We start from the raw sequence: 71,383 nt of genomic DNA, 5'->3' as shown, positions 1-71,383 counted from the left end.
ACGTGAAGGCTTAGGTTAAATAGCATCTATGCCCCAAATCCTCCCCTATACTGAATGTTCTGCCTGAGGGGTTCATTAACCAGAAATCTGACTACTATTAGTCCTAGTCGTTCTTTTAAACTTTGCTCATGCGTAAAGTCAACGGTTGGTCTAGTGAAATATGAACATAGTTCAAGTAGTCACATTAAACACTAATGTTGTCCTTAACGTTACATGCATGCATCAATATCTATCTAATTTCACCTTCCAGTTAAAGTTTCCCCAGGCTAGGGGTTTTTACGTTTCCGCAACTTAAATACTCCAGCCTAGACAGAACCCACCTTAGGACAAAAGGTCCCTTATAGATAGATTCTATACTTTAATCTTTTATTAGCCAATTTAATCCATTAAACTGATTAAAAGATAAAGCCCTTAGGGCTTACTAATCCGTTATAAGGAACGGTGAATCCTTTAAGTTTATGTGATTACCAAGTTTAATACACTTTAAAACCATGATGAAACCTAAGTGAGCATGCATGTCTTTCTTATTTCTTTTAGTTCTAATTTCTCTTTAACTTTTAAAAAGAAACAACTAAAACCATTGCGTACAATAAGGCATTTATAACATTTATAAAATAACCTATGTGACATGTTTCATGCAATGTCCGATCATTACTATATATAACTTTTATATAACGCGTAACAACCAAGCAAACATGCTGTCATTCACCCTTATACTATAACATTTATAATATAAAGATGATGCATGTCAATGCTTTGTATGCATGCATAAATATAACTCCTATATTATATGATGCATGAGCATGCTCTTACATGAGTAACTCATGCTTCTCTAAATTATAACAATTACAATAAAGAGATGACGCATGACCATTGCATAACCTAAGGTGGGATTTACTATATGTGCATACCATATGACATATAAAAAGCATACATCATAAACAAAGGATTAATGGACCGGGATGAGCCTTTACAAAAAAATCGGAATGAAAAAATCCTATCTATTACATTTTTCATCGAGCAAACCGGGTCTTGAACTACCAGGAGGTCTTCATCGTGTAGCAAATGCCACAGGGGATTGACGATTGTTCAGCGCGCACTAGACGATAGGAGCATAAGTAAATGATCGCGTAGACGATGACTAGGTTGTGAAGCCTGATCTTCTATGTGATCGTGTAGCGCGACGACAGGTAAACGATTTACCTTGAGTTTCTAAGAGATCGTTTAGTCATTTACTAAGCGATGAAGCTTGTTGACCTAAACGATCGTCTAGCGCACGCGATTTAAATGATAAGCGAGCGTCTCATCATCTACACGATGCGTGCAACCAGGTAAACGATTTACCTTGCAATACTAAGCGATCGCTTAGTCAGTTACGAAGCGATGAAGCTTGCTGACCTAAACAATCGTCTAGCGCGCCCGCACGTTAAGTGATCCGCGAGCAACTCATCGTCTACATGACATGATACTCAATGATCGCGTACTCGATCGTCAACCCGATGCGACCAACTCTTGATCGCATTCACCATCATTTAACCGATGCATTCATCAGCGATCGCGTACTCCTTCATCTTTACGATGCGATGGACAGCGATCACGTAGAACTTCTTCTACACGATGCAATCAACACTAGATTGCCTTCTTCCTCGAAGAACCGCAATGCTTGCCCAGAACTTCGACAAACGACTCAAAACTTCAAATAAACTTTGAATACAGACTCAATAACGATTATTAATGCCCTAAAACACAGGGGCATTTACAAATAACTGCAAATGTAAAAGGATCTTAAACAAACCAAGGCTAATCATCCCGAAAACATCCATTAATCTGGCACATCCACAGTAGATTTAACAATTAAACAGCGTAGAAATGCACCCACCATGAATGTAAAAGGCATTTCGTTGCAACAGATGAAATCGGAGTATCAAAACCTTACTCTAATACCAATTGAAGGATCTCATACCGAGAGTTCCTTGAGCGTGTTCGGATCGCTCTGATCTCACTGTGACCAAAATATAACATTATACATTCAACACATATAGTTATGCAAATAAATTTAATTATCGGCATGCTAAGAACAAACAAAAACATAAGGGATAGAGTTCCATACCAGTTGAAGACTATCTTCACACTTCGGAACTCTAACGCAGCAGAAACCCTCCAAGAGATCTACCAACGCCCGGCGGGAACGTCGACTGCAATAGCACGATCAACGTGAACACAAACACCGCAACGGGGACGACAACACCACTAATGAGCCTCAGGTATTCTCGGAGTGAAAACCCAAAGGGTGGGCTTTGGTGAATTTGGTAAAGGATGGAGGAAAAATGAGTCGTGTAGGCAATAAGCAAGTGGGAAAGTGAAGGCCGATATCGCATAGCAAAAATGCTTATCGTCTAGAGGAGCTACACGATCATGTAAGATTTGCTGAACGATCGTTTAGTTAAATTGGCACACTCTACGATCATTTAAAGAAGCTATCCAATCATGTAGGCGAGAGTGTGCGCTCATTTAGCGCGAGATGGACGATCGTTTAGGTGGAGAAACAACTACCGTATGGGCTCTCAAGCGATCGTTTTCTTTCACCAATGTGCGCTTCCCGAAATCTTTTGGGCGGAAGAATGAATATCGATTGCACGGTGCAAAAATGAAATTTTTTTTTCATTTCAACTCATCAGTTACCATAACTGATGCTGTCCACTAACCCACGTTCGAACGTCTAAAAAGGATTAATTATCATATAATTAATCAATTAATTAATAAATAAATATAATCATATTATATTTATTTATATCCTATAGTTTGATATCACAAATCTACTATAGTATTTTCTCATCTACTTTATATAAATCATATTTATATCTAATTTCCTCCATAATAATGTATCTCATAAATTTGCCAATTATATCATATATAATTAACCAGTCCAATTATATCACATATAATCGAACTTCCTCTTATCAATTTGAACATTTCAAATTAACCCAAATACTGGTTCTCGACTTTATCCAAGCTACCCAGGGGACCTAATGGACCTGTGGCTCGAAGTTCCAACGGTACGTGAATAGCTGACTAAACTCTTTAGCCATGAGATCCACCATTCGTTAACTGTCAGACATTCCACTAAAGACCAACAATTGTACTCTTCTTACCACAAATATATTTCTGTATCCATCGGATATAACCAATCATGAGTACAATGAGTCGATGACCCCTCACAGATGCTCGTAAGTACAACTAGACCAAATTACCGTTATGCCCCTATAGTTACATCTCACTCCTTAAGTACCACTGATTCCTCTAATGAACAATAGAACATATAACTATGTGTGAACACCTCTCGAGCCAAGAGAAGGTGTATGGCGCTACATCTTTCAAGCCCCAGAATCAGCCCTTAAGGGAGCTATCTATCTACTTACCCCTGTCTCGGAGAAGAAGTGAATTCCATCTTGTGTAGCTGAGTTCCCAACTCCCAAATCATACGAATCCCCAAAATGGTAGGTTTGAATCGAAGACCTGGCCACTCGCACCCATACAAATCAAAGAACCGCCCTCAATGGTAGGAGTTCCTAACTCACTCAGGATTGAGGTCATGTTACCTATGGTCATCCTAGTGAAGTGAAGTCTCTGTCATGAATGGTGTTATATAATGAGATGTTAACACTTCGTGGTCAAGTCTTATACAAACTCTTTATTTAGGACGCCCCCGCTCGCATATCTCCAACACAAATGATCAGGATCAGACCATCTGTGACAAATCACAACACTTGTGACCATTCCACAAAGCAGGCCGCGTCCGTAGCGTTACGAGGATAAGGTTTCCCTCCTATATCCATATACTACAGACAATTTTGGTTATCATCACTCAAGACATGATCCACTTGTATGTCACCACATACATGCTTGAGTCACATATAGATAACAAGGAATTTTATGTTTATTGGTTTGTGGTAAAGCAAATAAAACAAGTAAATGAGCAAAATACAAGATGTGAAATAAATATCATATATTAACAACACAAGCATTCATACATATTGTTTACAAACTACAAGACATGAGACTTTAGGGCATCAACCCCAACAATTACTACGAAATTGCAGGAAACTCTTTGGTAGAGATTCCAGAATAAAGCTAACTTGACTGACCTTATCAATGACTATCCCGTTCATTTCAACCACATTGAAGTGGACCATCATATTGAGAACGTGTTCTCGCACCGAGGTTCTCTCTTACATATGGGCGTTGAAAATTAACTTCAGAGCATCGTTGATCTGTGAGGATAATTGTCCAAACATCTCTCGTAATTAATCCATAATCTCACATGCAGTGACCATGAATTCATGTTTCTATGCCAAATCTTCAATCAAGCTGGCAAGAATATACGTTCTGACCTTTTCATTTGCCTTTATCCACCTTTCACATGCATCCTGAACATTTCATGGTACATTAGCAGGAGGGACCTAAGGAAACTCCTCAGGTAAGACAAACTTAAGGTCATCAATGATAATTACAATATTGATCGTGTTTTTTCAGCTAGTGTAGTTATCACCAGTTAATTTATCAGCATTAAGTAGATTGATTGTAGCGCTAGTCATTTTGAAGTTTGCTGAAACCATACAAATTATTTTATATTAGATACGTGCACGACCCATTAAATCCAATCAATTTTAGCAAAATTTTAATGTACTTTATATGCCATCTAATTTTGCAATGATGCTTCTGCAAATTAGGATAAAAGCCACCATAGGATGGTCAGTCACCCCTTCACTAAATTGAGACGTTCTCAACCAATTATTATACCAGAATAACTCTTATTCCTATAATAATTGGTCACTGTTGTTCGATCAAGAAATCATTAACAGTGTCACGAGACCGAATAGGAGGACACAAGAGTTTGAATTTAATTCCATACAAACACCTTCTATAGGAGGACACAAGAAAAGGATGTCACGAGACCGAGCATGAAACCTCACTACAAACCAATGAAGGAGATTATGGGATGTTTTGACACATGTCCCTCTCCCACTTATTATAAAAACTTTCTCCATTGATCTTGATATTAACCTTTGCAAACACCTTCTGTAGAGGGGCACAAGCAAAATGGTGTCACGAGGCCGAGTATAGGTCTCATGATATGAACTTATAGGGAGAATGTGAAAATAAATTGACATATCATATACATCATTTTCCTCCACAAAGTGTTTTAAACCTAGAGTTTATTATTTAAGTAAATTCGGCTAGTAATTTATCTAAGTCCATTGTTAAATTGGCCCAATGTAACTCTTATGCTGGATAGTTTAATAATATATGAATTGAATCATGTGTTGCATACTTATAAATTATTGTCTAATTCACTTTCTAGATTGGTTCCTAGGTAGGAATGTTTCATTTCGGTAATCTTAAATACCCCAATCCTAGACAGAATCTTCCTTAGACAAAGATCCCTTATAGACAACTATTTTATAAATTTAATCTTTTATTGCATTCATTTTAATCCTATTAAAATAAATATAAAAGAATAACCTATTTCTAATCATATTAGAAATACTTTTAACATAAATCTAGGTGAAAAAAACGTATGTTTGCATGCAACTCTTTGTTATAGATTTTGAATCTAATTCATTAAACGTGTAATTTTTATATAAAAAAAGTATTAAAACTTATAACATGCACCTAATGACATTAATTAAATATAAAAATTATATTTACTAAGTAATGTCATGCTCAATACATCTCCATTTTCATCATATAATATAACATTTATATTATTCACTAATGAAAATAAAAACATACCCATCATACATTTATATAACAATTATACTAAAGTATGATGCATTGATATGTTTTATAATATATGCTATCATATAACATAACATTTATATTAATTATGATGCATCTGCATGCTTATAACATCATACGACCATATAATGTAACATTTATATTAGATATGATGCATGATTAATGTTTATCCCAAGGTAGGATTTTAAACTATATGGCATACATTATGCAACATATAAAATTTAACCATACATCAAATGTAAAATTAAATAAATAGCAAAAATAGACCAAAATTTGGTACCCTTAAAAAGTAATTAAATAAATATAACAAATTATATTAATTTAATTAATTAAAATAAAATAAAAAGTACATAAAAACGAAAAACAAATAAACTGCTCCTAAGGATCGAACCCATGACTTGGAACTACTCCTCACGTACGAGTCAATCGTCTAGAGCATAGCAACTCTCCTCTCGAGCGTAGCTACATTAGGTTGCTTGCTGCCATAATGTAATGCTACGCTTCATGCAGCATTACTACACTCGGACTCAGCGTCAAAACGCTATTACCGAATGTAGCTACGTTGGGCTTTCTATGCCACAGCGTAAAGTATAGCAGACCCTTACAACTTTAATCAACATTAAAGCAATACACTCCAGCACAGAATGCAGTGTTCTACTTCGATTTTCAGTTTGAAATGCTTCGATCTTCCTCTGCTTCTTCAGCAACACTAGCCAAAGGTAAAGACACAGACTTACAAACTTGATAGCTAATTAAATATCCAAAATAACAGACCCTTACAACTTTAATCAACATTAAAGCAATAATCTAAAGTGCCAAAATTTGAAATTATCTATTTTGCAATCCCAACATTCATAATGTAGTAAACATCCATATTGTTCTGATTTTCATTTGAAATTGAAAAACAAAGTGCACGATTTAACTCTGACACCAATTGAAGGAATGGAATTCTTTTGCAAAAGCTTGTGAACGTCATGCAATTGGTTTCTAATTTGAAAAACATAAAATACAGAGAAGAACAACATTCAAAATGTAAGTGACAAGATAAACATTATAAATCAAAACTATAAACATGTTATTCTATTAAGAGGAAGAGAAAAAGAAAAACTTATCCTTATAGTATTCCTCTTCGCGTGAATATCCTCCTTCACCGAGATCACGAACAATGCCTCTACTCGAACACTGGTGTTTTTTCTCAACACAGGACACCACCACATGGAGTCTCTGCTATTCTCTAACTAGAAACAAGAAGAGTGGCCTTATTTTTGTTTTTGAAAAAAGGAAAAGGCAGTAAGACTGAGAGAGGACTTAGAGAGAGATTATTTCTTTTCACTTTCACGTAAAATGCAACCCCTATATTTATATTCACAATATAGAACTTGAAGGAAGAGGGAGGATGGGAGTTAGTTTAACTTCCATCCATCGTAATGGAAAATAACTCCTCTGTAATGGGGAGTTATCAAGTAGACATTATTATCATATATTAAAGTATATTATATGAATAGTTAATTAATTTAATTAATCATATAATATGCATTTTAATCACATTAAAATGCACATTTTTCTTATAACCTATAGTTTTAATATGAACCATATCCACATTAAATTTTAACCAATAATATTTATATAATTATCATTTATATAAACCATATTCGAATCTCATTCAAATATTCATCTCTCATATAATATAAAGTTTTAATTATAAATCATATTTATAATTATCTGTATACTATAACGTATGAATATATATTATACTTTATATTAATCACATTAATATAATTAACATATTTGATTCCTTTAAATAATTTGAACAATTCAAATTATTTTAAAAATAATTATTTCTTGTTTTACCTTTAGTAAGCTAGCAAGGGGACCTTGTAGACTTACAAATTAGAAATTCCAATGCTACAAGATTAATTAATTAAGCTCTTTAATTAAATTGATTAACATTCATTAACTGTCGATCACTTCACTAAAGACCGATAACTGCATTCTTTGTACTGTAGATATATTTATGTGTTGGATATAACTAATCAACAGTAAGTTGACCCTTCACAAATTGCTCATAACTACGACTGGGTCAAATTACCATTTTACCCTGTAGTTATATTTAACACTTTAAATATCACTGACCCCTCTAATGAACTATTAGTTATAGTCCAACTATAAACTAGACCCTTCTAGGGATCTATATTAAGGTCAAGTTACTTATGGTCATTCTAGTGAAATGTAAGTCTCTTCAAGTAACGGTGTTCTAAAGAGAGACTATTCATTTCGCACTTCGGTCTTATACAAATTATTTGTATAAGATACCCCCACTCACATGTCACCACATGAACGATTAGGATCAAATCGTTTGTAACATTCCACAACTATTGGAACAATTATAAACTGGGTCATATCCATGGTAACTACATATAAAATTGATTACTACATATAAAAGTCTATCTTTGATATCCACTAATAGCTTTAAGTGTTAATATTTCAAGTTTGATTCCAATTGATCAAAGTGTATCAATGATAGCCATTGAAAATTGATAGCAAATTGAAAGGTGAAATTTCAAGTGTTACTATTTTAAGGTTGTATAATATTTCTCAAATTGAAAGTTAATACTGATAGCAGCTATCAATGATAGCAACTAATAGCAGCTATCAGTGGCTATCATTGATAGCTACTATCAGTTACTATCATTGATAGCTGCAATTAGTGATAGTTTTCAATTTGAGAAAATCGAAAGAATAAATGTGAAATGGTAGGTTGCATGTAGACTTTTTAGTCATTTACCTATATAGCTATAACTGATAGCTGCTACTAGTGAACTATCAGTGATATCTGGTACTAATTTTGTGCCATATCCCTAGTATGTTTATCATTGTTCTACATTTTTTTTAAAAATTATTTTGGGCCTAATTGTTATTTGTGCAACTAGCCCATAATTTAAAATAATGATAACAAAAGTTGGTCGTTTGGGCAGTTGCTGTTAGAGTTGGTGGTTGTGGTGGTCAAAGGTAGCCACATGTGGTAGTGTCGGAGTGGCTGCTGGTGGTGGTGAGCGGAGTTGGCCTTTGATGGTAGTTGTCAGAGTTGGCTAGAGGCAACCAATAATGTTGCGGAAGTGAGGTAGATGACTTTTAAGGGTGTTTTGGTATTTTAAAAATCATACAAATTGATGTGAGATTAATCATTAAACACTTAAAAATCATTTTTCTAAAAGTTAATTTCAAGTATTTATTCTAAACTAACTTATTTCATAAGCTTATTTTTTCAAAAGTTTTTTTGAGTGGTTGACAAACACTCCAACTTATCCAAAATATTATTTTTTAAAATTAAATTTAAACCAAACACACCCTAAATGTGATTAGCTTTTTTATTAAAAAAAAAAAAAAAAGTGATTAACGAAAGACCCTGTTTTGTAACTATTTTGTTTTTTGTTTTTGTTTTTTAAAATTAAGCTTATAGGCATTACTTTCACTTCCAAATTTCTTCCTTTGTTATCTACTTTTTACCAATAGTTTAAAAAAACCAAGCCAAAATTTGAAAAGTAAAAAAGTAGCTTTTGTTTTTTTTTTTTTTTTTAATTTGACTAAGAATTCAATTATTGTACTTAAAAAATATGCAAATCATTGTAAGAAGTGAAGAGGAAATAGCCCTAATTTTCAAAAACCAAAGACGAAAAACAAAATAGTTACCAAACATTGCTTTAGTTTTTCGTTTTTAGTTTTGGAAAATTAAGCCTACAAACACTCATTTCATCTCTAGGTTTCTTGTCTTGTTATCTATTTTAAATTCATGTTTTTAAAAACTAAGTCAAAATTTGGAAACTAAAAAGGTAGTTTTTAAAAATTTGTTTTTGTTTTTAGAATTTGGCAAAGATTCAACTCTTTACTTAAATAAGATGTAAACTATGGTAAAAAATACGAGAATATGGAATTAATTTTCAAAAACTAAAAATAGAAAGATGGACGAGAAGTCGTGTTGGATCCCATCAATAAAATATACATTAATTTGTTCCTCAATCCATAAGATGTGAGAGAGATATCGATGGAGAATTTGAGAAGACTAATTGGGCATTTGGAAAGACTAAAGAGGAACAAAATGGACCCACTCGGCCTGATCCACTCCTTCAATTATAGTTAACTTTTGCCTCCTTATCATTCAAATCAATATTAAATAAAATAATATTTTGTTTGGCTCTAGGTGGAACTGTGGAAGTGAATGTATATTACATTTAAAAAAAAAGGGTCAAAGATAACTAAAATTAAATCAACTAGCGTAATAAATATTAAAATTGAATTGTAAGGATACTTTAAATTTTAAACGTGTAATTTGAGTTGACATGAGATAACCATAAAACTGTTACCTCCATGACAAAGGAAGAATAGTGTCTATAAACTTAATTTTCGAAAATAAAAAATAAAAAACAAAAGATTACTAAACGGAACCTTAGTTTTTAATTATTAGTTTTTTAATATTAAACCTCTAAACATCACCTCAACCAATGTTATCTACATCAATTCTACTTCTAAATTTCTTGTTTAGTTATCTATTTTTCTAAAAAGTCCAATAACAAAATATTAAGATCTAACTTTTTATTTTGTTTAGTACAATAGAAGGTGGAAGGATCCGAACCATAAACTTTGTGTTGCTAATACATACCACATGTCAATTGAACTATGCTTGCTCTGGAAATATCAAATTAGTTAAAAGTATGAAATAGTATTAGAAAAGTGAATATTAAAAAAGGATAATTGCAATGGGTAACATTTTTAGGAATGATAACTAAGTCTATAATAATATTTTAAAAAATTTGCAAATATAGCAAAGTCTATCCGTGATATGGTGTATCACTTATAGATTTCTACCAACAATATGGTCTATCATTGATAGACCATCTAAATTTTGTTATATTTGTATTTTTTTACATTATATTATATCAACTAATAATCGAGTCTGATTGCTATATTTGCAACTATTCCAATACTTAATATATTATGATCTAGCCGTACAAATTTTCATAACTATTACAAAATTTCAAAGAGAAAAAAAAGTAAGGAAATTTACCACTTCTCTGAGTATACAGTTTGATTAGGTAGGTAAAATAGAAGAAGAGACAAACAATTTTCTTCAAGGTAATTGCACTGAATCACACTTTTAAGAATAATAATTAACTGTATAGTAATATTTTTTTAAAAAAATTACAAATATAGCAAATGATAGACTATATCACTGAAAGACTCCAACCAATAATATAGTCTATCGTTAATAGACTTCTACCAACAATATAGTCTATCACTGATAGATTCACGGAGATAGATCTAAATTTTGTTATATCTACAATTTTTTTTTTTTTTTGCATTGCGTTATATTTACTAATACTTTGGATCTAACTACTATTTTTCTAACTACAATTTTTTAGTACAATAAATATGTGAGTGGAGAATCAGACCTCTGACTTCTAAAGAAAAAATTATGTCAATTATTATTAAGTTAAACTCTATTGAGAGACGAAATGTTACATTATAACATTTCATGTAGTTTTGTTAATTTGACTCATTGTTCACCTTAGTTCGATTAGTACATGGGTAAAAATGAAAGATGTGATAATATTTAAAATGGAAAAAAGATTCAAACCTGTGAAGCAACATCTTTGATAAAGTGAATTTAGGTCGGGAGTAGGGGGATGGGGTCCGGCAAGAGCCTTTGACCTCACCATCATATTCGAAATAAGCTATTGATTTTAATTGAATGTGTGGCCCTCACAAATATAAATTTAAAGCATTTATTTATTATTATTATTATTTTAATTTATATACAAATAAAAAATAATTAATAAAGCAGCGGCGGTGGTGGGTGGGGATGCCTGAATCAGCTTTTGTCCCTCATTGTCATTTCCTTTCCACTCTAAGCTTCTCTTTTTTCTTTTTATTTTTTCCCCCTATAATTTCATAACTCATAAGTCATAATTAACATCATAATCAAAATCACTTCCTTAATCATCATCATTATTATTTTCATATTCTTTGACCATTTCCCATCTCCACTCTTTTGACTTTTCTGTTTCATTCCTCTTCAAATTTTAACCCTCTTTTGTTATCTTTCATCCATGTTGTGTTCTTTTTTTTGTTTTGTTTTCACTTTATTAAGGTAATGAGTGTGAAAGTGACTTGTGTTTATTTGACCATCATTTTGCACTCATGCAATATATTGATATATGGATCCAATGCTTTCATTGGGATTTCAGTAGCCAATCATTCAAGACAAAACCCTTCATGTCTTTATCTTTCTCCTTTCGAGTATTTCAAATTAGGCTGAGAATCAATATGTTTTTTTTCCCCTTTTTTGTTGACAGTGTTTCAAGAGATGCTTATGAGAGTATTATATTATTATTTGTTAATCATGGGTGTATTTTATTCATGGGAGCTGTGTGCTAATAATTAGTGGAATAAAATATTTAATTATTATTATTCTAGGCTTATTATTATCATTATAAAATTGTGGCTTTCCCTTCCGTCAAGGTAACACCTATGTGGATCTTTGTAGCCCAATGTTTTGGGCCGAGCCCATAACTTGTTATCGGGCAACGTTGGATGGGCTCCAAGGCCCAATGTTATGCGAAACAGCCTTATTCATGGTTGTTGACGTTCTTTTCTTCTTCTTGCACAGCGGCTTAGATGAGTCTGGAGGCATATAATGCCAGGGCAATCATTAGGTACAGCATTTCCATGAAACTTGTTAATTTGTAAAAAAAAATATTATTTGTCACGAGAGAAATTTAAATCACACAATTAACTGGATTGCACAAAAATAGGTCAAGTTTGGATGCATCCTCTTTCAAATCTCTCAGTCAATCGATATGAAACTTTGAATATTTAGAAATGCTTTCATTATTCTCAATAAAACGACTTGCTACTAGATCGCTTCTTCCAAAGTATTTCCTTATCATTCCGCTCATAACAATCCAAAACTATTTTTTTTTTCCTAATCACAATTGTACTCCAAGTGGGAACTGCATGAGTTCAACCTTTGGCCGCAAGATCTTGATTGCAAGTTTCAAAATTTGAACTTGGAACATTGATGTGGTCCCCCCACCTTTTTTTTTTTTTTTTTTTTTTTTTTTTTCTTTTTAAGTAATTGAAGTTTTGGATCATTACCAGAAAAATCACATTTTTTTTTCTTTTGCAATTTTAACTACTTGATATTTTTATTTAGAAAATGTTAAGTAATAGATAATTTTAAAGAAAAATATCGAGAAAATGATAAAAAAAAAAAAAAAAAGGTAGAGAGTTGACTATCCTACAGTTATTATTATTATTTTTTTGTTGGGTTGGAGAAGGGGGGAGGAGTGTATTATGTGTTTATATGTTTGTGTGTGTGTTTGAAATTAGTTTAAGGGGTAGGGGTTTGTTTTATGTGTTTGTAAGGAGTGGGGGTTAGAGTTATGTGTTTGTGTATTTGGTATACGTGTTGGGGTGGGGGTAGATTTATGTGTTGTGTGTTTGTGTATTTGAAGTTAGTTAAAGGGTTAGGGAGGGGGAGTGTGTTTATGCTTTTATATGTTTGTGTGTGCATTTGAAATTAGTTGAAGGGGTAGGGGTTTGTTTTATGTGTTTGTCGGGGTGGGGGTTAGAGTTATGTGTTTGTGTGTTTGATATATGTGTTAGGGTGGGGGTAGAGTTATGTATTGTGTGTTTGAAGTTACTGTTGATGTTGATGCCTTAAATCTCATAGGATTCTATAGTTTGTAAATTATGTATGAACAAACTCTTATGTGATTAATAATATATGATATTTTTATTCACTTTGTCTATAAAATATGTGATATTTTAGTTGTATTAATTACAAACTAATAAACTAACATCCAATGTTATCGTTTTAACTTAAACATGTATATAGAGATATACAGGTAAATCATATTTAAGTGATAACCTAAATGGTCTGAAGTATATGAATAAGGCTGGGTACCTTATCTTGGTGACACTACGAGTATGACCTGCTTTGTAGATGTTACAAATGTTATAAAGTGCTACAAATAATTTGATCCTGATCATTCATATATTAGACATGCGAGCGGGGATATTCTATACAAAGGAGTTTGTATAAGACCGGACCACGAAATGTTTAGTCTCATTATATAACACCGTTCATAATAAAGACTTTCATTTCACCAGAATGACCATAGGTAACATGATCTTAATCCTGAGTGAGTCGTGAACTCCTGCCTATGAGGGCGGTTATTTGATTTGTATGGGTGAGAGTGGCCAGATCGCCGACTCAACAAGCTTACCATTTTGAGGATTCGTCTAATTAGGGAGCTGGGAACATAGCTACACAAGATGGAATTCACTCCTTTCCCAAAACAGAGATAAGTAGTTAAATTGCTCTCTTAAGGGCTGATTCCAGGTCTTGAACAATGTGGCACCATACCATCTTCTAGCTCGAGAGGAGTTTAGTCATAGTGGAACTATGATCTATTATTCATTAAAGAGATCAGTGGTATTTAAGAAGTTAGATATAACTACAGAGGTAAAACAGTAATTTGGCCCAGCTGTACTTACAAGCAATTTGTGAAGGGTCATCGTACTGTTGATTGGTTATATCTAATAGACAAGAGTGTAACTGTCGGTCTTTAGTGGAGTGTTCGACAGTTAACGGATGGTGGATAATGTGATTAAAGAGTTTAATTAATTATTCACATACTGTTGGAGCTTCAAGCTACAAGTCCATAAGGTCCCCTTGGCAGCTCAAAAGAATTTAGTTGAGAATCAGTTTTTTGGTTAATTTGAATTGTTAAAATTAATAAGAGGGATATAGTTAAATTGATATAATCGTTATAATGTATTTGATACATTATAGTTTAATTGGAGGAAATGAATTTTTGAATGAGATTCAAATAGTTATTAAAATTTAATATAAATATGATTTATATTAAATGCCATAAAATAGAGAAAAAGAACTATAGTTTATATTGTATATGATACAATATTAAAATTATAGATTATGTGTTATATTTGATATAACATATAGTTTAATATAAATAATATATGATAAGTTAGTTATCATATTTACTTACATTAATTATCATATTTACTTATATTAATTTTATTGTTTTGGATATTAATTCCTCATTTCTCTCCAACCACCTTAGTGGGTGATTAAGTGGCTTTATGACAAATGGAATAAAAAAATTTATTTTTTTCTTTTCTTCCTTACAGACTAACGTTGAGCACTATATGATTGAATGTTTCTATACGATAGAGTGAACAGAAACGTTCTATATCTTCTTCAATCTTCTTCCTCCCTCAAACTAAAACTCACCCTCCTAACCAAAATAGTCAGAGCCCACAACTCCTAGACTCTCATCCTGAGTATATCGGAGGCTCCTAGTGGTTGTGTTCTGTTTTGGTTCGTGAAGTTCTTGAAGAAAGTCTTCAAGGTGCTGGGTTCGAGGTTCGTGACAGATCGAGGGATTTACAAGAAGAAGGGTTCTTCAAAGGCAGTATCTCTTGAACTCTATTTCTTTTAAAAAGCATGTTGTAATTTATTTAAGAATGCATATTTTGTATGTTCACTATAAATTTGTTTTTTCAATCAAAATGAAATTTGGACAATCCGCTTTTGCTCAAGGATTTCTTTAAAACGAGTTCCTTCAAATTATGTGTTTATATGTTTGTGCGTGTGTTTGAAATTAGTTGAAGGGGTGGAGGTTTGTTTTATGTGTTTGTAAGGGATGAGGGTTAGAGTTATGTGTTTGCGTGTTTGGAATTGGCTAAAGTAGAGTGTAAATTACGTGTTGTATGGAGTATGCAGAGTTATGTGTTTGTATATGTGTTTATAATTAGTTAAATGGGTGGGGGTGGACTGTCCTATGTGTTTCTATTTTTGTTATCTGTTATATTGAAGTAGTTTATATATATAAATTTGAAATAATAATCATTTAACTTAAGTTTACATTTTGTCTTTCTTATGTGATTTAGGGATGCACAGTTTAAAGTTTACGCAGAGAAGCAACATGACCTAGTTTGAGAGAGGACCCATTAATTCTTGTTATAGTTGGTTTGTAAAAGTTGAATTGTTCAATCCAATTAACTAGGTTCTTTTGTTTGTTAAGATACCATTAATATTTTGCTTTGTAAAATGTTGAATGGGTCATTTAGATTCTTTTTGTTAAACTTGTTTGGATGAACAGATTATGCATTTGCAATAATATAAAACACATGTATTATTATTCTATTAGTATTTTGAGGTTCTTAAAAATTGAACTTAATATCATAAATAAATTGGAAAAAAAACAAATTGGTGAAATATTTCCACGTGGCATCGGCGTCAGAAGTGAAAAACGAGTAAAAACACAACTGGAGAAGATCTCCCAACGGCATCAAAGCAACCGTCGATAGATCAATACTCCTAACAACGTATGTACAACAACTCCCGACTCCTGACGGCTTAATATATCCATCGGGAATAATGATCAGCCGTCGGGAGATCTTCTCCCGACGGTTCTACCAACGCTATGTACATCTTCGGAAAATGAATCACCAACACATTTTTGGGCTTCTCTCGACCATTTTCGACGTCGGGAAAGGGCCTCTTGCTTAGCGCGAAGTGCTGCTGTCGATTCCTTATCACGAAACCCACTCTCGATTCCAAGTCTGAGGCAAAATTTCAAGTTAAAGGACGCGGAGTTCTATGTTCAAGAACCAATTGCTTAGCGTTAGGATTAGAGAGGATGAATTCATCGAAGAAGAGGAAATAGACGGTGAAGGGACGGGCTCTTTGTACTCCGACGATGAATTATCCTTCTTATCTCTAAATGAGAAGCCTAATAGAAACTTGAATTTGCTTGACGATTACGAGATGGAGGAGCTTGGATATGCCTGCGACCGTAACCATAGAAGCGGTATGTATTCTTCTTTTCTCCTACGATTAGGAGTGAAAGAGAAATTGGATTGTGGGTAGTTATGGATGAAATTGTAGGATATACAGCCTTGGTAGGGAAGTCGAATGTTGGGAAGAGTACTCTTGGAAACCAATTGATAGGACAAAAGTTGTCCATTGTTACCAACAAACCTGGGCCAGAGTATTAGGTTTGATATTACTCCTTATGAATTAGAAGATTTCTGTTAAGGGCGTATAGTTGTTAGCAATCAGAATTTGAAAAGGGTGAAATGCATCATTTTTAATATTTGGGTTATTAGGATATCTAACCATTAATGTTGTGAATGTTTTCGATCTTCATATTTTCTCTTCAATGTCCTTTGCATTACTTGGCTTTCACCATTTTCCTATTACAAAATTTTGTGTGTTTGTCTTAAAGATCTGAGGTAAGTAGTTATTGTAACTACAATTTGGGTCATAGAGTTCCATAAATCTCAACTCTGGGGAAAATTAAAGAAACATGTCTATTTTCTTCTTTCTTGTATTCTTTAAATGTTTATTATCATAATTATTATGTGTTTTATGAACTTTCTCCTAAGAAAATTTGGATATGGTATATAACATTAAATTATGATTGAGTGAGTGAGTGAGATAGGAAGGAAATAACCCAAAAGGAGATTACGAGAACATCCTTCAATTGGTTGAAAAGTTTGTTTATGCCATAGTTGAGTTATCTTTGTTGTTGATAAGCCTTTTGTGCCATAGTTTGAGTTTTTTTATGCCAGACATTTCTAGTACTGGGGAAGCCAGAGCATTGGGAGATGAGGAAGAGCAAGAAGACCTTGATGAATCTGGTATCCTTTTATTACCTCCTTAAATTATCCAAACTTCTAGTACTAAAGTTGTCTTGTTACCTGTTGCCGGTAGTTGTAAGTTGAGGTCAAATGGAACAAGAATCTATCTAATCAATTTCATTTGAGTGAAATGAAATCAAAAGATTTGATTGTTCATTTGAGCAGATAGACTCTTAAGAAAGAGTTATGCCATGTTGCTATATTTTTGTTATTCCTTTTTGTTCAACCATTCTCCAAGTTTGAAACTATTGATAATTGTTGTTGGATATAGCCTGTGCCTTAAGTAGGGAAAACTATATGTAAAGGTTGAAGACACCTTTTCCTGGGGATACTGTTGATTTGATTGCTTCTACGGACAAAGTTGTTCATTTTCTTATGTGCTTTTTAGGAATTATAATTGAATCACTTTTGAGAAAGTGCTTTAGACCAAATATCCTTTCAAATGCTCACAAGTGTTTGTAAGTTAAATTTGAAGGAACAGTGAGATCCACTGCGGAAGCAGAATCATTCCCAACTCCCAATTTTCACAAATACAAAATTACAGAGAAAAATTGTGCAAATTACAGAAATTTTACAACATGCATTTGAAGGAGATAACTTACCCTTGAAGAACCTAGATCTTCACGATAATCCTCCTCGATCGGTCACAAACAAACACGATCACAAACCCTTCTCTTTGAATCTCGAACTCCAAAAATGCAGTAACCCAATTTGGCCACCACCACAAGTGAACTTCCTGTGTTCTCCTTAGGGGTTAAGAATTAGTAGGAGTGTGGGCTCTGCTAGGATTTTGGGAGAGGGAAAGGATTTTGAAAGGAAGGGATTTTGTTTTTGGGGAGAGTTCTTTTGGGAAATCACACCGGCTGTTCTTCAATTCTGTGTAGAATAAGAAGCCAATAACTTAAAAATAAAAACTCCCAACCTTCCACGATTCTAAGTGAAGAGAGAAATTAGGGGAATGAGTTACAACTTCCTCCTTAATTAAATTAAAAAATTTAATGAATATAAAATTAAACACACACACACACACACACACACACACACACACATATATATATATATATATATATACATAGAGGATACCCAACTTATCATATAATACATATTAAAATTATATATTATATTGAATATAACACATAACCTATAGTTTTTATATTGTATCAAATACAATATAATCTATAATTTAAATTCTCTCAATCAATCATGGTATTTAATACAATCACATTTATACTAAATTTAATTATATAAATTCAATTCATATAATTAGTATTTGAATCATATTCAAATATTTAATTTCTCTCCAAATAAATTTTATACTATATTGTATCAAATACATTATATTAATTATATCATATATAATTAATTCACTCAATTAATCTGAACAATTCAAATTAATCCAAAATTAATTATCAATAATCTTCGTTGAGTTACAGAGGGGACCTTATGGACTAGTAGATTGAAGCTCTAATGCTACTTGAATAATTAATTAAACTCAAGATTGACAACTGCACTTTTTGCATTACATATATTTCTGTGTCTATTGAATATAACCAGTCAACAGTGCGATGACCCTTCACAAATTGCTCGTAAGTACAGTTGGGCCAAAATTACCGTTTTGTCCCTATAGTTACATCTAATTCTTTAAGTACCACCGATCCCTCTATTGAACAATAAGTCATAGTCCAACTATGACCAAACCCTTTTTGAGCCAAGAAAGTGTGTGGTGCCACATTATTCAAGCCCCAAAATCAGTTTTTAAGGGAGCAATTTATCTACTTACCTCGATATTAAGGAATGAGTGAATTTCATCTTGTATAGTCGTGTTCCCAACTCTCCAATCAGAGGAATCTCCAAAATGGTAGACTTATTGAGTCGGCGATCTGGCCACTCTCACCCATACAAATCAAAAGACCGCCTTCATAGACAGGAGTTTACAACTCACTCTGGATTCAGGTCATGCCACTTATGGTCATTCTGGTGAAATGTAAGTCTCTATTATTAACAACGTTATATAATGAGACTATTCATGGTCTGGTCTTATACAAATTCTTTTGTATAAACACCCTCGCTCACATGTCTTCACATGAATGATAAAGATCATATCATTTTAACATTTACAAAGCAGGTCGTATTCGTAGTGTCACTAGGATAAGGTATCCAACCTTATCCATCTACTACAAACCATTTAGGTTATCACTTAAACATGATCCACCTGTGTATGTCTACATACATGTTTAAGCTACAGAAGATAACTTTGGATGTTAGTTTATTGGATGTTAATTTAGGTTATCACTAGGATAGTGTCGTATTCGTAGTGTCACTAGGTTAATGTTACTAAATGTCGAATCAAATATCTCATATTTTATTAAGTAAATAAATCATTTATACATTACAATTACAAACTACAAGACCCATGAGATTTTAGGACATCAATCTTAGGTACATCAATCTTTAGAATCCTACATATGTTATGATAGAATAATTGTATCCTTAAAATTTGTTTTGAACTGTGAGGAGTGAGAAAGGTGTAGAAGTCATTACCATATGCAATCTTAGGTACATGAATAAAGCTTTTGTCCCTCTTAAATAAACCGTTACCATAGGAAATCGTTATTATTCTTATAGATACAATGCAACCACAACTTTACATAGAAAAATGAAGGAGGGAAGTTAATGAAGGTGGGCGTTATTCAAAGTTGTTCATTCTCTTATATGTACTGATATTTATGTTTCTTGTGTATTTTTTAAGTCAAATGAAATGAATGGAGAGATGAAAAGAGGGAAGCCTCTGTATGTGTCTCTTGCCCAACGCAAGGAAGAAAGAAAGGCCCAGTTGCAGCTGTGATTTTTCTTCTTGGGAAATGTCCATATTATTCAAGTTCTTTTTTCCACTGATGAATTTTGTAATGTAGAAAACATTCACATATTATATGGATTTTTTCATATATTCTTCTGACTTAGAAATTCTGATCTTCACGAGGTTGTAAGTTATATGTTGACAAAAATTTAGGTTGTCCCCATATATTCTTTTATGGTGTGCTACCTAGATATCCCTTGTACTATAAAGTTTAAGTTTGTTATTTTCATGATTGAGGAGGAGATGGATGCTAAAGAAAGATGAATTTGTTTTGCACCTCTAGCGCAAAACATGGATGCCTTTCAACCTAGAACGGAGCACATGCTACTTCTTCGAAATCGCGAACATGTTACCTTTCTTCTTAGTCTGATCCATTTTAGGTTCTTGGCTTTGATCCAATTCCGAAGCTCTGTTATGCCAAAAAATTTCAGTTGAAGGTTGATTGCTGGAACTGGTGGAAGAATTTGGTGAAGCTCAAATTATTAGATTCTTCAATGATTTAATCTACTAATGTGAATGAAATTGAAGATTGATTGCTAAACAATTTTTGCGTTATTAGCATTATTGTCAATATACAATTATCATAAAATTGATGACAAGATTACTACCAACTTTAATTTAGTTGATAGTAAATATAATTTAGTTGTTTGTAAGTTTGTCCTCAAACATTTAAGTGTCACTATTTTATACGTTTTTTTTAGTCGAGAACATCCATAATCTTGACATTGGATTTCATGACCTTTTTAAAAACATAAAAAAGGTGGCACTTGACATTGAAAAAATATTAAAAAACAGTACTTTTGTAGTAATAGATAGTTAGAAGTGTCATTAATAAAGATAACACAACAGTTCAAAAAAAAAAAATTTGGGATTGATATGCTCTCTACTATGTTAGAAAAGTTGTTTTCTTGTTTTTTCATTTAGAATAAGATTAATATACATGATCTAATTTTGGACTAAAACTAAAATAATCTCAAAAGAATTAAAAGGGAAAATATTTTACCAATCCTAGTATTAGATTTTTTCCCATATATTAACAAATCAGGTATGGAAATATATTTCTTAATACATCAAAATTCCCAACTACCATAACAACCCTTCAACAACTTGAACAGAACAACCACTAGTTGAGTTCTCAAGAACATCACACTTTCATGGCCAAACGAAATTATTCAAACAAAAAGGAGAAAACATCGATTAGTTTAGCAATTTCTCATCCAATTAGTGTCTACATAAACACAGTGGCTAATTATTGGATGTCTTCATGCCTTTTTTTGTGTCTGCCAAAATGACTGCTAGAACTTACGTCTTGATATTCTTCTTCTGGGCTATCATTACAATCATTACCCCAACTCTCATTTTCTTTTCAGACAACTCCAAACTTGCCTTTGCAGCGGATTCAACCGGTAAGAAACTACCCAGCTTTTCATTAACTGTTTTTATTTTGTCTTTCGTTTCATAATCGATTCAATTCCATGCTTCATATATATATGTTATATGTTTTGGCAGAAGAAAGAAGTAGGGAAATCAGGACCAGAAAAATGATGGGTTTGGTTCAAATGCAGGCAGTTGCGTCAGGCCGAGGAGCTGCCGCTCCGGCACCGGTGCCGAGAATGGAAATGGTTGTTGAGAATCATGGAAAGAGCACTTTTGTTAGGTTTTGGCAAGATGTTATAAGTGTAATCGTTCTACGTGTTCAGGAAAGTGAAGGACTTCAAAAACTATAAAATGACTCTATGTTTTCATCAGGAAAGAGATTTTTATGGTTTTTTTTTTTCTTTTGTTGGATTTAGATTTTTTTTTTTTTTTTTTTCCAAAAGAAGAATGTGAATATAAATATAAAGAGAGAGAAGTGGGAAATGGTTTTGGAGTTTAGTGTGTGTGTGATAAAATATCTTAATTTGGGTCAATAATTGGAACGTTATCCCCTTGGATTTGGGCATAGAAAATGGGGAGAAGAGAAGCATATGATATTTTTTAGGTGCTGAAAGTGAGGGACCATATACTGTCTTTTCTCACCCACTCCCACTGCAATGTTTTCCCACTAAAGAGTAACACCCAAATTATTGCATCCCCTCATTAATTTATTTATAATAACCACCTTCCGGAATTTCTTTTAATTCAAAAATTACTATGATTGGGATACAAAATTTACTATGGTAGGCATAATAATAACAATCTAATTTGTTCGAGATTCTTCGGATGGTTTCGTCCATGAAGTATAGATACAGATACGATTGGATACGATGATTTATCAATTAAAATATAGATACGTCTAAAAATGTATCATTTTTTTTATATATTTCTAAAAAATAATGATACGTTGAATATACATTTTCTTTTTCTTTAAAAAAATTTAAGATATAGATAAATTTAATATACAAGTTAATAACAATAACACGAAATAGAATACAAACAATGAAATACAATACAAAAAAAGTAACATTTAAGATATTCAAGTACAATAGTTAATAAAATGCAATAGAAAAGTGACTCATATTGCGAAGAAAAAGAAGATTAGAGGAAGAAATATGAAAATATACGAAGAACTTCTTCATTGAATTGTTGAAGATATCCAAATGATTTATATTTTGGTGGAATTTGTGGGGACTCAAATGTGAAGATGGAGATTAGATGATTTTAGTCTAGGGTTTGGTCCGTTATTTTTTTTTTTTCCTTTTAGTTTTGGACTCGAGTTAGTGAGCTTTTTAAATAGGTTACCTAGTTTTAGATTATAAAAGATTAGATGAATTGATTGTCTTTTTCTTTAAGAAAAAGTACGCATAAAGACATATACGTCAAAACGTGTGTTAGATACATATCCGAGAAGTATCTGAAAATATCGATATCTAATACTTGTTTGATACGAATTATTTGTCTTACGAAATATCTGTACTTCATAAAGTTTCGCAATCATAAATCTTACCTACTTATAATTCGAAGAAACTTAGTCATTAAACAAGTCTATGATTCCAAATTATTCTTGATAGATGTGAAAAATCTAATGACTCCAATTCGCCCTTAATCAACGTGATAGATCTAAAGACACAAATTGAACTTAGATAAAGTGTAACATCTAATAGTTCAAAATTATCTCAAAAAAACTTATTGAATATTAAATATTTTTTTAAAAAAATCTTGATAATTATCCAACATTTAACCCTCACTTTATCTATCAATTTTGAAATACATTGAAATGCATATCTGTGTAACTCATTAATTTTTAAATTAAAATTTATCGGACAGTATTTTTTTTAAAAAAAATGATTTGTTTTTCAGAAAATTAAATTATTTTATTTTACTATGTAATAAATTATACAGGCTAGCTCTACATCGTACTGCCTTAAAAGAAGAGTAATAGTTGGTTTTTTTAAAGAGTTGAAACGATATTATTCAACATTGAGTAGGAAGCGTTAAAATTAGCAAGTAAATTAACGGAAAAAAAAAAGGAAATAAAGAATAGAAATAACAAGGCTCAACAAAATAATGTGGTGGCAAATTTTATAGGTAATAATAAAAGCATAACTTTATCTACAAATAATACCCATATCAATTTACAAAATATCCACTGAAATTCAGAAGAATTCTAATAAAACTAATTAATTTACAAGTTTTTTTATTTTATTTATTTATTTTTTTTCCTTTTTTCTACACGACAACGGATCACACCCACACCGTCACCGACGTAACAAACATAAAGCTTTGCTCAAGCACTGACGCCACCAGGACCAAGTCTAGAAGCCGCCATGTTTGCCACGTGGAACTGCGACACGTAGCTGTTACCCGATCCTTCTGTCTCCGGCGGTTCGTTTAGAAATGCCCAGTTGCTTCTTCTCCACCTGCAATTATAAAACTCTCTCATAAAAAATCTCATCTACAAATATTATGTAATTTTAAATTAATCTAAATTAAGTTTTGATAGGGAGAATAATCATATATATTATATAATTAATTACCAGGCATTTTTCTTGGGCTTTTCTAAGTTCTTTTCAGATTCCATCTCCAATAAACCCTTCCCTGTCTTGAATGGAGGCAGCGAGGCTGATCTCTGAAGATTTCCACCATTTTCCATTTTCTTTTCCTGCCAAAACCCAATACCCTTTAATTAAGTTATCATAAAAATATATCCACTATTTATTTTCGTATAATTATATATACCTCAGAGGTCTCAAATGGACTTAAAATGGCTCTTAGATGTTCTTCATGCACCTGTTTCTTCGTTTTCCAAAACGCCTCAATTTCTTCTTTTGTTAATGACTTATTCCTCCGATGACTCACTTCAATAAAACATTCAAAAAAAAAAAAAAAACCCTCAGAATTATTCAATTTAATTAAAAATGAAACTAAACTGAAATTAAAACAGAATTTACCTTCTTGGGGGTCAGTGGCAGGGGAGTCCCAACCAGCCATTAAAGAACCCATCTCTCAAAAACCAAACTTTTTTTTCTTTTCAAAATATTAATGAATGATAACTGTATGGTTTCTTAGTACGAAGAGCAAACAATATATATATAAACAAAGTTGGGATCTGGTGAGCAGTGTGTCTTTATCTCTTGGCTCCGATCTTATCTAAAAACTTCAAACTTCAAATTTTATTTTATTTTGCCTTTTTTTTATGTTGATTTTAATGAAGTAAGGGCTTTGGTGGAGATTTTATCAATTGATAACGATAGGTTATTAATTTATTAAAATTAAATATCGTGGTTTTATGTCATTGCCCACTGATTTTGGCACCGATATTTCGGGCGGTATGGTGGATTCTTTTAGCGTTGACTTAACCGAAATTAAGTGGAAGTGGATTTAGAAAGTGGAAATAATGACGAAATGGAAACTTCTTGAAATTTTTATTTTTGGTCTTTTCTTATCTAAATACACGTTTTGCTGATTCGTTGCGTCGTTGGGGTTGCGTGTTGTTTTCATGTTCAAGCCCATGGGTTAAATGGGCCCAATTTTAATGGGTCGTTTGATTGTTTTAGGCCCATTTTGTGCTGTCATTTCTGTGGCTCCTGGAACGGTAAAATGTGGGCCAAGCCCATGTTTGATGCATGTGCTAATTCGACTCATCTAATTTTGGTAAAATTTTTAATATGTATTTGTAAATTACAAATCTAATATTTTTGAAAAATTATTTAGGACTTATTTGGTGATTATTTATTTTTTAAAAAAATTCAGAGTGTGTTTGGATTTAACTTTTGGAGTGTTTAATTTTGAAAATAAGCCAATTTGAAATTAAAAAAATGATTGCACTTAAAATAACTTTTGAAACATATTTAAAGTTCATTTTAAATATAGTTTTTATCAAAAGAGTTTAAATAAAAATAATTTTTTTCCATATAACAACTCTGATATTGTCCACTCTGACTATAAAGTCCATGGTTTTACTCTTGGTTTCACCCCAAAAGGCCATACACCAAAAGAGATAATTGTTCTTCTTTATATACCCATGATCCTCCCTTTATCTGATCGATGTGGGATTTTGGTTGCACTCTCAACATTCTTAGCAAAATTCAAAAAAAAAAAAAAAAAACTTTATAAACCTTTTTTTTTTTTTTTTTTTTTGTCATTTTCAAAACTTAGCTTGATTTTTAAAACATTGGTAAAAAAATAAATAACAAAGCAAGAAATTTAGAAGTTTAATGTTTTTAAACTAAAATCCAAATAGTTACAAAACAAGAGTTTAGTAATTCATAATAGACAATTAATTAATTTAATATAGTTTCAAAGTAAACATATGATATCTACTGCAGTTAAAAGTTGTTAAGATTAATGTTACAACATTTAACATAAAACTAAGCACAAATAAACAACCAATAAATAGAACACTGGAGATTGATAACCCAGTCTAGTGTAACATCACCTACGTCTGGGGGGCAGGGTACCCAAAAAAGATATCTTAACTAATATAAATGATAAGCAATTATAACGTAGTACTTATCTGTAACTACAACATGATTACAATGACCCCGTAAAGCTTAATCACTCAGCCGTTCACCTAGGTTCCCTCTATATGTGAAACTCTCTCTCTTAGTGACTTAGGCTCCCCTTAAGTATTAATATTAGTGAAGAACTGCTTAGACTCTCCTTAAGATTGAGACCCCCTTTTAACAAAACGTAAGCTCCCTTTAAGTCTTGAGACTCCCTCTCACTTGAACTTTATCTTTCCCTCTCAAATGAAGACCACTCCACTTTAATATCTTATGCTGCCAACTTGAGAAATCGTTATCAAGTAGTTTACTGATAACTTGGAGCAAATCTCCAACCTTACAACAACACAATCTTCGTCTCTTCAAAGATCAACACAACACTTGTGACTGAACTCTCACAAGACATAATGACACTCGATATTCTTGTCAAAACAGCCAACTTTAAACACCAAACATAAATCCTTTAAATATGCATAGTGGACACATAAAAGAGCAACCGTAGATCTCAAAACAATCACGCATAGGGAAGGCAAGAAATATGCAAAAAGACTACATACAAAATTTTTCATATAAGAAAAATATATTTTGCAAGATCATCATTTCTAGAAATAACCCCCTGTCTGATAGAAAGAATACAGAGACAACTTGGGAGACAACTATCAGACTTAAACAAATATTGTCAACACAATATTTCTAACATAGTTTATTAATTAATGCTACATAGCGATTGTCAAGGAATAAATTATAATCACATGATCTTCTAGATCAACTTTGTCGAGGATTGCTTAAGGCAAGGCCAAAACCCAAGGAGTACCAAGGGGATGCATAGGGGAACGTGCATCCCAAAAGGAAAAAGTCAGAGCCTTGAGGTTTGGTCTTACTAGTTGAGCCGATAAATATATACAAAACGAGAAATAACCTAGGTGCATTCGGTCTGGCACCCTATAACCTTGAGCATTGGAAACAACCTTGATATCGCTAAAGTTACAGGCGATAGTCGAAGGAAGGACATTATAAATTATCTCATTTGATAACCCTAAAAGAGAAGATAAAGTAATTTCCAAAGAAGAGCCCTAACTTTACTTCCCGTGTGTTTAGTTGAATTATACACTCATTGTACTAACTTATATATCAAAGTGTGGTAGGTTGGGCACCACATCGTGAGAATCTCTTATGCAAGTTTGTTCAAAAAGTGAGATTAGATTAGGAGAAGCAGATTGAAGGTTAAACCCACGAAGAGGCCACAACAACAGCAAACGTGAACGAGAGCAAGATTTGAGCGCCTACAAACTTTAATATAATTTTTTAACTAAAAAAATTAATATCAATTTATCCCCTACCATTTTGAATGAGCTGATTGATTTAGTTATTCTTTCACTAGAGGATCATTTCTTTGTGTAAAAGTCCAATTGATTAATCATATCAAATAAAACATTAGCAAACTAAACAATATACCAATAAAAACTAATTGACTAATTGCTTAGTTACTTCCGATCAAGTGATCATTTAAACGTCAATTTGAGCATAGCCCTCATAATTGAAGTAAAAAAAGTGGTGTTTTAGATATTTAGATTTTGAAGGACTAAGATGAGTTATCAATTTTTACCTCTAAAGTAGTATCATTTATCAACTTTCATCATAAACTTAAGTTTTGATCAAACTGAACCGATTATACCATTTATTTAAGTTTGAAATAAAAAGTTATGGAAGTTTAAATTTTATGCTACTCAAATTTTGAGCAACCTGATTCTACTGATTGGTTATGTGTTTAGACTAAAGGAGAATAGGAGAGTAGGAGTAAATCTAGAGTTTCCTTTTGAAAAATGGCAAAATTGACCAATAATAAAATTTATGGTAACTCACGTGACATGCACATGATCACAAATTTCCAAATACTTAATTTATCCTTGTCTGATCCGTAGTTGTTATGAAACTACAAATATATGGTAAGTGTAGAATCATAAACAATGTCGAATTTTGTATACAGGGTAATTGCTGATTTTTCTCAAGAATGAAAGTGTTTATCAATTTAGGTTTTGTTGTGGTTTTTTTCACAAGCTATTGTTTTTGTTATGGCTTTACAAAGGATTAGACTTCTATTTTCCTCTTTTCCTCTTTCCATCAATCTATCGATTTTCTTCTTTTTCTCTTCATCTGTTCTTATATTTCGTATTAAATCTTCTTTTGTTTCATTATTATAATGAACTTTCTTTATTTTTTGGTCAAAGAAGATGAAATCTTGTTCATCGGAGAGAATCAAAGTTAGACACTACAATAAATCAGAACTTTTGTGGTTGCAGTGAATGTTGGAGAATTGGTGTTATGATTTTTGTGTGGTGGTTAACTATTTTCTAATGTACATGTGAATCTTGCAAATATACTATATATTTTAATTAATTCAGCCGAAACATAACCTTCTCTTCAACCTCCTAAGTACATTATTATCAATTTTTGGTTATCTAACTCTTTTTCAATTGGTTTAACTTTTTGTTACCAGATTTAGTTTTATCTAAATTTCTTTTCATTAATTTAAACATGTTATCAGCTTCAAAATATAAGAGTTGACCGTATTTCCAATATGTCTTCGATGGGCTCTGAAAATTAGCTAAAATACCTTTACAGATAAAGTGTAATTGTAACATAAAATTATGAGACATTTACACATACAGTGTAATTGTAATATGAAGTTATGCGATTTTAATTGTAATATGAAGTTATGCGATCTATTTGAATCCATTTTTGTTATCAGATTCTGTTTTATCTTTTTTTATTATTTGTTTATATATTTTGTTATTATATTAATTTTTTGTGAATATTATTACTATTTATATAGTTTATACTTTTTAAAATGTAATCTAATGATATAACAATATACCATAGTATATAAAACATATTTATATACCTATTTATTATTTCGATAAGATTTTTTTTATATCGTTTCATTTAAAAAAAAAAAAACCTAACCCTTATTTCCAAAGTTTCACTATAATTATAATTTGTGAAAAAAAAAATCTAAGCAGTTTCCTCCCTACATATTTAAAAAATATATTTTAAGAAAATCATAATTTTATTTTACCTCCCTCTTATCCCCATCCTTTTCTTTCTTTCTTTTCTATTTCCCATTTATAGCTTGTAGCCATAACATCCCCACAACCTCTCCTTTAAAATCTATGCTAGCATATCCTCCTCACTACGGTCGCATCTTGGGTCACCTCCTTTAGAACCTTCAATTCTTTCTTGTCTCACCATCATCCTCTCTACTACATTTTGGTTTGCATAACTAGTAAATCTTCTTTTGCTCATAATGGACTAGTTCTCTAAGCAGCCGCATGCCACCACCGGTGACAATTGTTTCTCGATGAGGACTATATTGGCGAGTTTTTAGATTTTCGAACCGTTTTTAAGATTTTGATCATGCTGTTTGTTTTTTAGTTTTTGGTTGAGATTATCATTTTTTTTTCTTCTAGAAGTTTAGATAGAGTGTATTTGTAGTTTTCGAGTTGTTTTTGAAGTATTGTCTATTTACATTCAATTTGTTAGTTTTTTAGGTAGTTTGGTCATTTACGAATTTGTATTTTCTATTATTTAAATTCATTTTACTATTTTTACAATTTTAAAACATTTTTACCATCTTTTCAAATGAAACTTTAAATTTTGCTATTTCTTTTTGTCAACTCTTTACTCAATTCTGATGTTCCTGATTGTACCCCATTGGGCCTTGGTTTAGTTTGAGTAATGAATTTCCTTTTTTGAAAAAAAAAAAATTACTTCCACCAAATATTGTCATATCCTTATTGGTTGATTAATAAATTTCAACCTATATATTTAAATTGACAAGATTCTTTTCAGATCAAAAAACTTGAAAAGATGCTCTTCAATTCGAGAATCCATCATCGTCTTAGATACTATGTTGGTTGATTAAAGGAATTAAATATCATATGACAATAATAGAATAAAGGAAAATAAATCTTATGATACGTTTGAAGAAATAAATTTTAAATTGAAAAATTCTTTTAGTTTTAAAATATTTCTGACAAGCCTACAATTGTCGACTGAAAAATTGAAGCAAATGAAGTAACGTAGTTGTTGGTGACTTGGAATAGTCATCTTAATTTTTAACATAAAAAATATTTTCGGATTTTACCTTTAAATTTTAGTAAATATGTGCCATTTTCTTTTCTATTCTTTTCTATTTTCTTTTTACAATATATGCGATTTTCAAGTCTTGAATGTGTTTGATGTCTTCCGGATGTATGATAAAATAATAATCTATATATAAATCTCCACTTTGTTCTTATATCTTTTAATAATTCATAGATAGTCCGTCGTTTCAATTATTTGAATGTGGTGGTTTTTGTGTATAGGTTTGATGTAGACTATAGACATGAAACATCACAGCTTGACGTTGAATATATATATGAGTGGATAGTCACGTCTCTTGTCTCATTCAAATTATTTAGGTTGAAGTAATGTATTTTTTTTTAATATGAGTGTAATGTAGGTTATAGATATAAAACTCCACAACCTGACGATGAAGATATGTTTAAACAGATAATCACATCATTTACTCTATTACAACTATTCGAATCGAAGTGATATATCTTTTCATGTATAGATATGTTATATAGATCATAGACGTAAAATATCACCATCTAATAAAAGAGATATGTTTGAATCAACAATTAACTTATTTGAGGTTTAAAGTATTTAGGTAAAAAGTGTAAAAATTATAATTTTGAAGATTTGTGTGTTGGATGTGTTGAGGTCTAAAAAGTCTTTCAACCCAACCCAATTGTTCGGGTCATAAATTTCTTCAACTCAAATAACCCTTATTAAAAAATGAAATCAATCCAACCTAACCATGAAATATTTAGGTCGGGTTGGTTCGGGTTAATCATGTCATTTGTTTAAAATTTTGTTCTAAAAAGAAGCACGACGTAAATATGTAAAAAACTTATTTAATTATTTTCATATATTGATTAAGATTAACAACTCAATTTCAATTTAAATAGTGAAAATTTTCTTTCTAAAATGCAAAGAAACTACTTTTAAGAGTTGTTGAAAAATAAATTATTAAAAATATTGAAATTAAATAAAAATAAAATCAATATATGTATAAATAATTGTGTTATAAGTAATAAAAAAACATAGTTTAAAAGTGAGAATAAATTCGGGTTAGTTCGAATTGGTTTGGATTATATTAGGTGAACCTTTGAACTAACCCAACTCATAAAATTTTCATTTATTTGAACGAGTTGATAACCCAACCCAAACTACGCGGGTTGGATTGGATTCATCGATTTTTTCGGATCATCGGATTTTTTGAACACCTCTAGTTGTGGGTGGTGAAAGGTAGAAAGGGTGAATGAGGACAAGGAAAAAGGGGATGAAGGAAATGTAGAAAGGGTGGGCCAAGGAAACTGAAAATAGGAAAAAATGGGCCCAGCCCAATTCAAATCATAGAAGCAAGAAAATAGAAGCTGAAGTTGAAGGCTGCAAAAAGGCAAGAGAACCGGGTTGGCCAAAAACTGTCACCAATAAAAAGTAGTGACCGACATGATAGCCAAACCTTTGCCCCCACGATTCCGATACCCTTCAACTTCACAACAACCTTCCCCACTTTACTTTTCTCGCAACTTGCACACTTTCATTTAATTTTATCCAAATCTCTAAATACACAAATTCCAATTTACCTTTTTCTTTTTTTCTTTTAATAAAAATATCAACTATTATATTCTAAATGTTTGAATGTTTCGATATCTAACCGTACAATTGTTGAATTAAAAAAAAGAGAGAAAAAGACTCACGGATAAAAATAATATTTTATCTTAAAATTAATAAATTATGAGAGAAATAAATCTTCTATTTTATATAGATGATGAGGTTTAAACTAAGATTGAGTTGAAGACTGATAAATGAGTGCAGTGTCAATAAAGAATTATAACATATTTCATTTTGTTTTTCTGCGTTTTTCTTTCTCTACTTCATGTTCCACTAATATGTAATTTCTCTTTCATGGTTGTTATTGTAAACCATTAACATTCTGCCATGTGGCACTATTATGCAAATAAATATCGCTACACAACGATCGTCATCAGTCGTGAAGGTCGATCGTCTTACTCAAATTTCTTCTTTCGTTTATGCTCTCTACCAATCGTGTAGTAACTTTCCTCTATCGTCTAAGTCCTATCATGTACTTTCCTTCGTGTACACTTCAAACCAATCGTCTACTTCAATCGTGTACTTTCTGTCACCTACACGATCAACCTAACCGTGCAGTCTTCCATCCATCGTCTACACGTTTTCCCTTATTGTGTAGACGCCTGTCCTATCGTTCACTCTTTTCTCAACGATCGTCTAGGTATTTGACTACGATCGTCTAGCCTTCTTCACCACGATCGTCTAGCCTTTCCCTCAACGATTGTTTAGCCTTCACCTCTCAACGATTATTTAGTCTTTGACTGTGATCGTTTACCTACCCTTTCTTCTTCATCCTTACAAAGACTAGTTCCTTTTTCCTCCATTTATATTATTGAGATGGAAAAGTCCCCCTCACTTTGAAGAAAACTGTATCACATGAGTTTTCATCTAAATTTGTAAGTATAGTAAGATATATATCATTATATATATATATATAATATATATATATATTTTATAGGATTCTAATTTTTCAACGAGATGGAAATGAGGAAAGAAATGATTATCCTATTAATCCTCCATGGTATAATCGCACCATAAATATGGTCCAACTCTAATATTTTTTAATCATACACGAAATTGCCTTAAATATGATTATGGTCAATGAATTGATTATTATTAAATATATATTAGCAAATATGTTGCCCTTTAAAGTACGTTTAAATCATTTCATTTTTCAACGATATGAAAAATGAATAACTAATATTCATGCAAATTATGAAATAAAATTATTATTATTATTATTATTATATAAAATGTCGTATAAAAATTTCTATTTAAGTCACAATCCCCATATTTATCAAGACATGCATTTGATGCAATCAAATTTAAAAGGGAAAAAAATTGAAGATTGGATGCTACTTCCATTTTTATAGGTTTTGATTGCATGACAACGTAACATTAATTGTATGGTTTTTTTTTTCAATTAAAAAAATTCATTAAAGCTTTATTTCATAATCACAATTTATAAACTTTGATGTAATAAAATCATATGAATGATTATATGAATTGACCATCTAAACAGACCATCATTGATTTGATTATAGTAGGTCTCCTTACTTCATTCATTGGGTTTAATTCATGTATGGGTTCATTTAATTTCTACCTACCTAGTTAATGAAAATCTAAGCATCCATATGATCTAATTTATTGTATTTTTTTTTTGAAGTATAAAGATTAATTTATAATAGAGGTCGTTGTAAATATAGAAATAAAATCCAAAATATTTGAATATATAGCACAATGCAAAAATTTTTATAGATATAGCAAAATTTAGATTTTGCTTTCAAAGTCTATCAGTGATAGACCATATTGTTAATAAAAATCTATCAGTAATAGATCATATCACTAGTTGGAGTCTCGGCGATAGAGTCTATTACTAATAGATTTTGCTAGATTTGCAATTATTTAAAAATGTTGTTATACACTTATCATTAAAATTGTTACTCATTGCAATTATCTTTGTAATAGAGAGTTTCTAATTTGGTTATTTATTTATTTATTTTTATGGAAAGAGCTACGATTGATTTTAACAATGAATGAATCTGGAATAAAAATAAGTTTTTATATATATATAATAGAAATCAAATTAAATATTTGTAAATACATTAGAAAAAAGTTTATTTTTTTTCCTTGTACACAGGTGGGTATTCTTTTTTAGTTTTAATTTCTGATAGACCATTTTAATATATGCGCTCGGAATTACTAAATCATTTTTGTCAGGTTTAAAATAACTTCGAAATACATTTTCCATTGTTCAAAATCAATACAATATGAAATTAATTTACACGTTTAGATGCATTTTTATGGTATTAATATTGATTTTGAAGGAGTAGAAGTATTTTTCGAGCCATTTTAAAAATCACAAAAGTAAGTTTACAATTTTAGAATCATTTTCCAAACATGTCATAAATCAATGAAATTTAAATTCTACAGCTAAATAAATAATACAACAAAATGCTCTAAATTAGTTATTTAAAAACTATGTACACATTACAAGAAAACATCCCTTTTTCGACACATAAAATCGTCGAAAAATGGTGAAAAACACGTCAAAAGATCAACTCCAAACAACAAACAAGTTGTCGGGAGTTTGGTGGGGATATATGTTTTCCCGACGAGTAAGCACATACCATCGAGAGAAAATATATCTACCGACGCCTCATATACCGCATCGGTAGTTATGAACTCCTGACGCATGTATAGACATGTGTTGGGCATTTCAACAACCATCGGGAGATCGTTTCAAAAAGTGAGTTTCTGGATCGATATCCCAACGGCATACTAGCCGTCGGGAGTTATTGGGAGTTCAGTGAACTCCCGATGGCTGTGTCGGGAGATAATACAGTAGCATGCTATTTATTTTTTTCATTATTTTTTAAATTTTGATTTGAATAACCTAAAATTTAGAACATTATTAAGCAAAATGAAGATATTCACATAAGGAACAAAACAAACAAACAAAGTTAATAGTATTTTTTATTACACAAAAGAGAGAAAAGTTGGCAAAATGGTCTACAAAACAAATATGTCTTGACTAATACATAGAAGAAAGAACTCTCAACATCATCTCCAAACAACATCTCCAAAACAGTAGTTTACTTACAATTACATTAATTAGAGGACATAAACACATAAAAACTCCAAAAGAAATATACTAATCTCATCACATCCCACACAACATTCAAATTTCATAAACTTCCACAAACACACACAAAACCTCAACAAGCACACACAAAAACTCCACAAAACCCATTAAAATCTAGTTTTGGCTACTTAACTACAGAATAGCCAACAATTCATTATCATAAAGCTACTAGTAAGACATAACTACTTTGTTACCATAACTGCAGGATAGTAACACACTTCCAAGGCTACATGTTCTCAACCTTAAACCTCCCAAACACACAAAAACCACAAGTTGAACTCCAAAAGAAAGATACTAATCTCAACCCACCCCAACATTCAAACTTTATAAACCTCCACAAACACACACAACAACCTCACAAACACACAAAAACTCTACAAAATATATTAAAATCTAGTTGTTTGGCTACCATAACTACATGATAACTAACAATTCATTATCATAAAGGTATTAGTAAGACATAACTATTTTGCTACCATAACTGCAGAATAGCAACACACTTCCAAGGCTACATGTTCTCAACCTTAAACCTCCACTAAAACACAAAAACTACAAGTTGAACTCTAAAAGAAAGATACTAATCTCCACTCACTCCACTCAACATTGCACATTTCACATAAGCTCATCAAACTCATCTTTCAAACCTACAATAGACTCCACAAAAAGAAGTCAAAATTCCATCATGCATAATCACAATCCACAACTCAACTATAGCTTCTTACAAACCAAAAGAGAGATCTAAGAATTGCTTAATTAGAAAACCAAGATTATTCTAAATGCTACTAACTTCATTCTCCAAGCTTAGCTCAGGCTTAAGTTCAAGCTCAAATGGATTCATTACACTACAAGAAATCTGCCATTTAGTGACGAAAAGCTAACGGCTAAAAATACATCGTCGCATCTCTAGGGACGAAATTCATTTTTTGTCACAAAGGTTGCGGAGAATACATAAAAGTTGCAAACTTGCGACTATAGATCTTATTTGTCGCACAGCTCATGCGACTAAAAAGTAAAAGTCGAATAGTAAGGTGGGACTATTGCCATTTATGTCGCACTTGTTAAGGTTGATACCTTAAATCTTGTGGGTCCTATGGTTTGTAATTGTAGTGTACAAATAGTTTATTTATTTAATAAAATCTGAAGCATTTTATATGACATTTAGTAGCATTAACTCACAAAACCAATTAACTAACATCCAAGGTTATCTTCTGTAGCTTAAACATGTATGTAGAGACATACAAGTGGATCATGTTTAAATGATAACCTAAATGGTCTGTAGTAGTTGGATAAGGCTGGGTACCTTATCCTGGTAATACTACGAATACGGTCCGCTTTGTAGATGTTACAATTGTTGTGAAGTTCTACAAATGATCTGATTCTGATCATTCACGTAGAGACATGTGAGCGGGAGTGTTCTATACAAAAGGGTTTGTATAAGACCGGACCACGAAATGAATAGACTCATTATATAACGCGTTAATAATAGATACTTACATTTCACCAGGATGACCATAGGTGACATGACCTGAATCCTGAGTGAGTTGTGAACTCTTGCCTATGAAAGTGGTACTTTGATTTGCATGGGTGAGAGTAGCCAAATCCCTGACTCAATATGCCTACCATTTTAGATATTCGTTTGATTGGGGAGCTGGGAACACAACTACACAAGATGGAATTCACTCATTCCCTAGTGTCGGGGTATGTAGTGTGAAGAGTGCAGCTGTCGATCTTTAATGGAGTGGCCGATAGTTAATGAAAGTTGGGTAATTTAATTAAAGAAGTTTAATTAATTATCCAAGTACCATTGAAATTTCAATCTACAGGTCCATAAGGTCCCCTCTGTAGCTCAACTAAGATTATTGAGACTTAATTTTGGATTAATTTGAATTGTTCAAATTAATTGAGCTAGGGATGAATTATATATGATATAATTAATTTAAATTAATTATATGTGATATAATCGATATAATGTATTTGATACATTATAATATACAGTTTATTATGAGAGAAAATAAATATTTGAATATGATTCAAATACTAATTATATGGATTAGATTTATATAATTAAATTTAATATAAATTTGATTTATATAAAACACCATGAATTATTGAGAGTTTTAAAACTATAAGTTGTATTGTATTTGATATAATGTAAACTATAGGTTATGTGTTATATTTGATATAACATATTGTGTTATATATAATAAGTTGGTTATATATATATATATATATTTAATATTATTATTTATTTAAATTAAAAATATTTTAATTTTTTTTACAAAATAAAATAAAATGGGAGGGAGTTACAGATCTCTCTCAATCTACGATGGTGAATGAGGGTAGTTTTAGAAGATCTTTTTTCCAAAAAAAAAAAAAAAAAAAATTCAACACAGAACGTCCGTGTGTAAAAAAAAAAAGAAAGAAAGATCTCCACTGTAAAAATTTGTCTTCTTCTCTCAGTTCAAAATCTTTTCCCCTCTCCCAAAATCATCAATCTAGCATGCTGTAGAATTTTGTTAGAATGCATATTTTATATTTCTGTTTTTTAATTCATTGTGAAATTGAAAATTGGGACTGGTCCCTATTTCCACTTAAGACTTCATAGTCTTTCAGCACTATGCGACAAAATGTGGGAAAAGTTGTTGGCCTAGATTGCAACTAAACCTCAATTAGTCGCAAATTGCGACTTTTTCTACCTTTGTCGCAAGCCCAATTAATTGGGCGGGACATAATGGCGCTATAGCCGTGTGATGGGAAACCTTCCCGCACGGTTCGGAGAGCACTGAATGAGAAAGGTATGGGACAAAACCACATTTAGTCGCATGATGCGACGATTCGAACCGTATTCGCAAATCGTAAATATTTTCCCCAATTTTCGTTTTTTCTTTGTTTGCTGCATCATTCTTCAGGGTTTGGTTTTCTTCTTCTTCCAACCCAAAACTTCACCTCCGTTCGTTAGGGTGTGTTTCTTCTCTCTCTTCTGTTCACCGCCCTTACCATTGGCATGCCTCCGGTAGTCTTCCGTTCACCACACATCACCATCATAGGTAGGTTTTCTTACTCATCTCTCTCTATTCCGTTTCTATATGCTCATTTTTCACGTCTCTCAGCCTCACTCTCACAAGTCTTCATAGGCTACCAGAAGTTGCAACTACCGAGCACCTTTGCTACCACCATCAGATTTGTACTTGAAACCATCAAATTAGTAGTAGAATCCATTACCGTTACCGAGTATTTACGTTTATTGTGTCATTTGATATTTTTTCATATGGTATTTGAGTTTATTTAGTATTTAAAATGTAATTTGGAGAATTGTTGAGAGTTTTTATGTGTTTGAAGAATAGCTATGACTCCATTGTAAGCTTAATTATGTTCTTTTATGTGACTGCATTGTAAGCATGATTTTTTTCTTGGTTAAGCCCATTGAATGTAATTTGGAGAATGGTTGTGCAATTTTTATGTGTTTGAAGTGAGTTTTGGAGGATATTTTGTGTGTTCAAAGTGTGGATTGGAAGTCATTGTGTGATTGTAGAATGATAAGTTTATTGTATGAGTTGGAAGTCATTGGGATTTTGGCAAGTAACATATAGTTGTGTCTATTTACTTGATTTATGCGACTCCATTGTAAGTTTGATTTTATTCTTAATTAAGCCCCTTGAAAGTTTTTAGGCCCTTTCATTATGTTAAAAGTAATTGATTATTCTTATTATTATGGAACATTGAAAGTTATACACATTTTTGTTTACTTTAAATAAATTTATGATAAGTTTCTATATATCATTTGATGCTTGTTCATAGGACATTTGAGCTTATTATGTATTTAAAATGTAATTTGGAGAACGGTTGTTAGTTAAATTGTATGTCTTTGAATGGATGATGTTTTGTGTGTTCAAACTGTGTTTTGGAAGTCATTGTTGTATTGTGGGTTGGAAGTCATTATGTGAGTTGGAAGTTATTGACATCTTGGCCTGTTATCTACAATTGTGTCTATATGTTTATTTTTTTTGGGTTGGAATTCATTGTGTGATTGTGGAATTGGAAGCATTTGATTATTCGTTAAGCTCTTAAATTAAAAGTTTGTAGATATCCTTCCATTGTGTTGGAAACATTTGATTATTCCTGTTATTATGGAATATTGAAATTTATATATATTTTTCACCTATTTTTGTTTAATTAAAACAAGTTCATGATAAGTTTCTATATATTTGATTTTTTTTTTCATAGGATAAATTATGGATAAAAGTTGGATAAAACTACAAAATAGGTTTTATGTAAAGAATATATTGATGGAATAAGATCATTTATTAGTTTTGCAGAGAAGCATGTTGATAACAGAGGATTTACACAGTGCCCATGTAAAAAGTGTCAAAATGTCATAATGAAATAGCCTCAGGATGTAGAATATAATTTATACACACATGGAATGGCTATCACCTACGATAGGTGGATATACCATGGGGAAAGCCTAGATTTGTTCTCTTTGAAGCCTATTGTATATGGTTCTTTCTATATTTGTTCTCTTTACACTGTCGTTCGTTCTCCTATTTGTCGTCTTGGCTACCTCTTTCTATGGTCATTCGTGATAGTCAAGTAACTTAATTATGTTTGAAAATAGTTTGATATGTGTATATTTATGTGTGCATGACTAAACTGGAATTTGGTGGTAAATATTCACAATTTCTAGAAGAATGCATTTGCTTTTGTATATTCTGAACTAAATCATGAACTTTTTTGTACGTATTATGATTCAAACTTTGTTGAAAATTATTTCTTTTTGTTGTACTAGATAGTAAAGATTTTATAGACATGTAGTAGTATGATATAATGGAAGATGTTGCACATTTTTAATCCCAACTGGTATGATATCAGGGACAATTTCGTGATTTAACTAATATTTCATATGATGTTTGCAACAAGGATAATGTTTGAAAATGAATAATATTTTTGGAAAGATTATTAAAATTTACGACGGAAATTATAACAACGTAAGATTAATGCGTTGAAAACGAATGAACAAACAAACAAGCGTTGCAATATGCAACAAATGAACAATTTCATCGCACATTGCGACTACAAAATAAATGTCGTGTCTTGTGATAAAATATAAAAAAGTTGCATATTGCGACTAAAAAAACATCGCATGATGCGACGAAACAGAAACGTCGCATAATGCGACTATGACAAAAAGTCACACAGTGCAATGAATACGGTAAGTCGCATGATGCGGCCAACAAAGAAAGTCGCATGTTGCGACTATTGAACTAAATCGCATTATGCGGCGATAATGTGCGACATTTCTTTCATGGTCGCTTATTGCAACATTTTGCAAACAAACAACGCAAAAACCTTTCACCGACTAACATTTAGCGACGATTGGTTGCGACTAATATTTTTAATCGCAAATAGGTTTTCGCAACAATTTTTTTTTGTCTCTAAATGTCAATTTTCTTGTAGTGTTATCATAGCTAGCCCTAAGGTCCCCTCGACTCAAAACCCAAATCACATGATTTCTAAATTTATAACAATATTACCTCAAAAACAGTTCATACAACTTAGACATTTGATTCAAATAGAGAGAGATTACCTGAAGAAGGCATTCGACGGATGGAGGGGAGGCGTTCAACGGCGAATAATCGTCTTTTTCAATGGTAGAAGAAGGTTTCGACGGCAGAAGAAGGCATTACACGACGACGTTCGACGCAAATCGATTTCTGATTGACTGAGCGGAGGAAGAGGTAGAAGATATGAAGAGCGGAGTGGAGGGGGGAGAGGCAGAATCAAATATTTTAGATCTGATCGATTTCAGATCTGGCTTATTACAGTTACTAACTCCTGATGCATACTATATATTGTCGTGAATTAGTACACAAAATCCTGACGAGATAAGATACCTGTCGTGAGTTAAGTATATCTCTCAGTGCGAGGATTTAAACGTCCACGTCGGGAGATATTTATGAAGTCTCGTGAATGATGAGAAATATATCTCCCGACAATGTAAAATCTGCACGTCGGGAGTTAGGCATGTAAAGTCAAAGCCCATGCGTATCTTCCGATAGGTGGAAATGGCTTCGGGAGTTAGGTCATATTTAACCATAACTCTCGATGAAATGTAACCAATGTCGGGAGTTATAAGTAACTCTTGACGGTTGTTATACGTCATCCGGAGACAGTATATCTCTCGACGATTGAACTGTCGATGATAGTGTTTAGCGTCGGGATAACGTCTTTTTCTTGTAATGACATGTGCTATATGGAACAAGAAAATTCTTGCAGGCATTGGTTCTTCTGGTTGTGTAAGATATTTTTAATTAATATTAATCGTATTAGTTAACTAATTTGATGTAAATAATTCAGCAATTACTTTTTGTTGAATTGTCAAAATTGTTGTTATTTTTCTTCTTGTATTTATGGATGAGGCTGCACTATATTTTGTACAATTCGATTAAGTTGTACCGATGGAATAAAATTTTTCTCCTCAATACACACGTGTTATGGTATTGGAGTTTCCCTCATCCTATAAATACAAGAAGAAAATAACAATAACTATAACCAGTTTGTAACTAATACAACTAATAATTTTGTCGTATTTTGTTCACTTTTGATTAGATTTGGGTGTTTTAATGCCAAAAATATTTAGCATAATTGATTTACTTAAGCATTTTATGGCTAAGTTTGAGTACTTTTTCATAATAGAATGGTTATTTCATGTATTTTTTAGAATATCATTTTTATTAATGTTTCAAGTAGGTTGAAAGAGGCGGCTTATTCTTTAGCTTGTCAAGGTTTTTTTCCTCCAAAATTCTAATATTCAACATTCAGATTTTTCAAAGTGGTTGTCATCCAACTCATGATTTGATTGTCAAAATTTTTTATATGATACGAATGTTGTTATTGCTTAATATATACTATTTTGTTACTAATTTTTTGTAGAAAGTATTGAAGGTAACATTTGTCAAAGTTGAAATTTTATCTGAGTGAAAGTTTAAGAGAGAGAAATTCAAATCGAAAAAGTTGCATCATCCCAAACAGACTTAAGACAAGCATGAAACATGCCAAGAAGAGATGGCAATGAAGAGTGGACAAAGCAATTTGGGTCAAAGCCAACTCGCCCCTCTCATTTTGATAGATGCCAAAGATGAGTGGACGAAGCAATATGACCGCTCAGCCCAATTGGCTTGCCTCAACCGAAGTCAACTTGTCCCATTTTTTTCGCCCATTCTTGGTAGCCCGCCTAATCCAGCCTTCGAGAGTTCAGCTCCTAAACTAAAAAGATAAACAAACTAATGTAAGCATTGAAGTATTTGTGAGAAGTACCACATCAATGTGTTAGTATAATTGTTTTGCAAGTGACCTGACCTCTTCTTTAAAATACAAAAATTTACTAATAATAGTAGGTAAAGATGAGATGAATGTTCTTGTTCGGATATTGCAAAAATGAAAAGTTTGAAGAAATTATTGGTTAAAAGTGGTGCTTTTCCCAAAACTTTAAAGATGGAAAGGATGAAAAAATAAAGATAGAGATAGGGGGAATAATTGAAAGAGGCATAAAAGAGGAGGGTGGGCAAAGAAAGGGTTATCCAAATGGGAATGGAAGGTGGTAGAGAAAAATGAGGTCAAATCAAAAAGGGAAGGACAGAGAAGAAATGGCTGCTTCCATGTTGGTTGATTATGGATTGCCTTTGGCTACTTTCAACTTCCATTCCAAATCCAAACAATGCCCTTTCACCTACATCAAATCTCATTACTATTCTATTTAATCTCACTAAACATTCTTTAATATTAATAATCACATTGAATAATACTTACTTAAAATGCATTATTTAACCGCGTAAATTATCGGCCATATTGTTTTTAACCTCTTCTAGTTGTTTATCTCATGAACTCCTTTCAAATCAACCTATTTTCTCTTCTCTTTTTCTTTGGAATTATACGTTTGGTTCGTTTTCACCTTTTCCAAAACCCCACATACTAAATAGACATCCACAACCCTCCACCTGAAATATGGCTTCTTTTCCTTACCATTTTTTCTAAGTTGTTCATTGCTTCTAATTTCTATTCTTTTTTGTATTATATTTCTCTGGTTACTTTGTCACACCAATTCTATTATTGCTTCTAATTTCTACCTCCTAAGTTTCTATATATAAACTATTCATTGATTTTGATTTTTTTTCTAGAAAAAGATTTCCTTCATTAATTGAGTCACGTCATGTCTTTTCTTTTCTTTCTTGAATAAAATGCTTTAAAATTCAATTATCATGAAATTCAATAGCTTAAAATATAACAGAATGTCTTTTAAGTATATGATTTAATTTAAAATATATGTGTTGTTATTTTTCTATTCCATAATATTTGAAATGTTTGTGTATCTAATTTTTTTTAAGAAAATAAAAATAATAGTGTATATAAGTTTTAATGACGTGGCTAAGCTGTTAGCATAACTTTAAGAAGATGTATTTTTGTGCAATAACAATCCATTATGGGTTAGGTGAGTAATTATGAGTCGATTATGTGAAATTGATTGGTTTTTGCTTTTGTGGGGGATGGATACATCCAACTCTTTCATTTAAAATATGCGCTGATTGCGACTTAGTTGATTAAATGTATTTTAATGTCATTTTATTATTGACAAATTTGATTAACTAAAATAGTATCAAATTGATTGCAAAATTTAAATGGAAAAAAAATCTGAGATACATGTGGATGAAATTTTACCTTTTTTAAAACCAAAAAAAAAAAAAAAAAAAGGAATTTGAAGGGGGAAAAAAGGACACAAACCCATTTAGTAAATGGAAAAAACAAAACCAACTTTTAAAAAGTCGAGTATTTGTATAAAATGATGTATTAATTCAAGAAAGATATCCTTTTGATCAATAAATTATTAATATAATTTGTATTTGGTCTTTAAATTTCAAATTGTTTCATTTTTATTTCTGTTTGTCGTTTAATTTTTATTTAGTTCATAGTTTTTAGAATGTTACCTTTCATTTGGTTCTTAGATTTGAGTGTTCTAGGGTTTTACCCTTAAATTTTATAACTTGTATGTTAAATAATTAAAAATAGAAAATTTTAAATTAATTTTACCAGTGATAAAAATTAGTAAAAACCAATTTAATTAATAAATATTAATACTAAAGCTTGAGAGTGAATATTTAATTAAAAAAAAGAAGAAAAATGTTTAAAATGTAAACTTCCCAATACAAGACACCAAATTAAAAGAAAACAAATTGTATAAGTGTAATATTTTAAAATTTAACAACCGTATACAAATTAACCCAAAACTTAGAAATATAAAAGAAATCAGATAAAAACTATAATGTATATATGTATATATATTTCTAAAATTCGGTTATTAATTTTACAATATTACATAAATGATAAATTAGAATAAAAATCAAGGGAAAGAGAATTTGGAGGGGGCCACACGGTCGAGGAGTCTCGGGGATTGTGGTAAAATCTAGCTGGCATGCACAGAACCGGCCGGCTCAGTCAGGGCAATTGATAATCGGCATCTGTCAAACTACATCATTAATAATAATAATAATAATAATAATACGTGGCTTTCCATACATATGTAATGGTTGTTGAAACATGAAACCTAGTCAGTGGACTGCACGTGCAATTGTGAGTCGTTCTGCCACACTTCACTTCCTTTCTTTTTCTTTTTCTTTTTTATCTTTTTTTTTTCTAGTTAAATATTATTTTTTTAAAATATATTAAGGTCACGTTTACCAAATCATAATGAAAATTGATGTAATCATAATAAAATTCAATTGATAGATCAATTATAATGACTTTGAATCGCAAGTGTAATTAGATTGATTTTGATCACATTACTTCAAATTATGAATTTTTGTCAAATTTACTGTTATCATTACCTCAACCTTAGATGAGGGTCAAGCAATGACAATAACAGCAACGATAACAACAAATATGTCAAAATTGATGTTTTTTCAATTGTAACAATAATAACAATGGTAGTCGTAACGGTAACTATAACGATAATAGTAACGATAGAACGTAATTCTCATACGCAATTAGATTGAATACTCTTTATTTATCAATCAAATTGCGTTATTTCATTATAGATTTAGATGTGGGGCCCATGTACCAATACAAATGTAGAACACAAGTAACACAACACCAAAAGTAATCAAATGGGCACCTTTTTTTATTCCCATTAATTTATTACATTTTCAGTGTGGTAAACATGGCCTAAATTGAACACCATGAAAACGTTTGGAGCATTGAATTAGTTATTATAATCAATAGTTATTATCATTCATTGATTATATTAGTATGTGTAATATAATTATATGTGTTTGGGTGTAAACTATTTTAATCTGAGTTATAATAGTTTATGTATGGAGTATAGACTATTTTAATATAGGTAGAAGATAGTAAATACTCTAACGAAGGTAGAAAAAAAAAAGATGGTAAACAAAAAGAAATTTGAAATAGTAATATTGTAGTTAATTATAAGTTATTATAATTAGAAACATTAACCATTATAATTAAAACTCCAAATAAAAAGTAGACTATATAATAGGAGAAAATTTGTAATACTTTGGTAGTACCATACTATTTGTGTTTACACTATAAATTATTGTGCACAATTATAAATATTTGTAGATTCTACATTATTGTAAATGAGTTCTATCCTATTTTGAAAAGTATGCTGACGTGACACACAATAACTAAAGTTTGTAAAGAAAATTGTCGGTATTATTGATAGAGGAAAATTTTGGTATATAATAAGTTGCTTCACTAACTTGTGGTTGGGTCGGAACACCTCCATCGTAGTGTTATTATAAAAAAAATGTAGTGATATCTTGGGAAATGAGCTATTTTAGAATAAAGTTGGAGGATTTTTACCAACCAGGACTTGTAACACACAAGTCCACCCGCACGTGGTCCAAGAATGGCACCATTGATGGGGTCATATGAGATGCAGGAAAAAAAATTAAAAAAGAAAAAAGAAAAGAGAGAGGGTTGAAAGGAGTGGTTCTATTTCATTCTCACCTACACCTAATCTATTATGTTTCACTCTACTTTTAATTATAAACATACCTACAAAAATCATCTTAACATTCAATTAAAAGAAAATTTGCTAAATTATAAAAAATATTCTTTTCACTTTATATTATACCTTAAAAATATCTTTAAACTTTAAAAAGTTTCAAAAAGAGTTCAAAGATGTCATTGTCGTTTGTTTTGGATAAAAACTGTTAAAATTTTATTTAAAAAATATCTTTAAACTTTCAAAAGTTTAAAAAAATATTCTTAACTTAAAAAATGTTAAAATAATACCTTGACCGTTAGTATTTGAACAAAAATCGTTAATACTTTGTTGCAAAAATAACTTTAAATTAAAAATGCTCTTATCGTTAATATGGTGATCCATTTGTTGTAGTTTTTGTACGTTCGAAAAATTCAATTTTAAAACAAATTATATAGATAACTCATTTTTTTTCACATAGATATTTTCATTTTTTTTCTCTTGATTTTTTAATTCTTTGCTTACACTAATTTTCTCAGCAAACAAAATTTTAAGTTAAAACATAAAATTTCATAAAATCACACAAAATTCTAAAATTTTAAGTTAAAACATACCCAAAATGATAAATAGTCAAATAAAAAAAAAAAGTATTTGGCTACTAACACACACTCAAATACCAGTACACAACTTTGTTTAAACCATTTAAGTTCTAAAATCCCTTGGTACTTCCTTTATTCTCTTCTTCTTGTTATAATCCATATACCTTAATTATGAGTGCAATTTTATTTATTGTTTTTTTTTAATAAATAAATATTGATAAACCGAGGATGAGAGGGTATTGAAGAAGGGGCGAGGAAAAAATATGAAAAATAGAGAAGTAAAATGGTACTAACAGTTTCTATTCATATAATAGTAAAGGTATTTGTGATTTTTTTTTTTTAAAAAAAAAGTTTAAGAATATTTTTAAATTTTTTGAAAGTTTAAGGATATTTTTTATCTAAGACTCTAACGGTTTTCATCCAAAAATAATGGCAAAGGTATTTTTTTAAACTCATTTTGAAATTTTATGGGTATTTTTTAAACTTTTAAAAATTATATTCTTGAAACAAAATACAAAATCTAGGGATTTTTTTGCATAATTTGTTTAAAGGATTTAGGGCACTAGGTTTAGCTATTAAATATGGATTTGTTTGTTATAAAAGATGCGGTTATGATAACATTAAAAAATATTATTTTAATCTTTCTACTTTAGATTTCGTTTCATTTGGGCTAATACTTATACTATACTTCAATATATCATACAATTAGTCTATAATTACCTTTCAATAAATTTTTTTTTTTTTTAAAAAAAAAAAAAAAAAAGCTTATTGGATGAAATTATTATTATTGTTCGACCAACTTCAATGGAAAAAAAAAAGTTTAAAATACTAAAATTTAGATTTATTGAAATTAGAATGATAAAAAACGAACAACTGAAAGACAGTCAGAATAAAAATCTAAAAGTGCAAGAATCTTACCAAAAAAAAAAAATATATATATATATCTAATTGAGTAAAACAGGTACTTTTTCCCAAAAAAAATATTTCATAGTTCAAAGGAGAGCATCATAGACTATAAACTGCTTTTATAATTTATGACAATTTACATCTAAAAAACTACCACAGTGAAAATAAAAAATCTATACTTCTAACTTTACTGTAGTCAATATAGAAAGAAGATATATTAAACATTGAACTATCTTCATATTAATTGTGAAGATAAAATCATTACTAAAAGAATTAGTTTTGGTTGACGTAATAACTTAAAACATTCAACAATGCTCATATTAACCATGAAGATAAAATCATTATTATTTTGGTTGATGTATTTACTCATTTGTTTGGAAAATTATTAAATGTGTATTTGAATTACATTTTGAAGTATTTAATTTAAAAAATAAGTCATTTTAAAAGAAATTGAAGTGTTTGACAATCACTTAAAATAGTTTTTCAAGTATATTTTATTTAGTTTTTATAAAAAAAATGTTTAAATAAAAATGGGTTTATTAAAAAAACACTTCTTTTTAAGTCAATTTAAACCAGTCCTAAAAGAGGTTTACTAAGCCTCCATGGTAACATGTTCCATCTTATAAGGTTCAAATTATTATTATTATTAAGTTCTTAACTACTCAATAAAAATGGTGTTCTTAATACAAAAAATAAACGTACTAATTATTGCACATAATGAAACTGAAATAAATATATTTTTTTCCTAATGATTTACATAACGAACGAATTCATTAAAGATAGAGAAAATTTAACCATTTAAAAGTTGAAAGTATATATAAATCAAAATGATATATTAAGATTTTAAATTTTCTCATCAATATTTTTATGTCAAGAATTTCAACATCAAAATAAGGAATGAATTGATATTTCCATTAGATCATTAAAAAAAATCAATGAAATAAAACTAAAATATTTTTATATTTTAAAATGAACTATTTAGACGTGAACCCATTACCAATAATAAGAGATTTAGGGACATGTTTACACTAGTCAAAAGTAATAAATAAATGGTAATTTATAAAGTGGCCCCACTAAATTACGCTTGTTGTTGTTTACCATATTTTCATACTTATACTAACATGTGCAATCCCAGCCAAATCTGTAATAGAGAAATGCAAATTGAATGACAAAGACAAGGTGATCAATCTGTTTGCATTTTGAAATTACATTATCGTACCACTAGTGTATTGTTATCGAAATTGCCATTACCGTTTAGGGTCAAATTGATAACTAACAATAAATGTGACTAATTTATAATTATAAGTAAATATGATAAAAAAATCATCTAATTATATTTGAAATTATAGTACATTACGATGGGAATGGAGTCCTTTGACGACTTTTCATCATGAATGGATAAACGTAGCTTAGAAATGGGAAAATGTTTGTTTTATTAATTAAAGTATAAATGTACACGTACGAAGGAAGCGCGTGTATGAGTTTAAAGGAAGCATGGCAGCCAATGATTATAGTAACGAATCCATTGGTTCAGTGAACACGAACCGGAATTGAGTGGCGTTTAACCAACACTGCCGTGGACTGGTTTCAACTTTCAAGTAGAGTGGACCTAATTCAACGCAATCATAAATTTATTAGGACCATTTTTGTAATTATGGTTCGCTGCTCCATTTCCATCTCATAATAATTTTATTTTTCTGTTTCTAACAATTATATCTGGTTTTCCGTGCCATGTCAAACCATAAATTTATTATAATTATAATAAATAATATTTTTTAGACTAATAATTAAATGTATAGCTTCACAAAAATATTAATATTTAAAAATATATATTTTAAACAACTTACTATTTTTTAATAAACAACCTACCAATTTTGAATCTTATCAAATTATAAAAAACTTTATTCAAATTAGCCCTTTGAAATTTCAAATTTGATTCAAAATTGAATTTGGTAGGGTGAAATTTTTATCTCAAAGTAAATTCCACAAAATATATTTTAGAATTCTATCCAAAGATCAAATAAACTCGATAAATGTATAAAGTTCAAACAACAGAATGGGTATAATTTTGATATGTATTTTTTCTATTTTCTAATTATGTTCATTCTTAAAAAAAATTATCAAGAAAGATCAATGAAAATAAGCTGATAAAAATTAAATTCGACAAAATGACGTTGATCTTTCTATATTGAATAATTGAATTAAGGGCATTGAGAAAATCTGAGCATTTATTTTGTTGGAAAAAAAAGAAAAAGATGACCATTGGATTTAAAGAAATTTGTCTATTTTATTTAAAACTAGAAATAAGGAGATGTGTGAATATGAACATTGATACAACGAGCGGTTATAAAATGAAATCCATAATCAAACAAGAAAAATTCACCATTCGAGTGGAGGTAACACACTCTTTAAAACATAATTCTTTTCAAAATATGATTAAAAAAAAGCTTTATACCAAAAGCTTAAAGTGACCATTTGTAGGCTAAAAAAATATAATTAAGTAATAAAATATGAATTAATATAAACTTAATAATTAAAACAACAGTAACTCAATTATATAAATAAAGTTTAAATACTATTTTGATCCTATTATTTTGGTTTTGGTTCATTTTTGTTTATGTATTTTCAAAATGTTCATTTTAGTCCTCATACTTTCAATTTGGTTCAGTTTAGTCTCTATATTTTGAAAATGTTTTTGGTTTTTGTACTTTCAATTTTCATTTATTTTAATCTTTAAAATTTAAAAAACCTTAAAAATGAAATTAAAAAAAATGAAGAACCAAAAAGTACAAAGACTAAAATGAACCAAAATTAAAAGTATAGGAATCAAATGAACATTTTGAGAATATATAAATCAAAATGAACCAAAATTTGAAATATCGAGACCAAAATGAATATTTTAAATGTACGGAGATCAAAGCTAAAATAGTATTTAAATGTATAAATAATGTAATAATTGTGGTCCGTTAGACATGGACGTGGACATATGAGATGTGAGAGTGATGGCAAAAGCTGCTAAATAAGTAACCAACAAACGTGTTCTTCGGAGCCTCGACATCCTTCCTTGCACCTTGCACTACACATTCCCCACTATTTATTTCTTTTATTATAAAATCCTTTCCAAATCTCCCTTATGTTCTTTCCCCCCAAAAAGAGAATAACAATCAAGATAAGGTTCAAACAAATAAAATAATTTTAAAATAGATTCTTTAACATTTTTTTTTTTTTAAAAGTTTGAGTTAAAAGATTAGAAGTTTGATAAGTATCTAATAGGGTTGTTCGTGTTCGTGGATTGGATTAGGTTGGATTGAAGCATTTTTTTTAGATCCAATCCAATTATTTGTGTTGTAAATTTTTCAATCAAAATAACTCTTATTAAATAATGAACTGAACCGAACCGAACCGAACGATAGAAACATTTGGGTCAGTTCGAGTTATTGCTCTAAAAATAAGTAATATGTTAATATGTAAAAATTTTATTTACTTATTTTCATATATTGAATTAAGATTAATTCAATTTCAATTTATATTATAAAAATTTCTTCCAAGATTATTTTTAGGAGTTATTGGAGAATAAATTGACAAAAAAAAAATCATGAAATAAAATAAAATGAAAATAAATATATGTAAGAATAGTTGTAATACCCAATCCTTCACATGATTCCTTTGGTGGAGAGAAGAGCTCAGAGTTCAAGCTTTGGAAAGGAAGAGTTTAACTAAGTACCTAAACTATGCCTTGGAGGAAGAAAATTTTCTAAGTGTTGGACGCATAGTAGTTTGGAGTAAAAAATTTGGCTAAGTGTCAAAACCATGATATGAGAATAGAGTTGGATTCATAGTATAGGACATGATGGAGAATCTTGGATGAGGTCAACATATGGTATAGTAGATGAAGCATGTTGAACGCATAATAAGTGCATCCCAAGGGGAGATTTTGGACAAACTTTGGACGTATAGGGATATGGGAAGCTTTTCTATGAGATTATGTTGTGAGTCTAGAGAACCATGCGTTGAGCACAATGATGGGTGCATGAGGGCCATGATGGATGCATAAGGAAAGAATGATGGGCGCATAGGGTACTTTGGGAGAGAAATTGACTAAGTGTTGGACAACATAAGATACCACAAGTGGAAGAAACCCTAAAGAGGGAAGGGTTGGATGCATAGAAGAGGTATTGAACGCATAGATGGAAGCTTGTACGCATAAATGGTCATGTGGACACATGCTTGGAGGAAAAAGAGAGACGAAGAACATGGCTATTCCTTGAGTTGAAGGAGTAAGCTATGCTTTGAGAAGAAGATAGAAACCAAGGAAGAAGGAAAATGAAGAAGGATTGGCACATGAGGTTGGAGTTGGGCGCATAGGAGATCTTGTAGATTCCATTTTGGATCTATGAGAAGCAAGATGGAAGCATAAGACAAACCCTTGGGAAAGAGTTACACCAATGAGGCCCAAGAACCCTAGTGGACACATGTCTAGGAAAAGGAATAGGTAAGGTGGGCGCATGCTCTTGCTTTAAGCCAAAGAGGGAACTATGGGGTAAGTAGGAGTCAAGTTGATATAGTTAAGAAACCATATGCCCAAAACTAGAGGACCATGTGTTGGAAACACTGTATGGGCGCATAGAAGAAGCTTGTTGGATGCATGTAGGGTTGCTGGTGAAGCAGCCATGCACCCAACCTAGGTCAGTATGCATTGATTTGGAAACTTGGAGATCAAGGTCAGATTAACAGCAAAAAAGGATATGTGGCTCAATCAAATGAAGCCTAGTCGAGCTTAGGGTGAGATAGACGCATAATAGAACATGCAAAAGGCCAAAATGACTGCTCAATGAGGGCCTATGCATTGGACTTTGCATGGTGGAGACACTCAAGCTCTCATGCAAGTAGAAGGTTTCAAGGACCCTCGTGCTGGACTTTGCATGGTGCCGATACTTAGGATTTTCATGCAAAACATGTGTCATGCATTGGAGGCTTAGGAAGAGCGACAAGGATACTCTTGAAGGCCTATAAATACCCCATAAGGACTTCATTTCAGCTCACAACTCAATTTCCTTTCAAAGAAGACTCAAAATGAGAGTTTAGGAAAAATTGGGATTTCAGGGTAAGGCCTATGCGTTGATCAGTGCTGCCATGCATTCAGCTGAGTCCATGCATTGATCAGAGGAATTCTAGGGTTCCAGAAGGTGTTGTCATGCGTCCAATTGCTTAGGGAAAGCCTACTTTGTATCCAACCACTGTTCAAAAGTATTCAAAGGTCTAGTTTCATATCAGTAAGAGTTGGTAAGCAAAGTTTAGGGCCAAGAAGGTATTCTAAATTTATTTTAGCCTTAAACATGAAACTTTAAGCTAATTATTGAGCTAGTGCAGGCCCATGATTCCAAAAGGAACCAGGGGAAACCAGGGAACTTGGAAAAGAATGACGATCCCTACTAACAACTTGTGAATGGTATTCTTTTAAGGTCTTGTGTATATCGATATAATTTCTATGCATGTATAGATGTATGAGTAGCTTGAGTGATGATGAGAATACATGGTATGGGATGGTCAGGGGGTCAGAAGATCTAGTTCTTGAGCCTGTGGCTGAACCTCATGGGATGGCAAGGGGATCATAAGACCTAGTTTCTGAGTCTGTGAGAGGAACTTCATATGGGATGGTCAGAGGACTGAAGGGACTAGCTTCTGAGCCCATAAGAGGGGAATCAATGTATGCATAGTAGTAATAAGAGAGATATGTTTAACTATCTACCGTGTGTATAGGTAGAGTAGGTAGCGAACTCGTTCGTGCCTGAGGTTTGAGTAGTAACCTTGCTATGTGGATATGCTATTGAGCTATTTGTCTCTAAAGGGTTGAAAGGTACCCTGTAAGTTGTTTACACTCACTGGGCTTCCAACTCACTCTTTTCTTTTATGTTTTCCTTCGCAGATAGTAGAAGAGTCCAGGCTGCTGCAAGAGAACGAGGTCTGCCCCGAGTTAAATGTTTATATAGTAATTGTAAAGTTGGGATTGGGTAAATGTTGTAAAACCCCTAAATCTATAATTCTTATTAAATTGAAACAATAATTTAATTCTATTTGTCTTTGATTAAATTGAGTTAGATGAGTTAAGGTGAGATGGACAATAGATATCACAAGAGTCGTATCTGTCGTCCTCACGTCTCATTTTGAGTTCGAAAGGTGAGTTCGGGAGGGGGTGTGACAATAATTGTATCATAAGTATAAACAACATACTTTTTAAAATTAATAATAAGTTCGGGTTGGTTTAGGTTGACTTGGGTTATTTTAGGTGAACCCATGAACCAATCCAACCACATTTATTTGAACTCAACTCAACCAAAATAAGTTAATAACCCAACCCAAATCAATCCAAATAAGTTAATAACCTAACCCAAACCATACAGGTTGGATTGGGTTGATTGAGTTTTTCGAATCATTAGATTTTTTAAACACATCTAGTATCTAATTATAGGCCATAAATAATAATTTTGTATGTCAATAGTCACTTAAAATTTAAAGTTTGTATGATAGATTTGATACTTTTTAAAGCTCATATACCGGTGAAATATAAAATTAAAAGTTTAAAAATCTATTAGATATAATATTCAGTTTTATTTTTATTAAACTTTTAATTTAACATATAAAAATAGGCTATTATGCACAAAATTAAAAATTTAGAAATTTATCAAATACTTCTAAAACTTATATGGATTTATTAAATATAAAACCAATAGTTTAGAGGTTTATTAGTACAACATTAAAAGTTTAAAAGATTAAATTTATAATTTAATCTAAAAGTTCCATTTATGTTCATAAACCATGAATTATAATTGTTTATTGATTACAATGTTTATCCAGTCCTATAGATGTAAGATAATATCAATCTCATCTAAATTTTAATAAATGGTCACATCATAAGAAAATCACTAATATTAATTGAGTTAGGCTAAAATAAAAACAAAATACAAAATTCAAATTAAAAAAATGGAATATGTTTTTGAATAGGGAACTAGGAAGCACGATAAACATATATATATATATATATATTTTACAATTTGGTAAACTAAATTTAATACTCTCCACCTTCAAATCAATATTAACTTTAAGATCATATATCATAAACTTGTACTCTCAATCCTGAATCAAGTTTGATCTTTTACATTCACATAGTGAAAAAAGAAAAAAGTTTGACGTAAAAGATATAATTTCAAATTTCTAAAATTGACTACTTTATGACCAATATTTAATGTGAATATATTTTAATTATTTTCATCATATAACAATAAAAATTAAACTCTCAAACTTATACAATTTTTATAATTTCTATAATTATATAAATTAATGATCCAATTTTATCACATTTATAAATTTGAAAATTTAAAGTTTGAAATATAGTTGCAACTTCATAATTTATCTAATATGAAAATCTTAGAAATTTGTAAATTAGAAACCTTTGATGAATCTCTAAATAAAAAATTTCAAAAATTTTCAAGTCAATTGATGTCAATTCAAATGAAAGAATTAAAATTGAATTACCTTTTGATCGAGGATTAAGAGATAAGAAGAACTAGTTCTTTATTCTAAGTTCGAACACTTCACAAACAAGATAATTTGACTTACCTGAATATTTTTGGCATGCAACTCGAATTGCAAGAGGTTGATGAATCTTCATCATCGACATAGAGGAAAATTATCATTCCCAAAATTCAAAACCAAAAAACTATTTTGTACAACTTAATGACCATATTTTAAATAGCCTTCGGGTGAAACCCTAATGCCATATCATAAGGGGCAGTTGCAAACATAACAATGAAACCTAAAGTATTTATAAATATATTACAATGAAAAATTATTTGCACATATAGGAAAACTTAGATTTGCTTTCGAAGTTTATCAACCATAGACCATATAGCTAAAAGGGTCTATCAGTGATGAACCATATTGCTGGTAGAAGTTTATCAGCGATAGAGTCTATCATTGATTGATTTTGCAATATTTACGATTATTTAAAAATGTTGCTATACATCAAATTATTATCTCTAAAAGTGCTACCCAACGTAATTATTCTATCATTAATTATAATAAAATTATAAAAATATCCCTACTTAATATGTTATAAAAAGGATAAAATTGAAAAATATTAAAATTATATTAAAATTATTAAATAATAATTTGATGTCTTAGACGTATCGAAATATGACTTTTTTTTTTTTTTTTTTTTTTTTTCCTTTTTTCCTTTTTAGGCTAAAGTATTCATTTTGATGATTCAAAAATATGTTTGAGACCATTTTGTTCAATTTCTTATTTTAATAATGCAACATTCACGTGAGGCCGGGCCATGGTTCAATGCAATTGCCAAGAACGTGCATTGCACTTCCTACAGAGAGACCACCACAGCAAAACATGGACCTCACCATAGTTGACCAACTAAAAGCATCCACATCGGCAAGTGTCCTACAGAACACGGATATTTCGGAGTGAGCGACTACAGAATAGAATCGTCCATGAGTTGAACGGACGAGAACCGAGAAACGGGGTGGTTAAATAATCGTATAATCCGATGACGATGAGGAATTGAGATTCTAAGGGACGAAAATCGAAGAGCCGTTTTTGTGGCTCTGGCTCTCGCCGTGACGGAGGTGGCGACGGCGACGGCCAGACGGCAGCGGCGGTCGATAACGGTGACGACGGAGGAGACGACCTACTGTTGTGGAATAACAGAGGCTTTTAAAAAATTCTTCTAGCTTTTTATCTTTTAGCCTTTTTCTCTCTCTTGTCTCTCCCTCTTCCTTCAAAAGCCGTTTGCAACTTCCTAGACATTGCTGCCTTTTCGATTTAAAAGGGAGATTCAAGGTGGAGGGAAAAACGCTAATCGCTATATTTTCTCTAATTCGATCCATCAAAATCCTCCGAGTTTTGCAGAATCACTCGGAGTATTTATTTCTCTCCGCTGCTGTTCTCATTTTTTGCGGTATGTGGCTCTCCTTGTCTTCATATGTTCGCCCTTTTCTTTTCTCCATCGAATGATTTTTCTTTTTCGGTTTCGTAATGCACCGGTAATATGTGAAGAACCCGATTGTAATTTTCAATTTCTAGTTTAATATCGTTTGATGAGTATTTCTGTTTGTTTTACGTGTTTAATCTGTTATCTCAACGAACCTACTCATCTAGGATTGATGATTTGAATGTATCATGCTAATTTGTTGTTGTTTTTTCGTTGAGTTTGTTGGAGATTTGAATCAGAGTTTTAAATTTCAATCGTGTTTGTGTTTAGTGAATTGAAACTGCTGTCACGATGCCTCTGAGAGGCATTATTCGTGAGATGAGTGAAATACGAGAAGGCAGTGGGAATTCATCGAGGAAAGTTAGGGAGGGAGTTCAAATGCGTCATCTCGGAAAGTCGCATATTGTACCGGAACAGCCTTCTTCATCTTCTCCGGTTCCGATTGAACAGAGCCGTTGGGCGAATTTGCCTCCGGAGCTTCTTTTGGATATAATTCAACGAGTGGAAGCGAGTGAAACCTCTTGGCCTTCTCGCCGGGATGTTGTTACTTGTGCTTCAGTTTGCAGGTCATGGCGGATAGTTACAAAGGAAGTCGTTAGGACTCCCGAACAGTGTGGGTGGATCACTTTCCCAATTTCTCTGAAGCAGGTATTTTCAATTCATCCTTAGTTACTTTCAAGAAAGTTTTTGAGTTCCTTAACAAACAGGGCTCTAAGTTTTAGTCTGTTCTTCTTTGCATTTGGGTTAATATATTAGCCGGGACCAAGGGACACTCCGATCCAATGCTTCATTAAGAGAGAAAGGGCAACTTCAACGTTTCGACTCTATCTCGGGCTAAGCCCTGGTATTTCTCTTTTTTCTTCTTCTATGAACTATTTTGCCTTTATAGGATCCTCCTTTTCAATCTAGATTGTGGATTACGCCTTCTTTTAGTGAATAAAGCTACTTTTCTTTGTCATTGTGAAGCTTCGTATCAAAGTGTTTTAAATTTCTAAATATGCAACAATTCCATCTTCTTTTCGATTATCCAAAATCCTTTTTCTCTATTAAGTAAAGTTTGAAGAAAGTCTAGTCAGTAATGGTTCAAAGAGACCAATGTTTTTGAGTCTTTGGTTCATGGGTTACGTTTGTATTATAAAAGTGGGGTGCATAAGTTGATTTACTCGCTTGTTTGAATTGATTTTGTGCTTCTGTTTCTAAGTGTAAAAAAATTTAAACACTTAGAAAATCAATTCAAACCAATCCTTAGATTTTTGATACCCACCTCTCAAAATTCTCTGCAGAAATCCAACTTCCCAATCCTAAATCATCCAAACTCCTTTCAAACTATTCAATTTTTAATTTTCTGTTTTTAAAATTTGTGCTGATTTTACTCACTTTTTTTTTCTTAATGGTTTCACCTTCTTCAAGGAACATTGGAATTCTTAACCAAATTTCAAAAACCAAAAGCAAGCTTTATTTTACTTATTTATTTTTTTTTGAAAATTTAAGAGTTTCGCTTGGATTTTGAAAAAAAAAAGGAGTAAAAATTATCAAACAATATGATTTTCTGTTTTGTTTTGTTTTGTTTGTTTGTTCTTTTTTTGGCCTCTCCATGTTATATAATACATGTCTAATCAGATCTTTTGTGTTTCAATTACAGCCCTGTCGGGTAATCTTAGTAAATTGTTGCTAACTGCGAAAAGAATCCGACGAGCAATGAGTACAGATTTCATTGTATCATTAGTTCCAGACGACTTCTCTCGAGCAAGCAACCATTACATAGGAAAGTTGAGGTGAGCCATGGCCACAGTTAGGCTGGTTTGTTTATATTTCTGACGCACTGCAGGAGGTTTATTTCCTTTTAACTAATGAGCTAAATGTTGATGATGAATCAGGTCAAATTTTCTGGGGACCAAATTTTCAATTTATGACAGTCAGCCTCCTCATGACCCAAAATTGCGAACCAGTAGATCGAAAAGAAGAATCCATTTGAAACAGGTCTCTCCAAGTAAAACTCCAACGAACTATAAAGTCGCTGCCGTAGCTTACGAGCTCAACGTCCTCCGCACCAGAGGTCCAAGAAGAATGAGGTGCACCATGCATTCAATACCTGTTGCAGCAGTGGAGGAGGGTGGCACTGCCCCAACTCCAACAGAGTTTAAAGACTGTATCAACGAGCATCATCCATCAACACCAATTTGCAAAGGAAAGAAGCCGATAACCGAGTCCCCAACCGAGTCCCCTGACCCTCAAGAATCGATAGCTCCATTAGTATTGAAGAACAAAGCTCCGAGATGGCATGAGCAGCTTCAGTGTTGGTGCTTAAACTTCAAAGGGCGTGTCACGGTCGCCTCAGTGAAGAACTTTCAGCTGGTTGCCGCAGCGGAGACAAGTCAAAATGTATCCGCAGCTGAACAAGAGAGAGTAATTTTGCAGTTTGGTAAGATTGGGAAGGATATTTTCACGATGGATTATCGCTATCCTCTTTCAGCTTTCCAAGCCTTTGCAATTTGTCTTAGTAGCTTTGATACCAAGCCAGCTTGTGAATGAAACTCCATTACTAAACTTGCTCCAAAATTTTCCAACTGTATATATTATTTTGGAAAGAAGCTTCGTTTAGACACTATATTCAATAATTATGCAACAATTTGTGACGTTGGTGGGCAGTAAATTATGAAAATGAGCACATGCTCCCAAATCTTTATTATCCAATTCATCGAGTACAGCATATTTCATCTTCATATATCTGTTTCCTAAATATGATAATACAAAATACAACATAATATAATAGCAAAATAGAGAATTATTGACTTATAATAGTTTTTTTTTCAATTGTATATCTTGTTTGGAAACAGACATACTAGTTTTAGAATAATTTGGTCAGGACTTTATATTATTTATACTCAGCCACCTCATCTTATGTTGATCTATTGTGATACTTCATTTTTTTCCCATATTCATGATTCTTAAACTATTAAATGTTTTATTTTAGACTTTGAAATTTGTATAGAAAATTATTTTAATCACTATCATTGAAATTTTCTAAATTATTTAAGTAAAATTTGAATACATTTGAAAATTGGACATTTAACCTTCAAACACTTGTCCATTAGAGAATTGTGATCAAGCAAATCATGTTACCATTAAATAGCTTTTTTTTTTTAGTACAATAGGGGTTGAGTGATAAACCACAAATTTCGTAGACGTTAACATATATAGATTTCAGTTGAGCTAAGCTTTCTTTAGCTACAATTAAACAACTTTATTTTTAAAACGAATAAAACTTGCATGTTCTAAAGAGAAGCTCCAAAAATTTTGTTTTTTCTTTTAAACGTCTTGCCTATAAATTTGATTATAAGCTATAGAAAGAGCAATGATTAAGTGCAACCTCCCAATGCTTTTCATTTTTTATACATAGGAAAAAAACAAATAAAAATAATTTAAATTAAAAAAATTACCACATGACATGATTTTATTGGGTGCAGGTTTTTCCTTCTGGAAATAAATATGAACAAAATAATACTTTTCTTTTGTTTATATTGGAACATATTTAGCATCATAAAATTGTCAAAGTGTTGAGTGTTGATACACTTTCTCTAAAGAGGATGAGGCTGTTGTGTCCAAATAGAATAGCCTCCAATTGCATCAAGAAAAGAACCAGACCTTCCATGGAGGCCAGAGAAGTTTTTTCCCACTGGGAATGAAAATTTGGTTCCATCTTCGTCACCAAACGGCCCATAACTTCTTTTATTTGTTTCCAATGTCAGAGATCGGATAACAGTGGCTGCAATACTCCAATCCCTTAAGCTACTATAATAGCCATGAACTGAAACAAGATATTCATCTGGATGATCAAACACAACCTGTAAACATCGTAATTTAGTTCAATCAGATTCCATCTCTTTAAGTCTTGGAAATCATTGATAAAACAAGGCGGATCAAGAATTTTCTACGAGCTACATTAGAATCTCAATCTCATTGAGGAAAACAAATTTAACAATAAAATATTTGTGAAGAGTTTTTGAGGTAACCTCAGATCTGGAACCACCATCTCCACCATGCTTCATTGACCATATCGACTCACCGTTCTTCTCATAATGAATTTGAAAAGAGTAAATCCATGCTGCATGATAAATAGAAAATGCTCTGATTGACGTGAAAACCTTTTCTTTCCAAGCACTTCCACCTCCACCTCCATATGGTCCAATATTTATAAGAATCCGCTCGCTATCAAATGACTAAATGTTAATTTTTAAGTTTTGCTGTATATGTTCAAAAACACTTTTACTCCCTAACTCTCATAAGACTACCATTTTAGTTTTTGAACTTTCATGTTAGGAAATAAACTATTATAAATTATAAAAAAAAGACTAAACTGTTCCATATTAAAGTTTAAGGACTTAGTTTCAAATTTGAAGGTATAGAGACTAAATCGTTACAAACTAAAGTGCATGGACTAAATTGTTACTTTCATGAAAGTTCACGGACCAAAAGTGTTTTTTAACCGATGTTAATATTTTCTAATTACCTAAAAAATTGTCAGAGTATGGCTCAATGGATAAAACCTCCAACATATATATTCATATACCCTCACTTTCTTTTGGAATAAAGAGCTTGAAGCAAATTATCAAACCAAATACAAGATAGATAACAAAAGAGAGTTAAAAGTGTGCATCATGGGCATACTTACTTTTGAATTGTGTGTTGGGGGAGTCCAACTCCATGAGAGTAAAAGCAACGGTTGGTGAAAGCCAAACTCCCCTGCACTACCTGGCTGTGGTAACACGGCCCAATGGCATGCACCTTGAACTTGCAATTGGAAATGCATTCATAGGCCAAATCCTTAGCACATGATTCACCACAAGCCACACAGTGCTCTTCCTTCTCTTTCACTCCCAATTTCATCCCATGCTTATGAGCTTCATGCTTCTTTAACTTCACGTAAGGAAACATCCCAACAGCACAGTCCAAATGTGCAGCAAAACTGCACTTTTGGCAGCCATAGAACCACAACCCTGGCTCTCTTTCTTCCTCACAGATATCGCAACAATACTCTTCTTCTTCTTCGTCCTCTATAAATGTCAGGTCTAGAGGGTGTGGGTCAAATCTGTATCTTACTCCAAGTGGCAGTGTCGCACATCCTGCATCCAAATAGAAGTTGCAGTCAACACATCGAAACGCTACCTTGTGCTTCACCCCCTCCCCACAACCCTCACATGTGTGGTCTTTGTTCGTGCGGTCAAGAGATAAAGGGTGTTGGTGAGCAGGGTGTATAAATGGAATTTTGATTGAGGCACATCGGGTGTCAAATGTGGAGAGACATGTTTGGCAATGGTAGGCAAAGCCATTGAAATAATTGAGACAAGCTTTGCATTGGAAGACGAAATTCGAGATTGATATGAGATCAAGCCTATGTTGATGGAGGAAGTTCCTTTTCTTTCTAGGCAATTCAAGACATTCTTTGTGGACAAAGAAATCACACTCCTCACAACCGAAAGATGGACCTGAAAGGCGCTTCATACAACCATCACAAACTTTGTCTTGTCCAAACTCCTCCTCAGAGGAAAACAAATTCAAGCTATGGTGATGAATGAAATGTTGAATCTTAGAGCCAGAAATCTCAGTCTTGATGTCTTCATCATCGGCAGAATCAAGAGCATCCATTGACAAGTTAAAGTCGACACGTTGGGTTTGAGCACAACCCAAATGGACAAAGTAGTTGCATTTGTAATTGTAACAACCATATGCAGCATATCTGGTCCTTATTTTCTCCCCGCAGATCTTACAATCAATCTTGTTCCCAACATAATCAACCCCATCACGAAAATAGGTGAGGCTAAGATCATGGAGTCGGTGTCCAAATATCCTCAAGGTTAACGGCAATTCAGCACATTTTTTATGAACCGGAAGATGACAAATGATGCAATACCAAGAGAATCCATAGTCTTCCTCACCACATGCTCGACAAACAAACTGTGTCCTATTCCTATATTTGGTGAATGTGTGTTTGTGTTTGAAAGATTGTAAGCAAGCAATATGAAGGTTGAATTCACACAAGGAACAGTTATAGACAAACTCTCCACAGTCATTTTTGCAACTATTACATATGGTTTGGGGAGAGCTTCTGGGAAGAAGAAATAAAGGGTGCTCATGAAAATCAGAGTTTAACATCTCGCGCGGCAGCTCAGCGCATTGTTGATGAAAATGGGAATCACAATAAGAGCAGAAGTAATAAGAACCTGATTTTATAAGCAATCCACAAACAACACAAACAATTTCATCGGTTTCTCTGTTTTGTTCTCGCTGAAGGGTCAATGTATGAAGATGGTTAAAATGCCGAAACTCGTTACCTTTCGTTCGCCGAAGACCACTGGCTTTTGTGTCAGCGATGGCGCATTTGACATCAATTTGAAAACCGCATCTATAGCACTGATAAACATCACCTGACGGCATTTGCCAACAGGTAATACAAAAGTAGTTGTTGGTGGTCCGAGAAAGAGGATGTTGAGGGTGGAAACGGTTGTGGATTTGAGGAGGAAGGTCGATGCAAGATTGATGGATATGGAAGTTGCAGTCAGAGTCAGAGCAGCTGAATGCCGGCGGTTGCAACAATCGATGACATCTACTGCAGAAAAGCACTTCATCATTCTCCCCCTCTTCAATGAAGAACAATGGGTGTGGATGGGGGTTGTTCAAAAGGTCAAAATCCATGGCTATCTAACTCCTACCACAAGAAATTAAACAAAAGCAAGATCAAAGCTACAAAGAAACTACAACTTCCCGCAATTAAAGATATTAGTTGCAGAAACGATTGAGATACCAAAAAATCAATGGAAAATTGGGGGATTGAGGATGAAAGAAAGATAAAGAATGCATAGAGGAGTGAAATGATTCAAATCATGCATTCATCTCATATTAAGGTGAAAAACTTTTAATGTTATTTTTTATTCAACGCATTTCAACTTAAATTGAAAGGGTAAAAATAATTTAAAATATTTATCAAATATAATAAAATTTTAAAATTATCAATAATAGACGCTGATAGATAGATAAATATAGGAGTCTATCAATGTCTATCCGCATCTATAATTGATAGTTCTAAATTTTTGCTATATCTTGTGAATAGTTTTAACAGTTTTACCATTTGAAATAGTTTTACCATTCGAAATAATTTTCCTAAGATGAATATAATATATATATATATATATAAAGTTTTAAAAATAAAAATATTATAAAAATCTCATGTATTTTAATATTAGTTTTTGAAAAATATGTTAATTTCTTTTCATTTACTAAAACATATGAATTTAATATGAAATATTATATTTCAAAAGTGGTTTCAATCCATTGTTGGTGGAACAAATATTTTCTTCTATAACGAGAAAAGTATATTTGAATATATTTATACCCTTCGAACAAATATTATTCTTTTATTGTGAGAGAAGAGATCATTTGTTCGACCAAGGGATTATTTTGATTTGAAAAAAGTAACTTAGATTTTAAAATTTTAAAATTATATTTATTTATAGCCAACACAAGCCCATATAGAAGTTCTATCTACAAAGATTTTTTTTTTTTCATATTAATTTGGAAATAAGTTTTTGTAGAAATGTTGCTAAAATGCTTTTTTTTTTTTTTTTTTTTTTTTTTTTTTTTTGTAAAAATGTATGTGATTGTAATTGATATTTTTTTAATTAAGAAAACGAAAATATAATATAAGATTTCTATTTCATGGAGCTTTTTCATCCCATCCCAGTTAAGTTGGGGTCGGAGATGTGTCTTCTCTTAAAGTAAAATAAATTTAGAAAAAAATATCTTAATTTAGTCCTTAGGTTTCAAAATGTACAATTTAATCTTTGACACTTGAGTTTTGTTTCAATTTAATCCACATATTTCAAGATTTACACTTTTAATTTCGATTTTTCACTCGATGCTCATTTTTCGTCTTTATTATTAATGTATCTTAATAAGTTTAAAAGAATTATAATGAATCAAGTTTCATTTTTTCCATTACTTTTAAAGTTAGATTCAAATTTTTGCTTCATAATTATTTTCCATTAATTAAAAGACATTGACGATTGGAAACAAGTATTTCATGAAAAATTAAGGTTAAAAATGTAAAATCTTAAAACATAGAGACCAAATTGAAACAAAACTCAAATATTAAGAATACAATTGTAACATTTTGAAACCTAGGGACTAAATTGAAACCAAACTTAAAACTAAAAGACTAAATGTATAATATTTTGAAACATACCCGAAACCTAAGGACTAAAAAGATACTTTTTCCATAAATTTACTTAGAAAAAAACCCGTTTTGCCAAACACACACACACTTTTTTATATGTTTCTATATTTATTTATTATCAAACACAAATTTGGAAAACTATTTATTCCAATTTACATCTCATGAGATACGCTTGTGGTCCATAAAATTTGGAATTAGTCTTTACTAGATCCCTAAAATTTCAAAAGTGCAATTAATTCATTGAATTATGTGTTTTTTTTTTCTCTCTTTTATCATATCGATCAAGTGTCTATGACATGGGTTTGAGAGCATTTTATCTCGAAGCTGGAGGACTCTTTTAACCGCTTAAATTTAGAGGAATTGAAATCTATAGAAGTATTTTGGGTTACAATTAGAAAAATAGCAAAACAGAAAATTAATAAGAATTTTAGCAAACCGACTCTCCTGCACGTGCCCATCTTTCCCTTATCCCGAGATTGCCCTTAATAGATTCCAAAAATGCCCTCACCTTCATTTTAATTCTTGATTTTTCTCCTTAATTAGATTAAAATTTCAAATTTAAGTATAACTTTTATAGTGTATCTTCTGCTGTTGTGACTTTCATTTTATTTTTTATTTGTATTATCAAATCTCTTATATATACTTTTTTATTTATATACATATATTTTCTTATATTACATATTTATGTGTATATGTTTTGCAGATTTGATATTCTAGATCTTCCAAACCCTCGTTGCATTCATGCTTTTGACCTATCTTAAAAAATTCAATACTCTTTGATCTTTCACCTCTCAAACTGACTACCATGGAGGCTAAGAATTGGGTAATTTTGGAAGTTTTTATTAGATCAACTTTAGGGTTTTCAACCATGGCTTCCACTGTTTGTGATACCAGCAGCCAAGCGAATTCTTCACCCTCGTACTTGCCCGTCGAGTTTAGAAGCTAATAGCAGCTCTACCTGCTGGCTGCTCTCATGATCGTTGCCGGTGGCGAACCGAAGTTGAGGCCATTTAGGATCGCTTCAATGGAAGACGAAATGAAGAAAAGGAGAGTTAAAAAAGGAAGAAATTAACCAAGAAGAAGAGGAAGAAGAGGAGTGGCGTTAGCATCAATAGAGTGATCACATGTATTGTCTTAGGGAAGAAGATAGTACAGTTGTTGTCCGTGATGAAGCTCTATTCACCTCCAAGTTATGTTTGTTTTTTAAACATCTTGCTTGTAAATTTTATATGATAAATAGCAAATGCTCTAATTGACGGGGAAACGTTTTCTTTCCAAGCATTTCCACCTCCACCTTCATACAGTCCATGAATGCCCTCGCTATCAAATGACCAAATGTTAATTTTAGGTTTCGCTGTATAGGATTGAAAACATGTCTAGTCCTTGACCTTTCATATGACTAACATTTTAATCCTTGAAATTTCGTGTCAAAAAATAAACTATTACAAATTGTAAGAAACAAAGACTAAATTGTTGCATACTAAAGTTGAAGGACTAAATTACAATTTTGAAAGTATATAAGATTAAATCATTACAAATTATCGTACATATCTCAATGGACAAAACACCTAACCAAAAGTATTTTTTAACATATGTTTATATATTCGAATTACCTAAAAACTTGTGACAGTATGACTCAATTGATAGAGCACCTAACATATATACTTATATACCATCACTTTCTTCTGGAATAGAGAACTTAGAAGCAAATAAGTAAACTAAATACAAGATATAAATCACGAAAGAGAGTTAAAAACTGTAAATCAAGGGTGTTAATGTATACTTGGTCTTTGAGTTGGTTGAGTCCTTTTAGGATCTATTTCTAGTCCCTTTATGTTGTATATATACCCTACACTTCTCTGTAAATGAAATACATATTAATATCTTCAACTTGGTATCTGGGCCAAGAATTAGGCTTAGCCTCTGTCATCATACCATCTGTCTCTTATACACATCTAGATGTGTATAAGAGATGTATATATACCCTACACTTCTCTGTAAATGAAATACATATTAATATCTTCAACTTGGTATCTGAGCCAAGAATTAGGCTTAGCCTCTGTCATCATACCATCAATAGCCTCGTGGTCCGTGCATTGTTCAGTCATCAAGGTTTTTGTTTCCATCTGCAATTGTCATTCGTGCCGCTGGAGTTGTCCACGTCTACTAGTTCCGCTTGCAGTAGAGGAGGCATTTTTTTCTGTTGCGCTTCTGTTCGCGATTCCGTCCACGATTCAGTTCCATTTGTGCTTCCGTCTACAATTCAATCGTTCATTTTCATTCACGCTTTGGTGTGCTGCTGCATCGTCAATCACGCTTCCTCCGTCGTTGCATCGTCAACCTCTGCTGTCGGGGTTGTGTGTCGTTTGCCGTTTCCACTCTTTGTTCATGGGTTCATTCGCCTTAGCTCTACGTCGAAAGGATCTATCCATTTCAGCCTGAGTTGTTGAGCCATTCACGCCAAGTTGACCACGTCGAAGCCACCAAGCCAATCCGTCGAGCTGTCGAGCCGAACATGTAAGAGTACAATAAAAAGTAGTGGAAGTAACAAAGATCAATAAATATTCAAATTCACTAATTTTGGCAGAAACTAAAGCATGCTCATCTAAATAAGAGGGTTTTTGTATCATACCTTTGTAGAACTCTTCAAGATCTCGATCAATCAGCAGCAGTCTTCTCCAAAGATCATCGTGAACCACCTCAAGATCTTCCCCACTATCATCTTGGAGCTTTAGACCGAGTTGTGGGACTCAAGAACAACTTGAAGCAATGTAAAATCCAAGGAGAAGCTCATAACACTCAGTTTTTGAAGAACTCTTCTTCAGCTGAAATTTTCTCTCAAAATTTCTGTAGAATGCATGCCTTAAAATCACTCAATTCTTCTTTATTTATTGCAGATGAATATCAAAGAAGAAATGTGCATGGCTTGCAGCTCATGCTTGGAGTTAATAAAGAAGAGGAAGTGGTTTTGTGCGAGCATGAAGAAGATGATAATGGAAAACCATAAAAAACCATTTTGTGCATGTTTTCCAATTTTCCAATTTTATTTTAAAATCAAAATTTTGATTTTAAAACTGAAAAGTTAATTTTCTAAAATTAATTTCATAAATTAATTTTAAAAAAAATATTAATTAATTTAATATCAAATATTAAATTAATCTTTGCACAAAACCATCTTCACATATTTAAATCATATTTAAATACATATTCTCCTAATCTATTTAATTTTAATTTGAACGTTTCAAATTAATTTCTCAAGCTACCCTAAAGCTTAATCGTTTACGAGCTAGTAGGAGGACCTTCTGGACCTATAGATCATGGACTCCAACGATTCGATAATCGGCTAAACTCATTAGATTGATCTAACCCCCATTCGTTAACTAATGGAATACTTCACTATAGCCCATAGTTGAACTTCACTCACTGTAGATATATTATGTCCACTTTATAACCATAATCAGTAAGTTGATCATTCACAGGTTGTTCGTAATCACAGCTGGGTCAAAATAACCATTTTACCCCATGTGAGTACATCTTGTTCCTTAAGTTCCCATTGACCCTTTAATGAAAAATTCTGATTCATAATCCTAAAGAATCAAATCCTTTCTCTACCATGAGAAGGCGGGGCCCCGATTGTTCAAGACTTGGAATCAGTACTTAAGAGGACAATCTATTTGCTAACCTTAAATCGGGTAGGAGTGAATTCCATCTTGCAAAGCTATGTCCCTAACTATTCATCTGGTCTTATCCCAAAATGAGAAGCTTATTGAGCAGTGCTGTTGGACTACTCTCACCATTTGCAGATCAAAGGATAATCGTGAACAAACAAGAGTTCATAGCTAGCTCAGGATTAAGATCGAGTTAATCTAGGTTATTTGATAAATGAAATAGCTAGTTTTAACAGTAAACAGTCGTTATAAAGAAAAATGACTATTTTCGTGGTCCAGTCTATATGCAAACTCATTGCATAGGACACCCCCACTCACATGTCTCAACATGAGCGATATGTGGATCATATCATTTGTAGCAATTTATAACTTATTGTAACAACTATAGAGTGGGTTGCATCCAATAGTGTTACCAGGATGAGATACCCAATTTCATCCATATACTTATTAGACCATTTAAGCTATATATTGTTAACTTGATCCTGCTTATGTCACTACATAAAGTTATAGTATTCAGATTATAGCCATGGATATGTTTATTGGATTTTCATAATAAGATGCAAAATAAAAAATTTATTATTTATTGATAAATAGAATGTTTAACACGAACTATGAGTTCTAGGACATTCCCAACAATCACCCACTTGGACTAAAACTCCAGTGAGAACAAATATATACAATATAATGTTGAGAAACATAATGAAAAAAATACAATAAACTAAGGCATCTCTAATACCATAGATATTCTCCCACTTGCCCTAGATTACACTACTCGGAATCCTAGTCCAACTAGATGGCCCTCGAACACTTTAGCCGAGAGGACCTTTGTGAATGGATCAGCAAGGTTGTCTTCAAAGGCAATCTTTGTGACGATCATATCTCCTCTGTGCACTATCTCCCGGATGAGATGATACTTTCTTTCAATCTGTTTTCCACGATTGTGACTCTTGGGTTCCTTTGAGTTGGCAACAACACCACTATTGTCACAAATACAGTGTGATAGGAAAGTGCATATCTGGAACTACTTCTAAATCAGCCAAGAATTTGCGTAGCCATACTGCTTCTTTAGCAGCTTCACATGAAGCCACGTATTCCCCTTCCATTGTGGAGTCAGCGATATAACTTTACTTAATGCTTCTCCAAACTATAGCTCTTTTGTTAAGAGTGAAAACTGATCTGAGGTAAATTTCTTGGAATCTACGTCAGTTTGAAAATTAAAATCACGGTATCTTGTAAGGATCAAATTCTTAGGTCCATACACAAGCATATAGTCCCTTGTTCTCCTTGAGGATGTTTTTGACAGCAGTCCGATGACTGTGTCCTGGATTGGATTGGAACCTGTTGATGATTCTAACTGCAAAGCATATGTCAGAGCGTGTACACAACATAACATACATCAAACTCCCAGCTATAGATGCGTATGGAATTCTGTTCATCTCCTCAACTTCTTGAGGTGTCTTAGGACACTGTTCTTTTGACAAATGAATCCCATGCCTAAAATGTAATAAATCTTTCTTGGAATTTTGCATATTATACCTTGACAACATCTTGTCAATATAAGATGCCTGAGATAGTGCCAATGTTCTATTCTTTCGGTTTTGAAAAATCTATATTCCTAGAACATACTGAGCATCACCAAAATCTTTCATTTGGAACTGTGTTGCTAACCATTTCTTTACGTCAACAAGAAAACTTATCTCATTCCTAATGAGCAAGATATCATCAACATAAAAAACTAAGAATGCTACCTTTTTGTTGACTATCTTCTTGTACACACAAGGTTCGTCAACATTCTGATCAAAACCATAAGATTTGATTGCAGTGTCAAACCTTATATTCCAAGATCTGGACGCTTGTTTCAATCCATAAATGGATCAATTAAGCTTACAGACTTTATGTTCCTATCCTTTTTCGATGAACCTTTCTGGTTGAGAGATAAAAATACTTTCATCAAGATAGCCATTTAGAAAAGCTGTCTTGACATCCATTTACCATATCTCATAGTCATAATATGTGGCAATGGAAAGAAGTATTCTTATTGATTTTATCATGGCAACAGGAGAAAAAAGTTTCTTCATAATCAACTCCTTCTCTTTGGGTAAAACCTTTTGCCACAAGTCTGGCTTTATAGGTCTGTAACTTGCCAGTTTTGTCTCGTTTTCCCTTGTAGATCCATTTACAACCTATAGGTATAACCCCTTGTGATTGATCTACAAGTTCCCAGTCAGAGTTGAAGTACATAGACTCCATTTCATCGTTTATGACTTTTATCCATTATTCCCTGTCAACATCTTCCATTGCCTTTTTAAAGGTTAATGGATCCTCTAAACTATCATCTTGTATGATGTTTTGAGTTTCTGTTAAACTCATGTAGCATTCAGATTGTTGAATAACCTTCCCACTATGTCGAGGCATCCCAACTCTTGGGATGGACGTGATGGGACAACAACCGTTGTTGATGGACTAGCTTGATCAACAACTCTTGTTGATCTTTTTGTAGTATCTTTAGTCAGTTCTTTCAATATTAGTTTACTGCGAGGTAGATGAATTTTAATATGATCCTCTTCCAAGAACGTAGCATTTGTTGATACAAATACTTTATCTTTTTGGGGATCATAAAACAATCCTTATTTTGTTTCTTTGGGGCATCCTGCAAATAGGCATAATTTCGAACGTGTTTCCAATTTCTTAGGATTCTGTACCAACACGTGTGCTGGACAACCCTTGATACAGAAATGACTTAAACTCGTTTTGCGTCATTTTCATAATTCATATGGTGTTTCTAAAACACTTTTTGATGGAACAATGTTCAGAATATAAACTGCAGT

At 31.9% G+C, this 71,383-nt stretch overlaps 4 protein-coding genes across 7 annotated transcripts; 2 read left to right on the top strand and 2 right to left on the bottom strand.

Moving 5' to 3' along the window:
* The first annotated feature begins 16,135 nt into the window (after nt 1–16,135).
* On the top strand, nt 16,136–20,575 carry LOC120085378 (GTPase ERA1, chloroplastic-like). Of its 2 annotated transcripts, XM_039041329.1 has the most exons (3): nt 16,136–16,697; nt 17,461–17,529; nt 20,279–20,575. In XM_039041329.1, the coding sequence occupies exons 1-3, from the start codon at nt 16,487–16,489 to the stop codon at nt 20,284–20,286; spliced, it is 288 nt and encodes a 95-aa protein (XP_038897257.1). In that variant the 5' UTR covers nt 16,136–16,486; the 3' UTR covers nt 20,287–20,575. The 2 variants fall into 2 exon arrangements, with proteins under 2 accessions (XP_038897257.1, XP_038897256.1); XM_039041328.1 differs by lacking the exon at nt 20,279–20,575 and having other exon boundaries at nt 17,461–18,611.
* A 3,286-nt stretch (nt 20,576–23,861) lies between these two features.
* Nucleotides 23,862–24,920, bottom strand: LOC120086405. Its single transcript, XM_039043034.1, has 4 exons — nt 24,757–24,920; nt 24,545–24,663; nt 24,343–24,467; nt 23,862–24,225 (listed from the first exon to the last, which is right to left on the bottom strand). The coding sequence occupies exons 1-4, from the start codon at nt 24,806–24,808 to the stop codon at nt 24,093–24,095; spliced, it is 429 nt and encodes a 142-aa protein (XP_038898962.1). The 5' UTR covers nt 24,809–24,920; the 3' UTR covers nt 23,862–24,092.
* A 31,290-nt stretch (nt 24,921–56,210) lies between these two features.
* LOC120086626 (tubby-like F-box protein 5) lies at nt 56,211–59,351 on the top strand. The gene is made up of 5 exons (XM_039043364.1): nt 56,211–56,624; nt 56,928–57,305; nt 57,414–57,501; nt 58,300–58,432; nt 58,535–59,351. The coding sequence occupies exons 2-5, from the start codon at nt 56,949–56,951 to the stop codon at nt 59,187–59,189; spliced, it is 1,233 nt and encodes a 410-aa protein (XP_038899292.1). The 5' UTR covers nt 56,211–56,624; nt 56,928–56,948; the 3' UTR covers nt 59,190–59,351.
* An 811-nt stretch (nt 59,352–60,162) lies between these two features.
* On the bottom strand, nt 60,163–63,556 carry LOC120085338. 3 transcript variants are annotated; one of them, XM_039041272.1, is made up of 4 exons: nt 62,990–63,556; nt 61,330–62,878; nt 60,671–60,866; nt 60,163–60,502 (listed from the first exon to the last, which is right to left on the bottom strand). In XM_039041272.1, the coding sequence occupies exons 1-4, from the start codon at nt 63,348–63,350 to the stop codon at nt 60,236–60,238; spliced, it is 2,373 nt and encodes a 790-aa protein (XP_038897200.1). In that variant the 5' UTR covers nt 63,351–63,556; the 3' UTR covers nt 60,163–60,235. The 3 variants fall into 3 exon arrangements, with proteins under 3 accessions (XP_038897200.1, XP_038897199.1, XP_038897201.1); XM_039041271.1 differs by having other exon boundaries at nt 61,330–63,556; XM_039041273.1 differs by lacking the exon at nt 60,671–60,866 and having other exon boundaries at nt 60,302–60,502; nt 61,330–63,556.
* Between the last annotated feature and the right edge of the window lie 7,827 nt (nt 63,557–71,383).

This window comes from Benincasa hispida, chromosome 9 (genome assembly GCF_009727055.1).
Source record: "Benincasa hispida cultivar B227 chromosome 9, ASM972705v1, whole genome shotgun sequence".
NCBI classification, from domain to species: domain Eukaryota; kingdom Viridiplantae; phylum Streptophyta; class Magnoliopsida; order Cucurbitales; family Cucurbitaceae; genus Benincasa; species Benincasa hispida.
The sequence above is the reverse complement of the archived record's forward strand: the minus strand, read 5'-3'. Positions and strand labels throughout refer to the sequence as shown.

What these genes read in the sequence shown, in the direction of transcription:
- LOC120085378 (XM_039041328.1), top strand. Translation starts at nt 16,487, where the DNA reads ATGTTCAAGAACCAATTGCTTAGCGTTAGGATTAGAGAGGATGAATTC. An exon ending in CGACCGTAACCATAGAAGCG is followed by an intron (nt 16,698 to 17,460) that starts GTATGTATTCTT and finishes TTTTTATGCCAG; the next exon opens with ACATTTCTAGTACTGGGGAA.
- LOC120086405 (XM_039043034.1), bottom strand. Translation starts at nt 24,808, where the DNA reads ATGGGTTCTTTAATGGCTGGTTGGGACTCCCCTGCCACTGACCCCCAA. An exon ending in TGCCACTGACCCCCAAGAAG is followed by an intron (nt 24,664 to 24,756) that starts GTAAATTCTGTT and finishes GTTTTATTGAAG; the next exon opens with TGAGTCATCGGAGGAATAAG. An exon ending in GTCCATTTGAGACCTCTGAG is followed by an intron (nt 24,468 to 24,544) that starts GTATATATAATT and finishes GGGTTTTGGCAG; the next exon opens with GAAAAGAAAATGGAAAATGG.
- LOC120086626 (XM_039043364.1), top strand. Translation starts at nt 56,949, where the DNA reads ATGCCTCTGAGAGGCATTATTCGTGAGATGAGTGAAATACGAGAAGGC. An exon ending in TCCCAATTTCTCTGAAGCAG is followed by an intron (nt 57,306 to 57,413) that starts GTATTTTCAATT and finishes TTAATATATTAG; the next exon opens with CCGGGACCAAGGGACACTCC. An exon ending in CTATCTCGGGCTAAGCCCTG is followed by an intron (nt 57,502 to 58,299) that starts GTATTTCTCTTT and finishes TTTCAATTACAG; the next exon opens with CCCTGTCGGGTAATCTTAGT.
- LOC120085338 (XM_039041271.1), bottom strand. Translation starts at nt 63,350, where the DNA reads ATGGATTTTGACCTTTTGAACAACCCCCATCCACACCCATTGTTCTTC. An exon ending in CCCCAACACACAATTCAAAA is followed by an intron (nt 60,867 to 61,329) that starts GTAAGTATGCCC and finishes GTCATTTGATAG; the next exon opens with CGAGCGGATTCTTATAAATA. An exon ending in ATGGTGGTTCCAGATCTGAG is followed by an intron (nt 60,503 to 60,670) that starts GTTACCTCAAAA and finishes CGATGTTTACAG; the next exon opens with GTTGTGTTTGATCATCCAGA.